The sequence below is a fragment of the Sorghum bicolor genome, chromosome 2, assembly GCF_000003195.3.
Source record: "Sorghum bicolor cultivar BTx623 chromosome 2, Sorghum_bicolor_NCBIv3, whole genome shotgun sequence".
NCBI classification, from domain to species: Eukaryota; Viridiplantae; Streptophyta; class Magnoliopsida; order Poales; family Poaceae; genus Sorghum; species Sorghum bicolor.
In genome coordinates this window covers 61,328,507-61,397,791 of record NC_012871.2, presented here as the reverse complement: position 1 = coordinate 61,397,791, position 69,285 = coordinate 61,328,507, and the positions used below count along the sequence as shown (strand labels likewise).

Sequence of the window (69,285 nt, the reverse complement as noted above, 5' to 3'; positions counted from 1 at the left end):
CCATCAGCTACAAAACCATCTAAAAGTAACCCTCATATCGCATCAAACAACCTTAATTCTAGTAGGTTCTGAACATTATTATATATCAAATATAAAAACCAACCTAAATCTAGTAGGTTCTGAACCATGATACTCAGCCGGATCACCAAGCATGGCATTCCAATTTGTAGATACAGAAGAAAAAAGCACCACAGGAGTAATAAAATAGAACAAAACCTTCAAAATGCAGATGCATCAAACCAAACTTAACTAAACATAGAAACTGTATACCATATAACTCAAAAGTTAGCACCTAAGAGACAGATAATATACTATGATCCACCAAGAACAAGGGAAACACCATCACTCTCACTCCCTGTTCTGTACCTAAATTCTTACTGAGACAAGTGTGCCTTGTCCACAAAAGTTAAGTAATTCAGCCACAGAAACTGTATCTAGAAACAAAAGAAGACACTGACTGCTCCTTTGAACATTGCACTACTCACCCACCAGAAGATCATTCATTATTCAGTCAACCCTCCAGCGCATCAAGCACCATCTTCACTGTCTCCTTCATCAGTTCCATACGGCGCAGCTGGTGTCTGATCTCTGTCAGCCTAAATTTTCGCAGCTTTTCCTCCATCCCACGCGCTTTGGGGCCTTCGATCAACTCAAAGGCCTTCTTGAATGCTACCCCATTCGGGTGCTCCTTTGACAGATCCTCTACAGTCTCCCAAAGGTATGGATAAGCATCCTTTCCCTTCTCAATATCAAACTTCCCTCTGCTATTGGCATTCATAGCCCCAAACCCAGCCCCGTTTCCATTTGCCATAGCGATTGGCATAACCCTCCTGTTCTTGCGGGGGCGTTCATCCCGCCCACTCTCCACATCGTCATCACTCTCTGCAATCTCGTGGTCCTCTTCGCTGTCATCACCACCACCACCAATCTCATACCCATCACCACCTGTACTTCCTCCACCATTAGCAGTCGTTCCCCAAACCTTCTTGCCAATCTCATAAACACTCTGTTCATGCTGGGTGGGCAAGTCTGGATCCCGCCCATTCTTGCCACGGGACGAAAGTAGGTTGTACTTCTGCTTGAGACGTCGTACCTTGTCACTGAGCTGCGTTGGAGTTACCTTAACACTGAGCTCGCTCTGGATGTGTCCATGGAGCTTAGAAATGTCATACATGGAGCCGGGGAGGACGCCACGCTTGGCGCGGTACGTGGCCAAGCCCCGCAGGATGACGATCTCGTCGCGGAGGCTCCAGAGCCGCGACGGCCTCTTGAGCTGCTCCACGGATGACGGGACGGCGGCGCTGCGGGGGCGCTTTGGGCGCGGCTCGGAGAAAGAGGGTACCATGGAGCGGCGCGGCGGATCCATGGGGCGCGAGCTGAGGGGCTTGATGGCGGCAGCCTCGGCGCGGGACGGGCGCGGGGGCCGGAGGGCGAGCGGGGAGGCGTTGTCGTCGTCGGCGGAGTCTCCGGCGGTGGGGTCGGCGTCTGAGGCCGCGACGTCGGAGTACGAGGCGGCGTCCGGGGAGCGGGAGCGGGAGCGCGGCCTGGGGCTCCTGGGCTTGCGCGAGGGCGACGACGCTGCCGCCGCCGCCGCCTTCCGGGGCGCGGGGCGGTGGTCCGCGTCAGAGTCGTAGGCGGCCTCGGAGTCGGATCCGGCCGCGGTGGAGTCCTCCGCCGCCGAGGTGGGGCCGGCGGCGGCGGACTTAGGGTTAGGGTTGGGCGGCGGCGTCTTGGACGGGGACGGGGAGGACGGCTGGTGGTGGGCCGCGTCCGCCTCCGCGTCGGATGCCTCGGACGCCGACCCCGAGGCCGCCACCGCCGCCGGGCGCTTCGGTGCCATGCGGGCGGCGAGGGGAGCAAGCGCGCCTAGGGTCTCGACGCCGGGTGGATCGGCGGCTGCGGCTGCGGCTGCGGCTGAGGAACTCGTCGCGCTGGTGGTGAATTGCGATGCTCTATCTGTGCTGGGGTCGAGCGACTTGTGGGTTTGGTTGGGTCCTACCTGTACTGGCCGATTTTTTAGGGCGGGCGGAGCGACGCCGCGTGGGGTTCGGTGCGGTGAGGTGAGCCGCAGCAGCAGGCCCGCAGCCGAGTTCGTCCCCTCTTCGGTGTCAGTGCGGGCGGACAGGGCGCGGCGCAGTCTGGTGCTGTTGCCGCCTGGCCCACTGGCAGTTTGGTTGGAATTGGATCATGATCTTCACAGCCAAGCATTTTGTCCGGCGTACGACTTGAGTGGATTTTCAGTTGTGTGGTTCATGAACGTGATGCCAATCATGAAACATGACGTGAGGCATGACAATTTGGTGTCCACCTTTTATTGATTTTCCTCCGTCCCAATTCCCAAGGATTTATTTTCAAGGAAAAGAAAACTCCCAAGGATTGACAGTTTTTTTATGTGTGGCTTTGCAATGCAGGAGTATTACCATTACTGGCTTAGAGGAGGACTACTTCTTATGGTAGTAAAAGTACTTCCTCCATTTCAAAAATCTTAAAAAATCGAAGGATCTCAAATTTGATCAAAATATAGCAAAAAATATAAAAATTTATAATATCAAATAAATATCATATGAAAATATAATTAATAAGGAACTTAATAATACTTAGTTGACATCATAAATATTATTATTTTATCATATAAATTTAGTTAAATTTGAGATTTTTAACTTTCCAAAATTCTTAGAATGTGTTGTACCAACTAGCGGCTGTATCTGAGTTTGCGTCTTTGCTGAAGCAGGGTTTAGGACAGAATGAAGCACAGGCTACAGAGTCCATGAAAAGCTTCCAATTGACTATAAGTACAGTAACTACTAGTCGCTTTCCAAAATTGTTCGAGGCCTTGTTTAGTTCCGAAAACTGAAAAGTTTTCAGAACGGTAGCATTTTCGTTTGTTTGTGGTAAATATTATTCAATCATAGACTAACTAGGGTCAAAAGATTCGTCTCGTGATTTACAGTCAAACTGTGTGATTAGTTTTTATTTTCATATATATTTAATGTTTCATGCATGTGCCGCAAGATTCGATGTGATAGAAAATCTTGAAAACTTTTTAGATTTCGGAGTGAACTAAACACGGCCGGAGTCGTTAGTGACAGGTACGGAGCAACTGCTAGTCTGCTACTCGGAGTCTTCGGAAGCACAGTGCAGTTGGCAAGGGACGTTGCAGGTGTGCAGATCACCGCCGAGAAACACTGCAAGCCTGCAATCAACATCAGCTTCTTCCAAGTTTCAGCGCGGCTTTGCGAAAGTTGTAGCTCGTCAATCTTGACAGTAACGCCTTTGATGTGGGACTGTGGGTGCTAATCTCATCCATGTGCTTTGCGCTACTCTAGGATGTCTCGTCTTCTGTGTCCTCTGGAACTGGAGATTTGGGTCTTATCCAATGTGAGCAACAGAGCATGTTCTAAAGCGGAGACCATTTGTTGTGGCAAGCAACCGATATGTCTAAACTAACTTTTATTTCAGGGACCAAAAAATAAAACGTAAAAAAAGAGAGTTGCCTATCACATCAGTTCTCTTTAATTTTAAACCATTCTAGCACCCGAAACCTGAAAAATCACCCCACTAAAGGAATGAGTTCTTAAAACATCAGAGTTCCTCAAATTTACAGTCTGGCTAATCGAAACGCAGATCAGTTCCAGAATCATCAGAATCACAACTCATCGTTTACTGAGGAGCTGTCGCCCATGAGCTCGTCAAGGGAGAATTCATCCTCTTCAATAACCTCTCCATCTTTGCCGTCCCACGGCTCGGACGTGACTACTGTAGGTGCACCGTTCAGAGGAAGATTTCCCTTTCCACCGCGCCCTGCTTCCTTCACAAACTCGCTGCACGAGATAACTTTCCGTTAATCATCTGTCTAATCAACATGAAACAAGCGAGGGTATAATAATTAATAAGACCAGGGAGCTTACATGATTTCGTCGCGCTGGAAGGCACTACGGAGTGGAGTGTATGCACCTTTTTTCACGTTGAGAGCTACCATGGCTGGATAGCCGTAACCGCCCACTCCAACCTGGTTCTCAAGATTCGCTTGCTTGCCAGCAGCTGTCCAGACAAAACTGCAAGGCAAAAAAGTATCCGGCTCAGCATGTGTAGTAGTTCAAAAGAAAAGGAAGTTTTTCAAGACAAATGATTGCATAACATGCTTCTGTTGAGGCTGTTGCAGTATGCTTGTACAGTTTATGGTTTGAAATATCAACATTAAAATTTTGTTCACACAAGGTTATCAGTATCTTGTATTAACTCTACTCCCTCCGTCCTAAAACATTAGTGTATTTTCATTTGTAAGTCAACTCATCTTGAGTTTGATCAAATTTATAGAAAAAAACAATACTCTTTTCATTCCAAATTATAAAACATTTCGTTTTTTCTAGATACATATATTTTGCTATGGACTTAGATATACACTATGGGCAGGTACATAGTTAAAGAAATGTACCTAGAAAAGCTAAAACATCTTATAATTTGGAATTGAGGGAGCAAATATTTTTGACGTCATATAATAAGCTCCCTTTGAGACATTGTGGAATGTATTTTTACAACTTACCTTTTTTGATGTCGTAGAAGTTAATATGTTTCCCTATAATTTTAGTCAAACATGAGGTGGGTTGACTTGTGACAAATAAAAATACGCTATATTTCAGGACGGTGTGAGTGTATCTTATAATTTAAAATACACCTGTTACTATTGAATGCTGATACCAATGTTTCTTTTTGGAATGTCACTAAAGGAAACTACTGTACCGGTTAAACTCTTGACGTTTTCCTTTCTTTGAAAGTGACAAGCCAGACAAATTTTGGTAAAGTCTGCAATTAGTTAAGCTGACACTTGCCTGTATGGACTCTTTTTAAACTTTTCAGCAACAGAGAGCAGAAGCTCAAGGTACTTGTTTCTTCCTTCTGCCTTTGAATCAAGGATGTCTGGAAGGAATGATACAAAACAAATGGCAGCAGAAGCACACTTCTCTTCCATGACATCCTGCAGAAGCCAAATCGTCACCTCAAATATCAATGGTGGACTAAACGATCGTCAGATTTTGTAGGTACCATGAAGGTTTAGCCTTACCGGTCCAGTCAACTCAGAAACTTCAGCTGGGCCAGAGTTGGCTTCCAACTGCTCCAATGCAAAGGACTCAATGGCAGATGAAACTCTAGCCCCCTGGTAGAGGAATGGGCTCTCCTTATCAGCACCAAATACCAAAATAGTTGGAAAACCTTCCACCTTGTACTTGCTCATCAAGGACTGCAAAATAGAAGAGTAATCGTTAATTGCTAATAATAATCTGCACTGTGGCAATTGGGGAAGAAGAGTAAAGAGGTCAGTCTGCCAGGAAAGCATCCATGCTTCTAAAAGGTGAAGATTCAACCTACTAAACTGTACTCATACACTGCCTGAATTTATGCACCCATAAATTTATATAATAAAAATCATGTCTCTCGACATACATTTTGAGAAAGTGGCATTCCAAACAAGAGGACGCGATGTGATGATCCCAATCAAATGGCTTATGGATTAAGTGAGCTCCCAATCAAATGGCGCATAGCTTTTGAATAGAAGCTTGCCCGATGTGCTAGCAGACTACAATATTTGTCAAAGCTGCAATTGTGGCCCTAAGGCTCTAAAACTCAGGTTACATTGCTATTGCTACAAAAATAAAAAAAATTGAACGCCTTCAAAATTTTCAAATCCTTCATTGGAGTCCTGGTGATCACTAAAATGGCAAGAACTCAGCAGGAATTGAAAACTAAGAATTTATAGCTTTATAGCCACTGTTCACTAGCAAGCAGCTTGATAATAAATTGGAAGTTTTGATAAGAGATTAATAAGGCCTTGTTTAGTTCCGAAAAGTGAAAAGATTTCGGTACTGTAGCACTTTCGTTTGTTTGTGACAAATATTATCTAATTATGGACTAACTAGGATCAAAAGATTCGTCTCGTGATTTCCAGCTAAACTGTGTAATTAGTTTTTGTTTTCGTCTATATTTAATGTTTCATGCATGTGCCATAAGATTCGATGTGACGGGGAATCTTGAAAACTTTTTGGTTTTCAGGGTGAACTAAACAAGGCCTAAATATGGGCAATACATTGAAAGATGCAACCTAGACTATTGGCAGTGATTATTCCCACAACACTAAAATGTAGGGTTAGGGAAAGGTCGTTACCAAAAGAAGAGATAAGCTCAAAGAACAAATAAACACACCTTTTCAGCATCACAATCAACATGGCCTAGCTTCACTTGTCCCTTCAAGTTCTTTGCAGCCTTTTTCCATTCAGGTGCCAATTTCTTGCAGTGCCCACACCTGAACAGAAGTATATGTCAAACTTCTGAACCCCCACAAGGCAATGGAAAAATGGTAGGATAAATAAACATATAATTAAGAAGAATGTCCTAGAATACTCTTAGTAAGAGATTACTTAATTTTACACAAGTTACTTCAACGTTTTTTTTCTTCTCTATTTGAGAAACTGATAGCAAAGAATGTAAAGTTATATTATAAACAGTACATGTACAGCAAGATTCATACCATGGCGCAAAGAATTCCACAATCCAAAGGTCCTTGCTTTTGACAACGAGTTCATCGAAGTTACGTGAATTTAATTCTACTGATGCACTTGGTTCACTTTTCTCACTTGAACCTCCAGATGTCTTGCCATTTGACCCTGCTGATGCCTTACCACTCAACCTTTCTCTAAGAAGGGACTTAACCTGCGTATAGCAGAACGCAAACATAATTAGAGCAATGCATTGACTGCCTCAATGCCTACTAGAGAAGAACTTCATATGTTTGAGGCATTGGTTAGGACAGCCATTTATTTAAAATGGCATAAAGAGCACAATCAAGAATTTACCCACAAAACTATTTTCATCCAATAGAAAGATATCAGTTGTTTTCATGGCATGCTAAGACACAAAGTCATTCTTATGAGTTACTGAAACTAAATGGTTTGCAAAAAGCGTAGATTGCCTTAAGAAAGGCCTTGACCTGCGAACAGCAGCACACAGAGAACTAGAGGAATGCATTGACTGCCTCAACACCTACTGCTACTAGACAAGAACTATGAATGTTCAAGGCATTCACTAGGTCAGCCATTTGTTTAAAAGACGTAAACAGAGCAATCAAGAACTCAACCACAAAACTATTTTCAGCCTATAAATATAGTAGTTGTTTTCATAGTACACCAAGATCCAAAGTAATTCTTATAAGCCACTGAAGCTAAATGGTTTCTGAAAAATTATTCATTCATATTAAATAATTGGAATTTTTTTTGGATAGTTCAATTCAGATTATTTCAAAATCTTATTATTTGTTTGCTTGCTGCTAGAAAAAACCTTTTGGTTTCGGATGCTCATTGCCGCTAGAAAATGATCTTGATTTTGCTAAGATTGTACTATGGAAAAATAAGTCTTTCCGCTCCTTTTCTATCTAATTAGTTTATGATTGTTCTAATTACAAAACAAACAAGAACAAATCTTTTATTTTTGCAGGCCAATCGCTTTTTTGACTTTGGAATACAGTCTCTTTATCAATATACAGTTTCTTTTACACATTCAAGTCATAACATTCCTTTTCAATCCATAATCAAGAATAATTAGGATTTCTAAAAAAAAAAGTAAAGCGTCCACTCATAGGAAAACCTCAAAGCATGAAATGTGTTCAGTAAAAAGGGACAGCAAAAGCATAACTGCATAAGTCATACCTACGGCCTAGTATATACTAAAAGTGACTGAAATGCATCCAATGAACAAATAGAAGAAAAATAAAGGCCATCCAAGTAGCATTTGATGCGACAAACCTGTGACAGAGCAAACTCTACGATTGGCTTTACATCTCTTGCTCCTTGATAATCGACTGGAGGTTTACCAGGGGAAAACACCTTAATAGTGGGAAATCCCCTGATTCCATATTCCTGCAATAAAATAAAATAAATAAATAAATAAATAATCATGCATTCAGAATCAACTAAACTGGTAGCATTGCAAGCACAGATCTATGAAAATTATGCACGTCAGATCAAATTAGTGGTTGTCAGTTTCGCATTACATGGGTCCAGAAGACCATTTGGGGAAGTGAAACAGAAAACTTATCAGACCCATAGTATGAAAAGAAGGTATCCTAATCTGGGGTCATTTTACCAGAATTAGTTTCAATCATATTGTTCACCCTGAGTTTGTCTGTGTTCTTTGCTGTCCCACAGGGAGGATAACTTATTGCAGCCGACATCAGTTTGATATGGCTATTTCATTGTATGTATGTTTTAGAGTCACATTTGCAATAATTTATCATCAGAACATTAACAAAATTCTTAAACATATGCACCAAAGAATATAAAATTCTAGCCAATGCAAAATTTTCATCAGATTTATCAACAAATTGCTAATTCAACATGCAAGTTCATAACTAACAGTAACTCAAAAGTCAAAACCAATCACAAACTGCTAAATTGTAACAGCTTAACTAAAAGGAACCTATACAGAAGGTGATTTCATTAATAGTAATGGAACAAGGATTTTACCCCTCCCTCTTAAAATAACTTTCTGTGCAGAATCGCCATAATTCACTCTCTCACTTGTCATACAACAGTTCCATATGCATAACAAATATGGCATGCGTTCTAACTTATGCACGGTGCTAAACTTTAACCAAATACTAGAAAATTAATAATCATTTAGATGCACTGAATACCAATAAATTTACCATTCCGAAACCTAAACCACCAAATAAGGGGGTGTTTAGTTCCCCTTTTTTCCAAAAAATTGTGGGTTTTGGTCCATCATTTTGCAAAATGGAACTAAACACCATGCAAAATTTTTGGCAAAAGGGTGGTTATTCTCCATTTTGGATTTTGGCCTCAAGAGGCCAAAAGAAACCCAAAAAAAGCCTCAAGAGGCTCTCATGGGGGCAATAAATTCTGCAATTTTGGATGGAACTAAACATGACCCTGAAAATTTTGGCATTTTGCATTTTCATCACTCCAAAGTAGTTGGCATTTGCATTTTGGATTCTATGGGAAACTAAACACCCCCTAAGTGTGGCACTGCACTGCTGAAGATCAGAACAAATTAAATAAAACCTGTCCCCATCCCCGGTTTAGCATCTCTGCATCTGGATATGGAATCCAACTTTTGGTGTGACACTGCACATTAGTCTAGGGAATTATCACCTAATGTGACCAAACTACCGTACAATCGCAGCAAGTGATGCCGAGATCACTCCATTGAACATTCAGGTCAACTCGGACGCCCGTCGACGAATTATAGGGAAACAATAGGGTGAATGAGGAGGCACGCTCACCTGCGCGAGCGCCTGGTGCGCATCGGCATCTAGCGCTGCGACCGTGGCGACGCCCTTGAGCACGCCGGCAGCCTTCTCCCAGGCGGGCGCCAGCTGCTTGCAGTGCCCGCACCACGGCGCGAAGAACTCAACCAGCACCACGCCGTTCGAGTTCAGCACCTGCACCAAAGGCAAAACGTGCCACACTGCTCAGAGAGAACCTAAAAATTAAAATGGAGGCGCCGATCTGGAGGCTGAGGAGCAGTGGGAGTCGGGCGAGACCTTCGATTTGAAGTTGTTGGGGTTGAGCTGGAGGACGGGGGAGCCGGCGGAGTAGAGTGCGGCGGCCGGGGAGGCGACCGCTGCCACTAGGAGGAGCGCCGCGACGACGGCGGAACGCATGGCGGAGCCGGCGAAGCTTCTGGAAGCGGGGGAGGAGGAGAAATCAAACGGCAGTGACGACTAGGGATCGCTGATCGGGTTTCGCCGTTGTGTGCTGCGATTTAAGCCTGCATCCTCGCGAAGAGACGGACGCGTGTGCGGACCAATCGATGCCCTCCACGTCTGGGGTTTGTCCACGTCGGAGTGGCTTCTCTTGCTTGGCGCGAGGGCATTGGACCATGAGCCTCACCTGCGTGTCATTATAAAGATCGAACCTACGGACCATTAAAATTTTAAGTTTCATTTTGTGCTCTAGTGCCATTGTAACTTTCTATGATTTAAAAAACATCACTTTTTTCCTCTATACTATTTTTCCTGTGGTTCACAAAATATCACTTTTTCTCTATACCATTATAAAAAAACTCACCGTTACTATGTGCACACACAAGCTCTTACATTAATTAAAATAAACTTAAAATGCATCCAAAATATTCGACAATTTCGACAACCAGAACATATCTAAATCAAATTTATCATCGACGTAGTTATCTTGATTACAAAATCAAGGTTGCACACAAAAGATGGTCACATTGACCTCATTACTAGTTTATAAACATTTTTTGGTCATGCAGACTTATAGTGTCACTAGAAAAGCATGCCCGAATGATGGAAACTCATCAAAGATAAAGTTTTTTCTTGCTTCTAGTTCATATAGCCGAACTAGAAGGGGAACTAGGGACCTTGCTGCAGATTGACATGGCTAGACTAGCTTTGTTTGGGATCATTTTTTCGGAATGACCATCTTCTTCTTTCTTGTGCTGCTTTTGACTTGCGCTCTTTGCTAGTTGTGTGTTGCTCACTTGATCCACAGGGTACGTAATCACCAAAGGATCTAGCTGATTCGATCCTATTTTAAATCCTCAGAGAAAAGGAGACATTAATAAAAAAAATAGTTAGTTAACCTATTAAATTGGTGAAAAGACAATTATAAAGAATTAGCTTACCTCACGGAGGGGTCACTGGCCTGAGTAGTTGAAGTCTTGAAGTACTCTTTTATTTCTTCGCACTAGTTGATGAGGATGATTTGTTCTTCCTTTTCCTTGATAGATCCATAAAAGTAGTTAGAACCAGAAAGACCATCCTTGTTGCAGGCACAATGTTGTGCTATCTTCTTTTTCTTCTTTTTAGGTGGACCTTTACATGGATAGATATGTTAGCAATTAGCAATGAAGCAAACATGTAAAAACAATTACATATATAGTTTCTTCCATGTTACCTCTCAGCAAGCATTGCCGCTTTGTCTTCTGGGTCACCATCCTTATAAGTGTACCAATGATGTTTGTATTGCTGATAGATTGGACAATGATGCCTACCATTGGCTCTTTTGCTACCACCCTCTAATGCTCCCTTGTATCTCTTTTTCCTTCTACCAGCCATTGACTTCAACAATGGAGGATGCATGAAGAAACCATGTTCTGCTTTAGGCCACATGTATTTGTCTGGTATAGCCAGGATTATACGATCATATGTAGCCCTGAAGCTCTCAGTAGAGTAGTAGCTGTACACATGATCTACTATCTCCTCTCCAGGTATAAAGGTGATAAAGGCAATTTCATGCTTACATGGTAATCCAGAAACTTGCCACACTTTGCATGAACATGTCCTTTCCTATAGGTTCACAACAAACCTATAAGTAGAACCTTACCTTTGCCATGACCTCTGCAGTCCCATCAAGTGAGCTGGTGACAACATCAATTTCAAGGTTCCTGCTTTGCTCCTTCAACTTAGTTATGATGTGCCACAAAATTTTACCTTCCATCTTGTGTGCAATTTTTTCCTCTACTTCCACTTGATAAGGATCTTGTGTCTTATGGTATCCAACAAGTCATCTAGATGCATCCCCATGTCACTGTTATCCAATTGTTGAAGCTTTCTGCTAAGTTATTGGTGATATAGGCAATGTAGAGTACTGACTTCTTGTCCATAGTTTTGTATGATTTTGCTGCAAGTACAATATTGTTGCTAGATTTGCAGCAACCATGGCTTGGATGTGTTTGTCAAACATACATGAATTCTAGGAATAAGCAGAAGCCCACAAGTGTTCATCAAACACTTTCCACTAATGGACCTTTCCAAAAAAATAAAACCATAGGATTTTTAAGTACACTTTGACCCTTTGCAAACATACAATTTTTTCTCGAAAAACGAGAATACAAAGCCTTAGAGCGTGGTTGGTACAGCTCACAAACAACTTCATGAGCTGTTGTAAGCTGTTTTTTCTATCAAACACTTATTCCTTGAAGCTATTTTTTTCTTCTCTTATAAAGACATGAGTTAGGATGAAACTGAAAAGGTAGATTATTACAGCTCTCTCTCTCTCTCATTTCTCTCTCTCGTATATGCAAGAAGTTGTTGGTGAGGTTATTTTACCAAACACTTTTTCAAAACAACTCAGCTTCATCTAGAAAATTATTCATAAAGCTATTTTCTAAAAAACAGCTTTACTAGTGAAGTTTAGTTGTGCCAAACAACACCTTACTATCTCACGAAGGGTTCATTGTTAACTATCTCATGTCTTACCATTTCACTGATATTATAGAGCATGAACATATCTCACTAGTCATGAAGGCTCCATGGTTATGACTCAATTCTCAAACTACCTCTGAAGAAGTCCATGGCAGACCCACACGAACGTCGTGCCCGCGCCGGGAGATAACGACAGCGAGCTCGACCCCGTGGTGTAGCGACTCGAGCACCTCCGAGGTCTCAACAGCGGGGTGGCCACGCCAACATGGAGGAATAACGAGGTTGGCTTTAGGAACAGCATGGGCTCAACACACCCAAACACACACGAGATCATTCCGAGATTCTAGATTCCAGAGGCAGCACGAGAAGGAGGGGGAAGGGAAGTTGGAACTTGGAAGCACGGTAGCGTTTTGGGATAGAGGATGGGAGGCGCGTGGACCGCACACCTTGGGGACCGGGTTACCGAGCTCCTTGGCATGGACAATGTAGTTGTTGTAAAATTAGATTGATCGTGATATCCCAACAGGGATCACGGCTCCATATATATATATAGGGTTGAGACTAGTCCTCAATAGGGAGTTTACATCTTGTACAACACGTCGATACAATTGCTTAAGATACAAGTAAACAACAACTAGAAGTATATCCTATGGAGCCGTATATATCTTTGACTACATATTCTAACACTCCCCCTCAATCACAACGTCTCAGTCAAGTTGAGATTGTCCCTGAACTTCACAGTCAGTCTTTCTGGGAGAGGTTTAGTAAAGCCATCAACAATCTGATCTGCAGTGCTAATAAATCTAATATCCAGAAGTTTGGCTGCAACTCTTTCTCTCACAAAGTGATAGTCAATCTCGATGTGCTTAGTTCTAGCATGGAAGACTGGATTGGACGAAAGATATTTAGCACCTATGTTATCACACCATAAACAGGCTGCTCGAGGATGTGAGATACCTAATTCATCAAGCAGTTTTTGTACCCACATTACTTCTGCAGTAGCATTTGCCAAAGACTTGTATTCGGCCTCTGTACTCGACCTTGAAACAATTGCTTGCTTCCTAGCACACCATGAAACAAGATTGCAGCCAAGGTACACAGCAAAACCTCCAGTAGAGCGCCTCTCATCAGGGCATCCTGCCCAATCAGCATCAGAAAGGCGCTAACCAACATGGACTTTGACTTGCTGAATCTCAAGCCGACACCGATTGTACCCTTCACATATCTGAGTATGTGTTTGACAGCTTCCCAGTGGACAGTGGTTAGTGAGTGAAGGAATTGACACACCTTATTGACTGAGAAGGATATGTCTGGTCGTGTCAAGGTCAGGTATTGAAGAGCACCCACTATGCTTCTATACCTTGTTGAATCCTCAGCTCCCAAGCTAGTTCCACTGTTAACAGAAAGCTTTTCTGTTGTACACAACGGTGTCTTGATAGGCTTACATAACTGCATGTTGACTCTTTGCAAGATTTCTGAGGCATATCTTTCTTGAGTTAGCAACAGCCTATCTTTCTTCCTCTGCACTTGAATACCCAGAAAATAATGTAGGTCACCAAGATCTTTTATTGCAAACTCCTTCTCAAGATCTTGAAGCAACGCTGCAATGGCTTCTTGTGAAGAGCTGGCCACAATAATATCATCAACATAGACGAGCATATAAATCACATGTTTTCCTTTACGATAGAAAAATAGTGATGTGTCGGCCTTAGAGGGAACAAAACCAAGACTTTGCAGCTTACTACTCAGCCTGAAATGCCAAGCACGGGGAGCTTGTTTTAACCCATAAAGAGCTCTATCAAGTTTGCAGAGATGATATGGATTATTCTCGACTTCATAGCCGGGCGGTTGTTTCATATACACCTCTTCCTCAAGATAACCATGAAGAAATGCATTTTGTACATCAAGCTGTCTTAAGCACCAATTATTAGAAACAACAAGAGATAAAATCAAACGAATTGTAGCTGCCTTTACCACGGACTAAGTGTCCTCATAATCTATCCCATATCTCTGTTTAAACCCCTTTGCAACAAGGCGCGCCTTATACCTCTCAATGGTTCCATCTGACTTTTGCTTTATTTTGTAAACCCATTTGCAATCAATCACATTTTTCCTCTCTGAGGTGGAACTAAGTGCCTTGTTTTATTCCTGATCAATGCTTCATATTCAACATCCATAGCATGTCTCCACTTTTTATCAAATAAAGCATGTTGTAAAGTAGGAGATTCATCAGGGGTAGTAGCCAACTGACCATAGCGAATAGTTCCATCAGTGTACACCTTTGGCTTATGAATTCCTCTCTGAGAGCGTGTGATTGGTCGCTGAGGAGGTTGAGGTACAACTTCGGTCGCTGGAGAGGCCGGAGCAGAAGATCCGGTCGGTGGAGGTGGCGGTGAGTGCGCCACAGAAGATCCTCCTGGTGATGTCGACGAAGTGGATGCGCCCTGCTATTCCCCGGTCGTCGTAGCCGGAGGAGGGACAGATGGCGAGCGCGGAGGGGAACTGCCCGCGCCAGACAACGCTGTTGCTGTCGGCTGCGGATCCGAGGATGATCCGCCTGACGCAGATGGCAGAGAATCAGCTCCGAGATCTGTGCCTGTCCTTGCCAAAAACGGAAAGCCACCCGGTTGCATGAAATTATGGCCATTTGGCCTCAAATTTGATCCATTCGCCTCCAGATTTTCATCAGAACCTGCATGCTCATCACAGTGGTCAGTGTACAGGGAATCATTACCAAGATGATCTGAAGAATTGTCATACCCATCGGAAGGATTGCGCAAAGATGATGGAAGGAGAAGGATTTCCGATCTAAGACTCGCACCGACATTAGGATGAAGCTTAGAAAAAGGAAAGACTATTTCATCGAATACAACATCTCTGGATATATAGACACGACCTTCGGCTACATCTAAACACTTGAAACCTTTGTGCAAATTGCTGTAACCCAAGAAAACACATTGCTTGGATCTGAATTGGAGTTTCCTAGCGTTGTAAGGACGAAGGTTTGGCCAACAGGCACAACCAGAGATTCTAAGAGTTTTATAATCTGGTGTATGATGAAATAGACGTTCAAGAGGTGTTTGACCTTGGATAACTTTGCTAGGAAGCCTATTGATCAAATAAGTGGCAGTAACGAAGGCTTCATCCTAAAACTTTAGAGGCATGGAAGCATAAGTAAGCAAAGACAAGCCGACCTCAATGATGTGATGATGTTTTCGCTCAGCTGAGCCATTCTGTTGGTGAGCATGAGGACAAGATACATCGTGAGAGATCCCAATGCGCTGAAAGAAAGCATTTAACTTTTAGTATTCGCCCCCCAATCGGTTTGAATAGCCAAAATCTTTTTACTAAATTGTCTCTCTACCATAGATTGGAAATCATGAAATTTCTGGAACACTTCAGATTTGTGACGAATCAAATAAATCCAAGTGAATTTGCTGAAATCATCAATAAAACTCACATAATAATTATTTCGGCCAACAGAGGTGGGGGCAGGACCCCATACATCAGAGAATATGAGCTGAAAAGGACTTGATGATACACTTGTTGACACGGATAAGGTAACTGATGACTCTTGCCCTTTTGACAGGCATCACACACTTGTTCTTTATTGGACTCTGAAGCAAAAGAATTTCTATTTTGACTGAGGACCTGATGACCTAACCGACTGTGCCACCTAGACATTGGAATTTTGAAGGCACCATAGATGACTTTATTTGGTGTAGACTTGGACGACTTCAAAGGATAGAGGCCGCCCACACACTCCCCTCTAAGCAGAGTTTTCTTCATGTCCTGATCCTTGATCAAAAAATGTTTGGGATGATATTCAATAAAGGCATTGTTATCGGAAGTAAGACGATGGACAGATGCTAAATTCATGCTAGCTTCAGGAACATAAAGAACATTATTGAGAACAAGATCACGTGATGGGGTATGAACAAAACTTCGACCAACTTGATTGATTCTCATACCTGCACCTGAAGCGGTGTGGACTTGGTCGGAGCCATGGTACTTGTCTTTCGCGGTGAGCTTCTCGAGCTCCCCCGTGATGTGATCTGTAGCGCCAGTTTCGGTGTACCAGTTTGTATCTACTCCGTAGGAGTTGGTTGCTGATGAAGCCTGGCGCTGTTCCTTGACTCCCGTGAAGGAAGCATCGAAGCGTTTGTAGCAGCGCAAGACGATGTGGCCATCTTTGCCACAGAGTTGGCAAACCTCGTCGTTGGGGCCCTTGCGGCCACCATTGCCGCCATTGCGGCCACGACCGCGACCACGTCCTGCTCCTCCACGCTTGAAACCGCCACGACCTCCACGTGTAGCGGTGTTGACGCCTTGACGGAGGAGCTAGATCCTCCTCCGTTCTGCAGATCGATGCGCTGCTCCCAGCTTACTAGCTGTGTGTAAAGCTCCCTGAGGGAGAGCGGCTCTTTCCCCCGAGAAGTGACGGAGGAGACGATGGGGTTGTACTCGGCGTCCAGGCCAGCGAGGATGAAGGATGCAATCTCCTCGTCTTCAAGCCTCTTGCCCGCTGAAGCCATGTCATCAGCGAGCGACTTCATCTTGCTGAAGTACTCAGCAATGGTGGACGACCCCTTCTGAGCCGTAGCAAGTGCCATGCGCGTGTTAATGATGCGACCGCGCGACTGCGACGCGGTCATCTCTTGGATGACCCGCCACATCTCAGCCGATGTGGTGCAGTTTGATACCTGCACCATTACCTCCTTGGTGATCGATGACAGCAGATAGTTTACAATCTGCTGATCTTTAGCCACCCACTCCTTGTACTCTGGATTGTCAGACAGCTCCGTGGGTTTGGTGCTGTCCTTGGCGATCTTCCTCGGCGGTACCTCGGTGTCGGGCTCGATGTAGTGCTCCTGCAGACTCCACAACGGGAAGTTGTGCTTGGAGAGCTTCTCGGAGACGGGGCAGCCGATGAGGGAGAAGCCGAAGGACATGACGGCGGCGGCGGAGGAGGAGGAAGACGACATGTCTAGATTTGAAATAGAACCCTAGGCTCTAATTACCATGTAAAATTAGATTGATCGTGATATCCCAACAGGATCACGGCTCCATATATATAGGGTTGAGACTAGTCCTCAACAGGGAGTTTACATCTTGTACAACACGTCGATACAATTGCTTAAGATACTAGAAGTATATCCTATGGAGCCGTATATATCTCGGACTGGGTATTCTAACGGTTGTGCCCAACGCAGATGATCTTTGTGGTTGCCGCGAGGAACCTCTGTGCCGCCGCAGCCACCATGCCCGGGCTGGTGCCTCGGTGGACCGGAGATGGTGTCAAGGAGGGAGTGGAGCCGTGGAGGTGACGGAGAAGCAAATTGAATTGGGCCTTTCAGCTAATGGACCCACTGTCTCGCTACTAGCAAACGGAGTACCAACAAACGAGTCGGCCGGCTAGAAAAAAGATTAAGGTCTTCTCTAGTTACTAAAAATTTTCAAGATTATCATCACATCAAATATTAGAACGCATGCATGAAACAATAAATATAAATAAAAAAATTAATTATATAGTTTGTCTATAAGATGAATTTTTTTAGCTTAGTTAGTCTATAATTGGACAGTAATTACTAAATACAAACAAAAAGTGCTACGGTAACCAAACCCAGACATTTTCATGAACTAAACAAGGCCTAAGGACATGTTTAGTTTCCCATTTGAGCTAAATTTTTTTAGGTTTTAGTTCATCATTTTATAAAATGGAACTAAACACCATCCAAAAAATAATGGCTGTCATTTTGTATTCTTGATTTTGGCCTCAAAAGGCCAAAAAAAAAACAAAAGAGCCTTCACTACCTCCACCTAACCCTGGAAATTTTGTCATTTTAGATGGAACTAAACCTGAAAATTTCGATATTTTATATTTCATCATTCTAAAGTAGTTAGTATTTTGCATTTTGTATTTTGCATTTTGTATTCCATGGGAAACTAACACAGGGCCTAAGGGGGTGTTTAGTCCCATTTTGTTCTAAAAGATTCTAAGTTTTAATCTATCATTTTACATAATGGAACTAGAGGTTTTTAACTGTATGCCATTATGAAAGATCGACCAAACCATGAAGCCACTAAAAAGTTGTTTCGCACCGCTGTGCCCAACTTCATCTTCGGCTATACCCGTGTGCCATTCCGTCCCTATTCTGTTTATTTTCTTCCGTTTAAGGGGTCTGACGCGTGGGTTCCGAGTAGCACAATGTCTTTCTTGCCCTTCCAGTCACGGGAGATAGAGGAGCGAGGGCGAGCGGGATCGAGTGGCTCCGAGACCTCCTCGACGTGGCTGATGCTCGGCGGCGCACCCGTTCCGGTGAGACTGGACCCGCCGGTGCACGCTGCGCTCGCGCCTCCTCCGCTGCCGCCAGCGCCAGCGCCGCAGCTGCTGCCTCACACGCCGCGGCGGCTGGGACCGCGCAGCAACAGCAGCCCACCAGCCCGTGGCGGCGCTCCTAGACGCGGCATTGCTCTCGCCGTGGCGCCGCGTTGGACGGGCCCGCCCACGCGTGGTCGTGGCCTCATGGGGGCGTGGCATCGTGCGGGATCCGGACGGCTCTTCCGTGCTTGCTCGCGCCACCGTAGCGCCGTCGTTCCGTCCGGCGCGGGCTGCTCGCGGCGGCTGCTCGGCATGGTGGACGCGGCGCTGGAGCTGTCGCCGCGGATGGAGGCCGCCCTAGAGCTGCGGGCGCGCTCGCTCCTCGCGCTGCGACGCTACAGGGAGGTCGTGGAGATGCTCCGCGATTACATCCCCAGCGGCTCCCTCCGTCCCGTCCGGCAAGACATCCAAGTCCGGTTCGGCGTTCATAATCCCGGCGATGGAGTCGGAGGCCGTGTCCCAGCTCCTGGCGCACGTGAAGCTCCTGCTCCGGTGCCGCGCGGCTGTCATGGCTGCGCTGGACGCCGGTCTCCCTGCCGAGGCTGTGCGCCATTTCACCAAGATCCTCAAGGCACGTCGTGGCGTGCTGCCGCACCCGTTTGCCGCCGCCTGCCTCGTCGGCCGCGCCGCAGCGTTCCAGGCCGGGCCGTCCTGCGGACGCCATCGCGGACTGCAACCGCGCGCTCGCTCTGGACCCTGCCTACATTCCGGCGCTCCGTGCCCGCGCCGACCTCCTCCAGTCCGTGGGCGCGCTCGCCGACTGCCTCCGTGACCTTGACCACCTCAAGCTCCTGTACCACGCCGCCCTACATCATCCCTTACTGTGCACATCGCAAGGTGGAGTGCTACGTCCGTGCCATCGCCCAGGGGGTGCGCACCGCCAGCATCATCGACGACCGCGTCCTGCACTCGCTGCTGCTCGAGATCCTCACGGACGAGGGCACCGACCGGAAGCGCGCCGCCAAGGCCGAGGAAATCCACGAGAGTCGGTGGCATTAGGGTGAAGAAAATTTTGTTGTGGAGACCAAGTAGCCTAGGGGTATTCTAGTCTATTGCCAGACCACTTAACTGCTGTTAGGCTTCAAAATGGACGGAATGACACACAAGTATAGCCGAAGATGAAGTTGGACACAGCGGTGTGAAACAACTTTTTAGTGGCTTCATGGTTTGGTCGATCTTTCATAATGGCATACAGGTAAAAAGCTCATGGAACTAAACATCATATACATTTTTTGGCTAAAAGATGACTATTCCCCATTTAGATTTTGGCTTTAAAGGCAAAAGAAAACCTCAAAAGAGCCTCAATAGGCCATAATAAAGGCAATAAATTCTACATTTTGGATGGAACTAAATATATTCCTAAAAATTTTAGTATTTTGCATTTTATTATTGCAAAGTATTTAGTATTTTGCATTTTGCATTGCACGGAGAACTTAACAGATTGTATGCTAAGGTCTTGTTTGGTTACGGGCGGTAAAGTTTATCATGTGTCACATCGAATGTTTGGACACATGTATGAAATACTAAATGTAGATTATTTACAAAACTAAAAACATGGCTATAGAATAATTTGTGAGATGAATATTTTAAGCCTAATTAGTCGATGATTGAACACTAATTGTCAAATAAAATAAAAATGTTATAGTATCTGTTAAACTTTAACAACTTCAATCAAACACTTTCTAATTTGTTGTAAAAAATATTTGATAAATTCAAGCGAACACGTATGTCTTCTAGTCTTAAAAAGAGCTTACCTGGAGTAATCTAGTACTTCTAGTCTTCTAGTCGTCTAGTCATACGAATTTTGACTAGAAGTGTACACAGTGGCGGACCCAGGATTTGGTTAGGACCAGGGCCAAATTCTAGTAGCGAAAAGCTAAAAACTACACCGCGTCTATATAATCTATGTATAAAAATTGTTATTGCAAAGAAACTTTTTTAGTTCAGAAGTTCTCCAATTACATATTATCATACAATTTTTAAGAATACAACATTGAACTACAAAAATAAATACTTAGCAATAACAAGAATATAACATTGAACTACAAAAATAAATACCTAGCAATGATATGCTACATTCACATTTTTCATGTCCTTTTCAGTAACGTCTAAATCTAGACACAAGATGTGAGAGTTAATTAAAAAATACAAACAAAAAAGTAAGCTTACTTAATGACAATGGATTTGTAGCCTGAATGTATCTTGTAGCGTCAGAGAGGATTGTAACATTGTCCATTCGTTTCCAAGATTCATGGTGGAGTTTTCTTTTGTTAAGATCAGAAAAGATGTAGTAGAAGAACTACTGGGGATTCAATTACTTTATAAATTGGATCAAGGCTTTCTTGAGGCCGTGACAGAATTTGATGAAGCGTTGGTCGATCTTCTCCCATCCCTTCCTCTCAGTGATGATGTTGTCTCGCCTACTCGCCCGACTATGGTGCGGTGAAGCACTGGCGGGCAACGAGCACCATGTACGAGCGGCGGCGCGAGCAAGCAAAGCATCCAGGCAAGAGGGCGAGACAACAAGAGAATTGGCGTCGAGGCTGGTTGGCATTAAAGCTATTGGGCTAAGGCCTTGTTTAGTTGGAGAAATTTTTTAGCATTAGCTACTGTAGCACTTTCGTTTGTATTTCATAATTATTATCCAATTTTATAGACTAATTAGGCTCAAGATTTATCATGCAAATTATAGGCAAACGGTGTAATTAGTTATTTTTTATGCTTCATGCATGTGTCTAAAGATTCGATACGATAAGAAATCTTAATTTTTTTGAAAATTAAGCAAGGCTTAAACTCTGATAAATTAATAAGACAATGGTTCAAAAATTAAAGAGCTATACCTAGAATACCTAGTCTACGACTAGGGCCAAGACCCTAGTGGCCCTAGGCCTGAGTCCGCCAATGAGTGTACATGCTTACACCCGCCATCCCATTCTACCTACGTCATTATCATATGGATCTATCGACTATTTAGTAGTATTTTTTTCATATCAAATTTATTTTTTTCATATCAAATCAATCAATAATAATTTCTGTCATGACTTATCAGTCAAACGAATAAGATACAATCGGATTTTTCTCTCTCAATCACACATATACGCAGTCTTTAGTGAGTGGGTGTTGTGACTGCATTTTGGCCTGGTTTATTTTTCATAAAATTTCAAGATTTCCCGTCACATCAAATCTTTAGACTTATGCATTAAACAATATAGATGAAAATAAAAACTAATTATACAGTTTGTCTGTAATTTACGAGATGAATCTTTTGATCCTAATTAATTTATGATTAGACAATAATTATCAAATATAAACGAAAATATTACAGATCTCTTATCCATATTAAGACCAAAATAGGTTTTTTGATTGGATTTGAAACCCCCTCTATTCTATTTTCATTCTTTTCTACTTTTGTTTTTCTATATGTATAATCCAAAATCTTTCTTATCTTATCCAATTTTCCTTCCTTTTTCTTACAGTTATACATACAATTATGTATGTATTATATGACCAACTTTCTGAGGGTCACATAGACATCCCAATAAGCAGTAGAGGTAGAAATGAGCCCTTGGATTTTCTCATAAATAAATGTTCGAAATAAATCCAATTTAATTTGTAAGAAAAAATTCCCAAAAAATTTGGATTTTTACTCCTCACGCCCAAGATTACGTCTTGGGTCATTAGATAAGAATCCAAAGATAAAGAGAAAATCACTAAGAGCATCTCTAGCAGTACTACCTAAATCAAACTATCTAAATGTTAGGTAACCTATTTTTATGCTACCCAAATTTACCTAAAATTGGTTACCCATCCTTGTAGAGAATGACATGTGGGTCCCATTTGTCATCCTCACTTTGCTTCTTTTCCCCACAGATGGAGCTAGAGGTGCGCCGGGGGCAGCAATCCTCGCCGTGATAGGGGTACGAGGCCACACCGCGTTGGGGGCAGCTCGTCGGGGCTACAGGCCGCGCCACGCCGCGCGGGAGCCGCTCGCTGCTCATTGTGCGAGGCTAGCCAGGCCTCGTCGGGCCAGGGGCAGGCCATCGGGAAGGGCCGCCGTGGCCACGCCGTTGGGGAGGAGGCGTGTGGCCGGCCAGAGTCGAGGCGAGACGCGCAGACGGCGGCGTCGGGTGCGAGTGCGTGCGGGAGGAGAGGGAGGGAAGGAAAAAAAATAGGTAGCCATGTTTGTTGGCCCAACAGATGTAGGTAGTGTTAGAAGAAATTTGTTGGGTCAACAAAATTAGGTAGTCAAGTAGGTAGCCTGTTGGAACGAGTTTTTTGACCTCCACTACCTAAATATAGGATAGGTAGTGGGTCTAGGTAGTTCGTTGGAGATGCTTAGGTCAGTCTTAATGTATAGTTCTATGACATAGTTACCAAGACTATAAACTAGGTAACTGAACCTCATGAGTTTCATGAGGATGAAACTCCTCTCTCATCTAATGAAACTCCTTTATTTAATAACCTTGCTAAGTCAGTAATTTTGCTTATGTAATATCTTATTTAATGTGCATGACACTCTTATGAAAAGTATTGAAATTACCTCACTAGACAAAAGGACGGCTCCTGACCTGCCTCTTGGTGCATGTGCGCCTATATATATCCGGCCTCCCGCGCGCGGGCGTGTTTGCATGCCAATGCAAGCACCGAACACACGGCGCCGTCCCACCCTGTGCTGGTAGAGGTAGGCCCGTCGTCGGATAGAGCCAGGAGCCCAGGAGAAGGGTGCCCGCGCGTCCTGCCGAGCCGCTCGCTCGCTCGGTGTCCTCGAGCGCGAGCCGCGCGCGGCAGACCAAGCAACGTGGGGTTGTGTGCGGCAGCGCGCCGCGGGGAGCGGGACCAGCACACGTCGCGTGCCAGTGTGCGGACTCAGGCACGCCTGCCTGTGCCGCCGTGGCAAACATTTGCCAAGCCCGCCACGGCGTGGCGCGGGTGCGGGGCTCACGCACGTTCCCATGTGAGGATCGACAGGCGCGCGCAAGGCCATGCGACCCACGCTGCAGGCGTGGCCCCGCCGGAGTACGGTACCGGACGACGACGCGAGCGGCGCGGGCGTCTACATACCAGTACGTCTAACGTCATTATTGTTCCGACCAACCGCCGCTCGCACACGGCTATCCGGCACCGGCAGTCTGGCTATTGAAGCCAGCTGCTCGGGCTGACTCGGCTGCAGGCGCTTAACTCATCGTTCAACCTGATTGTACTACGCCGTGCGTGGCTCTCCAGATCGTGACTGCGGCCTTGTTTATTTTTTTCACCTAAAAACCAAAATCTTTTCAAGATTTCCCATCACATCGAATCTTACGGCATATGCATGGAGCACTAAATATATATGAAAATAAAAATTAATTGCACCGTGTATCTGTAAATCGCAAGATGAATCTATTAAACCTATTTACTCTATAATTAGACAATGTTTGTTAAATAAAAACGAAAATACTACTGTACTGAAAACCAAAAAATTTTTCAGAACAAGACCTGCTTTAATTTGGGTGGACGGTCGCGAATCGGCATATGAGCTCGACTGCTCGACAAACATTCAATCCGCGCGTCTAATGCCACACGTAGCAGCGATCGTGCCATGGTCCCATTGAATTCGAGGGGGTGCAAGTGCAATGCACACGCATCAAACACCAGTGGCTGCTAATGGTCTGTGTCGCAGATGAGATCGATGCACTCCAATGCGAGGCCTTGGATTCCCATAGATTTGGGATATGTGTTCTTAAAAAAAAAATTGGGACGGCTGCGCTGATGGCTGCAGATTAGCTGGGAGTGGGAGCAAGCACTTGGGTTCGCGGTTCGCCATCAGTTTTAGGCCTTGTTTAGTTGGTAAAATTTTTGGATTTTAGATACCGTAGCATTTTCGTTTGTTTATGATAAATATTGTCTAATCATAGACTAATTAGGGTTAAAAGATTCCTCTCGCAATTTACAGGCAAACTGTGTAATTAGTTTTTGTTTTCATCTAAATTTAATACTCCATGCATGTGCCGTAAGATTCGATGTAACGGAAAATCTTGAAATTTTTTGGGAACTAAACAAGGCCTTAGCCGCCTGGCTACTTTCACGAAAGCTTTCTTTTGTTCAGATTTCGTATTTAGACTTGTGAGTTTTTTTAAACTTAATGCCAGGAGCTCTGTCTTTCAATTAAAAGGGTAAAAAGGTTTATGTACAAATTAATAGGGTCAAAATTCCCAAAAGGATTATATGATGTCCCCCGCGATATTTGTTTCTCCCCAAGCTAAAGCCCTTTTTCTTTGTTCGATATCCTCCTTTACCCTTAGTGCCACTTGCATTGCTAACTCCTGCACGTTGTTAAAAATTCTCCTAATCCTTTCCTTCCATATGTTCCATAGTGTGTAGATGACCAACCCGCTCAAGCATCTTTTTTCTTCTTTCGCTATCTTGTTTGCGGCCTCTTGCCACCAAAACTACAGGTGAGGTGGGTCTAATTGAGTGGGGCAGATCAACTGTATATCAAAATGCTCCCATGAAAGAACTTGGCTCCACACTGCCTTGGCGAATGGGCAGAGGAGTGATAGGTGAAGGCATAATTCTAAAGGTCCGTTGCATAGGGTGCATTGGTCATGGTGAGGCCAATCTCTCTTCTGAAGATTATCCGTCGTTAAGACTTTTTCTCGCACCATGATCCAAGCAAACACCTTTCCTTTATTCTCAGCATGTGCTCTCCAAATGAATTCATTACAGAATCCGCCGTAGGAACCTTAGAATTGGATCATGTACGCTAAACGAGTGGAGTAAGAAGCATCGACTGTCCACCTCCAGATTATGGAGTCACGAACGCCCAGTGTCAACTGGATGCTTTGGAGTCTTATCCAAAGGGAGATAAACTCCTTGACTTGGACAACGGAGGTGACCCTGCCCCTTAGCGAACGTATCCAACTATAATTGTGAAGCTTCTGTTGGACCGATTTGTTTTTACGTCTCACCAAGTCAAACAAGTGTGGTGCCAAATATTTGGGTGCTTCACCGTCCAGCCAGCTGTTGTGTCAGAAACGGGCCTTTGTGCCATCGCCAATCGTGACCCTAGTTGATGAGTTGAAGAGCAGTCGGTCGGCTTCGTTGCAAGGCAGCTCTGGGCCTGCCTAGGGTTTGGATTCGTCCGCTCAATCTTGCCAAAGCCAACATAGGCGAAGCACCCTGCCAATTTTTTCTAGATCTGGTATCCTCAAACCACCAAGGTCTTTGGGTCTGGCAACTGTTGGCCAGTTCACTAGACAGTGACCGTTGTTTGCATTATCTTCTCCTTTCCAAAGATATGATCTCCTGATTCTGTCGATTTTCTTCTTGGCCCAAGCTGCAAGGAGGAATATTGTGAGGTGGTAGATCGGCATGGAGGAGAGGACTGAGGAGACTAAGGGCACTTACAATGTAGACTCTATCATAGAGTCTAAAGTTATTTATTACCTCGAACAATGTGGACTTAGAGTCTAAATAAGATTTGGAGTCTTATTTTTTCTACCTCTTTCTTCAATAAATATGCTGCCACATCAGCAAAATACCATAAATAATATGTAATTAATTGTCTTGGACTCTGTTATAGAGTCTTGCATTGTGAGTGCCCTAAAGTGAGGCCACCAGCTCTATTTATTAGCCATCTCCCTTTCCACCCAGGCAGACTTGAGTTACTCCGCCCTCTTCGGCAGTACTTTACGTGGCCTTGTTTAGTTCCAAAATTTTTTGGGAAATCAACACCGTAGCACTTTCGTTTGTATTTGACAAATATTGTCCAATCATGGACTAACTAGGCTCAAAAGATTCGTCTCGTCAATTCCGACTAAACTGTGCAATTAGTTTTTATTTTCGTCTATATTTAATACTTCATGCATACGTCTAAAGATTCGATGTGACGGGGAATGTGAAAAATTTTGCAAAATTTTTGGGAACTAAACAAGGCCAAACAAACAATGTTTTAGCTCCTCCGATTCTGTTCAGACTTCAGACGCAGCTAGCTAGTCTGACGAAGTTTCCTTGGCCCTCTTCAATAACAAATTCTGGAACTTCTCTTTTAACCGAAACGATATATGTCGACAAATCATATATGACTTTGTAGTGGAATCTGAACAGTTCGATAACAATTTTACAACTGTGCATTACAAGAGCCCAGTGTAGCTTATTAGCTAGGGCTAGGCGGCTACCAAAGTAGAAAGCTACTGCAAATTAAAGCATTACGTGTCAACAAGCCATTTCCGAGTCGTATGCCGCTTCTTTAATTTAGGTCCCTCCTGGTCATACTTTAGTCCTTTTCCATCATCCTGTGCTCATGTGTTGTGCTTGGGATAGCACCCCACGAATGTTTCACGGCCGACATATATGCAAGGTTGCCGGACGCAACCTGGACTGTGGACACTGATGCTGCACCAGCCACCGGAAGGGCTACTCCCTAGCTGGCCTTCTTGTTGGGGTACTATGCTGGTTTCAGAAGGCTACAAAATCCTCAATTTGATGTGGGATGATTATATGGGTTTGGTTTAATTGCTCCTTAAATCTCAAAGGTCCATTCTGCACAGGGTCGGTGCATACAGATCATGCTATTTGATCTCCTTCTGCCAGCTCTGTTGTTAAGCATGTTAGATCTGTTCATGCGTAGCTTTGTTTCATACTCATATTATACTACTTGCATGCTAGATTACATGGTTTAGTTATAATCGAGCTTACCTGTTTAGATTTATTTTTGGGATTAAATAAATTACATCTAAAAGTGCTAATTAATGCAACACCATGCCTTCAGTCCCAGAGCTGGACATGTCTACCAGCTGAGTAGACCAGTTACTGAACTATTTTGCAAAACGATCCAGATTTTCTGTTCACATCAAATCTTATGTTACATATATAGAGCATTAAATATAGATAAAAAAATAACTAATTACATAATTGGTAATTTGCGAGATAAATCTCTTGAGTCTTCTAGTTAGTCTATAATTGGACAACAATTGTCAATACAAACGAAAGTACTACAATAGCACTTTGTAATTTTTTTTACCAACTAAACAAGGCCATAATGGTGGGTGCTGGAAGGCTTAAGCAACTTCTTTTTCTCAAACACGGCTTAAGCAACTTCTTGAAGAAAAGGATCTCCCCGCCGCAACTTTTCTTCGGACGGCTAGTCTTTTTTTTTAACGTCGAAATGGCTAGTTTACCATACCTACTTGGCCTCCGCTCGGTGCTGACGCGCTGGATTAAGATTGCAACTGGATCTCTATCGATCTGAAAGAGATCGAGAAACATTAATTGTGGAGCAATATGCTTGCTAAATAGTTGTAGTTACCCAATATACCTCTCTTCACATTGTAAAAGACACATGTCCACTTCATTTGTTGCGAGTAAGACAACGAGCTGGATGTTCAAATTTGGACAAGATCAACATTGCAAAGTTGCCGACATTTCCCCAACGTCTCGCTATCTTTGTCGCCTTAATGCACCATTCCATCACATCTTACCATATAAACTTGGATTGGTCATCTTCTCTCCTTTTTGCCAACTTTTTTTGCTAGCCTTTTCCACCACCAATAAAAGACGGATGTTGGATGTCGATAGAAACCTAATAAAAAGGTTCAATAAGTAAGCTAAAACACAAACTCTAGTGCTAATTTGTCCACCATTAACCCTAGCAAAGTGACAAGAGCTGTAGGAAGCGTGACATAGGTAAAATGTCGGCCAATTCCAACTTTACTTTTACCACTACAAGGTCTCAAGATCATAGTCTAGCTTCTCCTTTTGTGGGAGGCCTGAAAGGTTGAGAAGCGGGCATATACGGGGAGAATAAGGGAATAATGTCTATTGGTATGTTGCAAGCCCAATTTAGTTTATATGGCAAACAAAAACCTTACTGTGTGAATGTGCTAGAATTTAGCAAAAAAATTAGAGAGTGGAAGCATTTCATGTTAATATTTAGTATCTATGACTAATAAAATTTATTTGCATTAATTTGCACTTTTTCTCTTTGCTCATTTTATGATATAAATTAATTTGCACTTTTTTTCACTTTGCTCAATCACTACTAGACGCTTTGTTTATACTTAGACATGATTTACTTCGTCTCTAAAGACTATAGGCACGTTTTTATAAAACGTGTTGGAAGTGTATTCCCATGGACCGTGTCAGGACTTATAGACGGAAGTTTCCTCTAAGTGTGTCAAGGTGATAAAGAATGTTTTGTAGAGACATTATTTGCATTCCAACACATATTATAGATACACTTTTATAGATATATTTATACGACGTGTTTATTTATGTAGCTACATTATATAGCAACGCTTCTTTACGTGTTAATTAAGAAGGCGTTCTCATAGAAACATTCACATTATGTGTGTACTAATATAGACATGTTGTGTAATGACGTTGTATTATGTGCTAAAAAGTATAAACGTTCTCATAAATATATTTAAACTATGTGTGCACTAATGTAGTCACATTGTGTAATGATGTCATATTGCGTATTTAGAAGTATAGAGACATTTAATGAGATAAATTTATACTGCATATCTAACAATATAGATACATTGTCTAGTAATAACACCATTGTGTTTCAAGAAGTTATAGAGACAATTTTATATAGATATACACAGTATATAGTATAATGTTCAGATGGCTGATAAGTCAAGACGTTACTTGCTCCTCTTGTTCATTTAGCTGATAAGTTGTGGCAGAAAATATTATTAGTTAATTTATTGTGAGATAAAAACACTAATTAGGCTGATAAGCTAAGCGAACGGGTTTAGGCCTGTGCAGACGCCAGACGGCCGGGGTGGGCGGGCGGTGGCGGCACGGTGGTCCCGCGATCGAGACGGCTAACGCTGGCCTGCCAAAATGGCATTTGCCATACTGCGTCATATGGCTGCGATCACGGAAGCGTATCTCGCCCCCATCCATCGCCGTCGACGGCTGCCCGCTCGCCCCTGTCCGTCTTCCGTATTTTGACGGACAGCCGAGCTGGAGTGCTCGACGCGGCTTCCGTATTTCGCCGTGCCGCGAGCGGTAACGGCAAGAGAATCCCGTGCGTGCATGCTGAGGGCCCGGGATGAGACGGCCCAACACGCGCCGCCCACATGGGCGTGGGTGCCCACAGGTCAATGCCCTGTCCATCAGCAAGAGCTGCTGCGTGCTGACAAGTCGGCGGACGGACGGTACCAAGGTCGTCCACTCCGCTACAAATGGCGCCCGACCCTGACTCCACTCACACTTCACTCCAGCGTCCAGCGTTCAGCATTAGACACGCACACCATAAGCAAGAAACAGCGAGCGAGTAGCATGGCGCCTGCATTGTCATTCCCGATCATCGACATGGGGCTGCTCGCCGGGGAGGAGAGGCCGGCGGCGATGGAGCTGCTGCGCGATGCGTGCGAGAACTGGGGCTTCTTCGAGGTAAATGTTCAGCATGGAAGGAGAGAACTAATCCAACTCCAGGAACTAATTAAAACAACATATATATTTGTCGTTGATGCATGTATGGGTTTTCATGATGCTCTGTTTGTTTTGTTTATTAATTTGTATTATTATTCCCCCCTCTTGCCGTGCAGATTCTGAACCACGGCATCTCGACGGAGCTGATGGACGAGGTGGAGAAGCTGACCAAGGACCACTACAAGCGGGTGCGCGAGCAGAGGTTCCTCGACTTCGCCAGCAAGACGCTCGCGGACGCCAAGGCGGCGGAGAACCTGGACTGGGAGAGCACCTTCTTCGTCCGCCACCTCCCGGAATCCAACCTCGCCGAGATACCGGACCTCGACGACGGCTACCGGCGCGTGATGAGGCGGTTCGCCGGCGAGCTGGAGGCGCTGGCGGAGCGGCTGCTGGACCTCCTCTGCGAGAACCTCGGCCTCGAGGGGGGCTACCTCGCGCGGGCGTTCCGCGGGCGCAGCACGGGCGCCCCGACGTTCGGCACCAAGGTGAGCAGCTACCCGCCGTGCCCGCGCCCGGACCTCGTGAGCGGCCTGCGCGCGCACACCGACGCCGGCGGCATCATCCTGCTGTTCCAGGACGACCGCGTCGGCGGGCTCCAGCTGCTCAAGGGCGGCGAGTGGGTGGACGTGCCGCCGCTGCGCCACGCCATCGTCGTCAACCTGGGAGACCAGCTGGAGGTGGTCACCAACGGCGCGTACAAGAGCGTGATGCACCGGGTGGTGGCGCAGCCCGACGGCAACAGGATGTCCATCGCCTCCTTCTACAACCCGGGCAGCGACGCCGTCATCTTTCCCGCGCCGGCGCTGGTGAACAAGGCCCAGGACCAGGAGGCCGCCGCGGGGAATGGGGATGGGGTCGGGGTGTACCCCAGGTTCGTGTTCGAGGACTACATGAAGCTGTACGTGCGGCACAAGTTCGAGGCCAAGGAGCCACGGTTCGAGGCCTTCAGGTCCATGGAGACGGACAGCTCCAACTGCATAGCCATCGCGTAAAAAGTACCTTGCTCTGGTTTACTGTTCGAGATGTATCTGCTGCATGATCATCTATGTATGCCTGGTCTGGTCCCTCTCTGCTCTTCTTCGCTCGCTAGTCAGCCTGCTAGCTAGTTATATGTGTCGCGCACTCTGTTCTGTAATATGTCTTACTTTACAAAACTGTTCGTGTTCTCCTTTCGAAATTATGAACTCATGCCAAAATGGACCCATCTATGCAAAAACAGTACCTAGCTAGAATTCTCGTTTCACCAATAAAAACATCAAGATAGATTTAAACTTGACACTACTGTGATTGTTTAAGTGAAGTCATGTTATAATGTTCTTACTATTATTAATCAGCAGAGTCACGTTTCATTACGCGTCAAGGGATCAACTATTACATGCAACTTCTGGAGTCTCTCGAGACACATTATTAAGAAATGATTCTTAAAGGAAACAAAGCATAACAATTAATCTCGTGAACTCTTTAATCATCAAATTAGTGCATTTACTCGAGTGTTTGCACGACTACACGTGCAAAACAATATTTTTTGAAAATGGAAATAATGAACTCCATGGAACGCATTTGATTTTGGATTTGGAGGTTAATCTAGTGAGCTCTAATAATCAAAGATACTTGCATTAGGTCGGGTGTTTGCACGATTGCACGTGCAAACAATATGCAAATAATAGAACTCCATGGAACAAATATGGTCTCGGATTTAGAGGTGAATAATCTACAGTTGTGTGTATACATGAACTATGTCTTCTTACTGTATTACTCTACTAAATCTGATTCCTGTACAAAGTATTATTTTTTTTGGTTTTCTTCATGTTGTTGTTATGTTCTTTTTTATCTGAGATCACAAGACAAACACATACTAATGTTCACAAACATGCATGCACCCTCATCCTTGTGAACGAACCCACATACACACGAAAGACTGCCGATAGATTTCTTCGAGATTACAAAATAACCACAAGAGCATCATTGTGGTTAGAAAAAGTACAGGCACATGTGCCAAGTTAAAAACTTAAACCTAGATGAAGAGATTTCATCACAAGGAATCAAACTAATTAAGCTACACTCTAGTTTGCCATTTGTGTTTAATATGTATGTCAAGCCATATAATTTCTTTCTTTTTAGGTTTGGTCTTTGGACTTCAGAAAGTAACATGCAGCCCAACAGCAGCATAAAAGCTCAAGGAAGGATGAAAAATAACGTCATTTTAGATTATTTTTAGGTAATAAATTTGGAAAATCTTTTCATAATGGTACACATGAGTAACTTAATTAGAAGGAGGTATTATGAGTGTTTTAGTTGGTTTTATTATAATTCTATATATGTGTAATTTAGAAGCTGATAATGAGTTAATTTAGGTCAATAGCCAAATTTGTGTAGTTCATAAACAATTTAATTCTGAAGTATTCATGGTACCTACTTGTAAAGTTATAAAGAAATCCACATAGATAATAATAAATATATAGAGGATGTGTAATTTAAAACAGTTTTGATATTTTGTAAGAAAAATTTAAGAACTATCTCTTTTTATGGTGACTTGGTGAGGCATGCGAGAACTAACATAGAGCCTAAATAGAGCCTCCAATGTTAATGCAACTTTATAGTATTACTGGTGTATTAGTATAATTGTATAAGAGTATTTGTATAATGTTACACCTGCCAAATTCAAATATGTTGATTAAGTCTTCAGTTATGTAGGTTCTTATAGAATTATTTTAATAATAATTTAAGCATCGCTTGAGTCTTAAAAAATTAAGTAATACATACTCGATATGAATAAAAAGCATAAATAACACCCTAAGAGTAAGAGCAACTCCAACCAAGCGACCCTAAATAAGGGTTCCTACTTGGTGCTTGAGGATTATGTTTACTTTTCGAGCCCTCAAATAATTGCTTCAACTCCAACAATGGCCTTTAAATGTAGGCCCTATTCTTATATGACATGCGGAACCTACTTGTCAGTGCACACTTTCTCTTTACCTTTGCTTGGCCCTGCTGATGCATCTCCACCCACCATTGTCAGTGCATTCTATTTGCTGGCAGTTGTAGCTCTTCTCCACTAAGGTTCGCCTCATTGGCTAGCACAACAGGAAGTGGCACTGCAACGAGGAGGTGCTCAGCGGTAGGGAGTGGCATAATGGGGGTAAGGGCACCCATGGTAGGAGGGGTGTGGCAGGTGGTATGACAAGAACAGAAGCTCATGGTAAGGGGAATGACAGAGAGGAAAGAGAAGGAGCATGCGCGGGAGTGAGGAAAAGTATCTCACACACAGACAAAAAACAACCAATCACCGAATAGGAGCCACGGTCGATGCCCACGGGAATAAGGCTCAAAGATGGGATTTAAGGGACTTTCCTACTTTGAGGGTTTGAGTAGGGGGCTGCCGAGCCCTCAAATTTTGGTTTAAGGTGAGAGAGTTATTAGCCTTTGACTACTATCGTACAAAACTCAAAGAAATCCGAGCAACATCATGGTAGTAAACAAAGGCTACCTCTCTCACCTTGAATGGCTCTCCTATGCTTCACAAACTTCCTATATAAGTGCTCTCACTATTGGTGAAAATAACTACTCCAAATGAGCTAGAGGAAGCACTTATATAAGAGGTAAAGCCTTGGATGGTTCGCTGGTGTGTCACAAAGTCACATCGCATCATATAGTGACCACTCACTAGAGCTAAGTCTTAACTATAATGGTCATAGTGCCACTAGACAATCCATCGGGTATCACCCCTATTATCTGATGCACGTTTCTTGTGTTTTTAGCATGTTTTAGTAAGTTCGAACTCAACCAATTCAACTTCTTTAAGATCGTTGACTTAAAACCTTCCAACAGGACCATTTTTTGCCTCGCTCTTATTTTTTTTTTCGCAAACAAAGCTACTCGAGCCCGTATTTTATTAAGAGGGAAAGGAGTTAACAACTTAGTACACCAAGCAAGCTCAGCAGATGGTGAGGGGCCAAAAGAACGCCAGCAGCAGCCTAACTAGTAGAAACACAGAACAGAGCTATTACAGGGTAGACAGATGATGTGACCAGTAGGGAGTTAGTAAGGAGATGCAGTGCAGGAGAACCCCGCCTCAACCCAGTCCTCTGCCTCCACTGCAACGGCCTGAGCCACCGCGCCAACAGGAGAGCTTTGGGAGTTGAAAGTACGCTTGTTCCTCTCCTTCCAGCCATAGCAAGAGAGCAGCAACAACAAACAATCGAAGGTTGACCTGTACAGGCGATCCAGCCTACCCCGCCGCTCCATCCACCACCAATTGAACTCCCTCAGGATTTGTGCTCACCAATCACAAAACCCCCTCAAAGCTGAATTCTGGGACCTAGATGTGTTCAATGGTGCCCACCCATGCCACTTCTAGTACTCGTTGCAACATTGGCTAGTCATCACTTCAATTAGCATATGATTCACTAGACCACCAAGCCACCATTGCCCCGGTTGTAATCGTTCTCTTCAGGATAAAACAGAGATCATGTGCATGTGTGTGCTTGTGTTGATACTTTGGACCTATGCTCGCCCACAGAGCTACGACTGCGATCACAATGTATTGGTCTGGAGTCTGGACGACCTCAACAAAAATAGGGCTTTCATCCACTTGCCAAATTTGTTTTCTTCCACTCTAGTTTGAGAATCCGTGTTGCTCACACTACGAGTATTGGTGGATCTTCGGTAAGCTAGGTGGATCTTAGGGTATTGGTAGAGATCGAATATAGGGTCAGGTAGGACATGATTAGAGGGATTGGTTGATTGTAAATCTCTTGTTTGCATCTCTATTTTTAGTATATCGCTTGGAATCCAATTAAACAACCATGTACTGTATACCTCACGCACGAATAATCCAACATTCGGAATGTTTTCAGCAACACAGTTATACAATCTCTTTTCAAATTTATTCGTCACAAATAAATTTCTCAGCTGAACAGTCATGACCATGAATTAGGACGAGCACAGACTGGATCGATGCCCAAGTGTTGTTACGATGTGATACAGTGAGCACAGCACAAGAGCTTATGAGACACGGTCACCCGGCCGTCCTGCGCAGTTGAGGTGATGACACACGAACCGGTGGCTCCATTGTATTACCAAGATGGAATGACTCTGGCCGGTCAGGTTTCTTCTCCGATGAACAACGTAGATTCTCCAGGGGAGCTCTCCTCTCAGTGCACGCCATGATGCTCATTCTGCGCGTTCAGCAAACGAGCGCCGCGAGAGAGAAAAGCTTATTAGCCGGCGTCCACGCGTGAGCGATCGATGCAATCAGCAAAGACACACACACACATACCTGGAAGACGTCGGGCACGTGATCGGCGGCGTGGCCGTGGCCGTGGCCATGGTGATCGTGCAGCCTCACCCCGTTCTTCCTCAGCTGCTCCCTGACGAACTTGTCGTAGATGAAGGAGGCGCCCCTGAACTGCGGCAGGACCAGCCACGCCACCAAGAGCAGTTTCGCCTCATACCACAGCGGTATCCTGCGAAGGAAGGAAAGAAGGAGCAGCAACGGCCTTCTTTACTCTCTGTCTTTGAATCTTTATTTGATTATGACTATTAAGATGGTGTACATTGTACAATAATTTACCGTCTTGATCCAAGAATGCAAGTATGTGTGTATATTTACAGCGTCGACAAGCATTATTTCAGCCAAAAACTGCATTATTATGCAGGACATAGAGAAGTGATATATAGGTTATTACCAGTAGAGGACGTTCTCGGCGGCCATTTCGAAGAGGGTGATGAAGGAGTAGATTATCCAGTAGGCCAGCCACTGCTCGTCGTCCACCTTGGTCGTGCTCTCCATCGCGCAGATCGACGCGTACCTGATACACACGTTACCATCTTGCACGCGTGTATTAGTTACGCCATTGATTGGTAAAAAAAGAATACGATGAACCAGCAAAGCACCCCTGCTAATCTTTGTTTGTTCACTTACAGAGGGTATATCAGAGTGAGACTCGGCCTGCACACACAAGAGAAAATTGAAGAACATCAGCAATAGCAAGGTCACTAATCGCGGAATAAAGATCGTTTAGAGGACCGGATGAGCCGGAGGAGATGATCAGCAGCAGCAGCAGCAAGCATTTACCCTGCAAGAGCGTGGAGGTGGGTGATGAGCGCCCATGTTTTACCCATCTTCCGATTCCGATCGTAGTCACGCTCACGCACCAAACAAACTTGATCAGAACGCGGAAGCTAGCTAGCGCGATTCCTGGAGGAAGGCAAAGGATCGATAGGCAACGGGATAGCTAGTGGGGCACCGAGGAAAGAGAGGGAGATTCAGTAGGTCGGGGATGGAACGGGGAAGGCTAGTATTTTGGGCTTTATACTCTGCCTGAGATGATGATCGTGAGACGTGATCGGGAGGGCGGAGGACGATGCAGGGGATGGCATGCACCGCATCGGGTGCCTAGCTTGGACGTGGCGTCCAAGGCAGGCCGGGTCGCGCCCTCGCCCGACCAGATCTCCCCCAGGCTCGAATCGCTTTGCGTGGTGAAAGTGAAAATGCCTAGCTGCTCCCCCGCTTCCCTCCCGGTCCCGGACCACGGCGGCGCATGTGCTTGTTGCATCGATCGCATGCGGCGGCGCCTTTCCTCGAGGCACGGCCTCGTTTCGTTTTCCTTCGTCGGAATCGGAACCAGGGGATCAGGGAAAGCCGGGCATCCTATCTCGTCTCTGAAAACAACTTGTACCGTGAGTTGAAGTTTTAGTATTCTTCTGTTTACAGCAGGCAGACTACCAGAGTGAGCCATGTTTTTTTTGTTCTTCTTCTTCTTTAGGGGATCAGACTATCAGAGTGAGCCATGGTTGAGGCTTCAAATTTCAGGGCATTGTTTACTTCCACTCAAAAACCCAAAATTTTTCAAAAAATTCCCCGTCACATCGAATCTTTAGACGTATGCATGAAATATTAAATATAGATAAAAATAAAAACTAATTGCATAGTTTGATCGAAATTTACGAGACGAATCTTTTAAATCTAATTAGTCCATGGTTGGACAATAATTTTTACAAACAAACGAAAGTGCTACGGTACCGCGAAATTTTTTCCCTCGGAAAGTAAACACGGGCCAAAAGCGAATCGGAAGGCCCGAAACTGAAGCAGACAAGGTTTACGAAGTGGGCTGTGCAAAACACGTGTCTTAGGCCCATTTCATGCTGAAATTATTTCCTTGGCCCTAAAAGAAATATGGATATTGCAGACTCCACAGTTCGGTAGTGGATAGAGAAGAGAAGCGCTCAGACTGAATCAGGTATTCAGGTCCGATGACTGGTGTACTGTACCTTGTCCTGTACGGCTGTACCTTCAGATTATGCATGCTGCTAGTGTTCTGTGCTAGATAGAGTGATAATCTGACAGCGTGGTGGCTGTCTGAACTGTGAACGCGAGAGAGGAACGAAAAGGACAACCAGCTACGAAACTGCAGCTGAAATCTTTTCAGGTAGCTGTGGGTGTCACGCCTGCATTGTCCTCGCCTGGAGTGCCGCTTAGATTAGATGGACTCGTGTGCTTATTTTTAATGCAAGCATGTCGGCAGATGCAAAGCTGAATGCGGCCAATGATTGGCGCTAACCTCCGGTGAACGGTTCGTCTGTTCGCGATTGGCTGCGCATGGGATCAGTGCTGCGGTGTCAAAGGCTGATCGTACTATATGGGAAGCCAGAAGCGCCATCGATTGACATAACTCCCAACGTATACGAGCTCTGTAGTAGAGATTGCATGCACTAACCAGCCTCGCCTACTACTGTCCTTTGCTTCACCATTGTCTTCCATCAGAGAAGCTCTGAGACCACGAGTTGAAGCAGGAACAGAGACGCATGCCTGCCATGTTCTCAAGGCATCCATCCTAGTACATGCGTTATTGTGCTAGCTCTGTCCAACGTCTACTTCAGTTGATGCAGGAGTATAGTACGAATACATCTATGAGCCTGCCAATGCCAAAGCATATTGGGCAGTGAAGTAGGAGTACCATACAACCCAAAGGCGGCTGTACGTACCTGTGCGGAACAAGATCATGTGTATAGTACCAATGCAAATACCTGAAAATGACATGTCATTTGCTGCTTAACCAACCCAATCAAGCTCCAAGTAGGCGCATGCGATGAATAGTACTAGATACGATACGTACTGTACGCGTTATCCGGATGAGTTTCGCCACCAGGTCGCCAGTGGCGACGGGCAAGAAGGGGCCGGTGCATCGCATCGCTTCATCGCCACTGGTTGGACCTCAGCGTCCCCACCGCCCTCTCACCATGTTTATCCTCACACTGTCTCACGGACCTACTGTCCTGCTCTGCTCTCCAGTCACCACGTACGAACTTGTGTTTTTTTTTCTCGTACGGTTGGGCCGTCACCATCGGAGAGATGCCGGCGGCCGGGGAAGTACGGCACGGCTTTTGCTACCCAGACCCGACCAGCCCGATGCCTACCTACTCCGTCGGCCCCCCGCCTGCTACTACGTTCTAGTAGTCGTCGAAAGCAGTTTTTTGCACTCGAGCCGCGGAGCCGGCAGAAGCCGTTGGCGCAGCCACCGCTCGGGCCTCGGGGCTCGCGGGCGCCCACGTCGCCGTGGCGTACGATCCGGACCATCCGCGTCCGGCCCGGCCCGGCCCCCTCCTCGTGCGTAGCAGTATCTGCTGCCGCACGGCGACGCTGGTCGAGTGACAGCCTGGCCCTGCGCTGGAGCGCATCATCCGTGCCGTCGTCGAGGTGTCGATCAGCAGTCACGGCCGAACGAAAGGATCACGTACGTACGCCGCTGACGATCGATCTCGCATCCACTTTTCTGTTCCTGGACCGCCGACTCGATCGTGCACCGGTGGACCCTTTTCGTTAGGGATGCAAGCAGGTGCAGGCCGACCTGCCAAAAACTGACCTTGTGGATACTGCGGGCGCCTGCTTGAGTTGATGCGGGCTTAAGCAGTAAAGCCTGCAATGGCTGATGGGTTAGAACAGGGCTCCTGCACATGCAGAACCTACTACGTGTGCGAAGCACCGGCGCTGCATCCGCCGCACGAGCGTGGACTCCGTGGTGCTAGCGCCGCATCCACTTCGAGCAGCTCGAGTGATGTATCTGTCGCCGTGGCGCACTGTCGCTAGGGAAGCGCTGGTCTTCGGAGCGAAGACAGCAACCCTGGTATTCCTCCGGTGACAACCATCCATGTGTCTCTTCCTCTCTTCTTCGTTCTTTTTATTCCAATCTGCTAATCATTCCGTCGATCTCATCTTTGAAAGCCATGTTTGCCCCCCTGCTTGGCCGATGTTGGCTCCTCCCCGCCCCAACCGCATTCTAAAGATGCGCTAGCTATGTTGCTTGGAGAAGTGTATACTCGGCGTTGCGGGCTCGCATGCGGGCTCCTGCAGGCAACAGGTCTCCTTATTTATTACTGCAAAGCCTAACAGGATTTGGCGATTAGCAAAGCACGAGCTGGCGGGTCCTGCGGAGCAAGCAGATTCTGGAGGCAGGTGACGCGGCGTCGTGCAGGGTGTCTGCAGACAGGCCCGCTTGCATCCCGACTTTTCGTCCCTGCCGACGTGCAACAGGTGAGGAGGCTCCCGTCCGTTCGGTGCCCCCTCTCCGGTGTCAGCACGGCGCTTATGTTTACGGCGGTCGGATCGCTGCTGGATCTAGTTTGCGCGCTGTGAGGAATGAGGATGTGAGAGCGGTGGGGACGCTGAGCTCCAACCAGTGGCCTCGCCGGACGTGAGAAGCTCATCTGTTGGTGTCTGTCCCAGTGGCCACGGGCTCCGTTTTGGTCATTTCCTTTTGTTTTCCTTCTCCCAACTCGCAACGCAAAGGCCACCACCGACAGTTAAAAGGCACGCAATTTTTTCTTTAATCTTTGCATTCGGTGCTTGCTGGAATCCAATTTGCAAAGCGGCAGATCGTGCATGAGCATCACCGGGTGAGCGCATTGGGTCCGTGTCTCAACTGACAGTCACGCGCAACTTAATTACTTGGAGGGGGCTACTTGCAGTCCTAAATAAATGGAAAAAGGAGGTAGGGTTGTAGATATACAAAACATTTATTTAGGTAAATGGGCATTTCAAAGTTTGAATCTCTCAACTTTGGTGTCATTACCCCGACACATTATCCTATGCAACGGGAAAAAGAAAAGAGGAAAGGTAATTAAAGAAGAACCACAGAGTAGAGAGTAGACAATCCCCTGAGACGCAGAGTGCAGACGATACGATGGTCCAGCCCCATGCATGCATGCACTGACGGGATTAGGCAATCATTTGTGCATTTGGGCCGTCAGAATGCAAGCTCGGATCAATGATGACAGTAGTATCTGTGCAGATAAGTTCATGAGTGGATAAGGAAGAACAGGAGCACCTGATTGGGATGAGAGGCCCTGCAGCCTGCTCTTCTAGTGAAGACTTCGGAGTGGTAGCGAGTAGGCAGCCAGCTAGCTACGGACAGGGAGGGGAGGGGACACCGTTCTTCAGTTGAGATCACGGTCGGCTCTGAGCTCTCCCCCCCCTGAATTCGCTCGATGGCGCTTTGTTGGCGTCTTGCTGGTTCAGGGCTGGGACAGCTTCACCTTCACTCATCATGCCATCCTAATTGACTCCCAATTCAGCGTCTCTCACTTTAATCTTGCACAAAAAAATTAAATAATAAAAGGGAGGCTATCATTAGGCAGGCACCAACACACAGACAGAGCTACGTCTGAGAGCTGAGAGCAGACAAAGAACTCGATTCCACGGTTCCACCTGTCCATCATCAGGTAAAATAATCTCCAAAACTGATCCTTCCACTGCTCATTCAACCGCCTTTGTAGTTGTAGTGCCTCACTATCTATTTATTTGTTACACAAATTCAGGATGCAATATTATAAATAAATTCTGTATTTAAAAGAGAAGAGGAGAACGGTGAACAATTTCCCATGTTTAAAACAAGACAAGATGCTATGTAGCTCCCATCACTAGCCATAATAAGGATTTGTAGATGATCTTATCCTCGCTCATCCCATGCAATGCAGACAGTAGTAGACAGCAGTGCAATGCATACGCGACGCAGACCCGTCTGAAGCTGCGGGGGGGTCACTGTGGTGGGCGTGCGTGCGTTCGGTCCGGCGTCAACCTCAAGCCCTTTGCCCTCGTCGCGTTGGAATGCGGGATCCATTATATTCTTCCTCCTCCCAATCAGCTGCTGCGCTGACGACGTCGACGCGCATGATTAATCAAGCAGACCTAATCGCTCCAGATTTTTGCTAAGCGCTCGCACGGAAGAGACGGAACTGCTCTCTGTAGGAGGATTAAACGAATGCATTATATGCATCCACGCACGCATGCATGCATGATGAGGGAGGTTGATCAGCTTAGCGAGTTGACCTGAATCTGCTGCCGGTCGATGCATGGGTGCAAGAAACGGACGCATGCGTATGGTTTGCTGAAGCCTGAAGGAGGCCGCCTTTGACTCCATGGCTCAATAATGCTTGCGTTGCGAGTTGGGAATGCGATAGTGATTCTGTACCTGTAGACTATGCACAAATGTACTTACTGCGTTATATGATGACAGTGATTCGGTACCTGTAGACAATCAAGACGAGCCGTACGTGAGTGAGTTCGTGCGAGGAATGATGAGCTGCATTATGGGAGGCTAATTCTTGGGGTTTCCCTGGCATTTTGCACGGATTTTCGCAGAGGACAGTGCCGGTACCAATACCACGCGAGTAAGGTTGCGGATGCCTTTTCCGGCGCACCGTCTTGCATGCCCCAAACACGGAAAGATGCCGGAGAAGATGGGCACTGTAGCAGCCTCACATGATCCCATGCGTACCTTCAGTCGCAACATCAAGGCGCCCGGCGCGGTCAGGAGGATTCAGTGATCTTTTCTGCAACTTGCTGCTCTCCTCTTCCCCCCTTTTTTCCCCTCCTTCATTCACAATCTGACCAAGGGCCATCAAAACAGGCTTTTTTCAGAATTTTTGCCGGTAAGTACAGTAAACATGAAGCCCAGGTTAAGAGGACATTCTTATACAAAACTACGAACGTAATGTTAGCTCGGTAACGCTCGTTGTAACTAGGATGGCCTGTAATGCTTCAATTCGCGGTAGTATGGTGCATTGGTGCACTAGCATCTTCTGCTTGATCACATCTTTTTAGTTTAAGATCACTCTACCCAAACCACGTCTGTGGAGTAGTTTGGACAAAAGTTTGAGGGAATCTTCCATGCACAGCACAGGTGCACACCTTACCTCACCATTAAATAACTGAAAACAAAGGCCACCATCCATTGCCCTCTACCCTCCACCATCTCTTCTCTCACTTCTCACTTTCTCAGCGCTGTGGCTCACTACCTTCCCCAACATAAACTAGTGAAGAGCCTCCCAAACCACCTAGCAAATACTCCCAACCAACCAAAATTCGGATGAAGAGAAAAGCTGCATAATTCTCATAAACACACAGACAAAATAAAAAGGAGACAAAGATGGCTTAAAACTCCAAAAACCACCATGAAAAAGAGCTTCTCTGGCCCCCGAGCTGCTGGCATTTGGTGTCTCCTTTTTCGTAACCTCCTGGTGTTGTTCTCTTATCCCAAATCCCAAGGCGTCGAGGGAATAGGAAGCTAGAAAGTTCATCTGCAGCTTTGCTCATGGCCTAGCTAGCTCAGGCCGTAGCTGAGCGCCCATGGGTCAGGGAGTCTGAACCTTGCCCGCTCCTCCTTTCACTTCTCTCTCCTCGCTCGTGTTCCCGGCGTCTTACTGGTCTCTGGGGGACTGGAGAGTGAAGGTCTCCTTCGCAGCTGCTCTAGTAGTTCTTCAATGGTGGGCGTAGGTGCTGGCTTGGGCTTGGGCATGGAAGGTCCCAGCTGTGGTGCTCTGCTCAGGGAGCTTCAGGTATCATTCAACTTGCTTTAGAAACCCGTTTTGCCATAATTATCCCGACGTGTTTGTTAAATGGCACTGCTGACACTACGTATCCGAGATTCCCTCGTGTGCTTCGTTAATTCGTCCTCTCTTTGCGCGTCTTCAGGTTTTGTCTCGTTTACTGGGTGAAAAATTGCAATTCTACAGATTTTATCGCCATTTTTTGGTTTCTTCAGTTGTTAGTTGTCTCGAATCTCTGTGTGTAAATTTTTTTCAGGTTTTTTTAGTTTCTTCAGTTAAATTAATTGCAGATAAAATGACACAGGCAGCTTCAGAGCTGTGTGTTCCATGGTTTCTCCAGTTGTTTAGGTTATTTTCCATGGTTGCAGAAAAATTAAAAAATTTCTGCCCCCTTGAGTTATGCACGGCGATTTTTTTTCTGTATTCTCCTTTTCCGGGTGGTGAACTGCTCTGCTCGGCAGGCGAATTCCTTGATGCAGTGCAGTAGCTTTATTATGGATGGCTCTCCTTTTTCACCTTTATGGTTCTTCAGCAGCCGAAAAAACAATTTTGGTTGGCTCTACGAGTGCAGCAGACAGTTAAAAGATGGGACAATTGAGCTTTACTGTTTACCTTTACAAATTAATATGCTATTGATCAGAGAGTTCATGACTTAGGCCATACTAACCAAAATGTACTCTGAAATTGCCTGTGTCATTTTATCTGTATTTAATCTAAGTCTACTATTCTAGTGTTTGCTCATTAACTCATGCAATGTTGGATCTTGCAATCAGCAAATCTGGGCAGAGGTAGGAGAAAGTGAGGCCGAGAAGAACAAGGCGTTGCTGGACATCGAAAGAGAATGCTTGGAAGTCTACCGCAGGAAGGTGGACGATGCCAATCGGACTAGGGTCCAGTTGCACCAGTCAGTGGCTGCCAAAGAAGCTGAAGTTGCATCTCTGATGGCAACTCTGGGGGAGCACAAGCTGTACTTGAAGGTATACAACTATACATGGTGATGGACTGATGGTGAGGTGACGCACTAATTAGGTTGGTTGCATCATATGGACATGCATGGTTTGCTTCTTGTTGAAGTGGAATATAGATTGTAGATATATGAAGCCTCTTGAGGAGACTTGATTTTTAAGATTGCTCAAGGCTCTCTTCAGTCTTTATTACAAGCTAGGGAACTAGGGGAGTATGCCAAGCTTCAGTCAGTTCTTTCTACACTGTCTGAGTTAGCAGTACTCCCTCCTTTTCCAAATTACAACTTCCTTTGACTTTTTTGGTTCATTCATTTTGCTATGAATCTAGACATATTATTATATTTAGATGCATAGCAAAATGGATCTACCAAAAAAGTCAAAACAACTTATAATTTGAAACAGAGAGAGTATCAATGTTACACAGTAGTTTGTATTGCACTATATTCTGCAGATATTAGTTTATTGTCATACGAAATACAGCTCTTGATAGTGCGATGTCTGACCGAGAATTTATAACCTTTCAACATCTTTGGCAGAAAGACAAGGGCGTTGTACCACTCAAGGAACAACTTGCGGCTGTCATCCCAGTACTGGAGAACTTGAAATGCAAGAAAGAGGAAAGGGTCAAGCAGTTCTCAGATATTAGATCGCAGATTGAGAAGATCCGCTTTGAGTTAAGTGAACATAACGATCAGGGTGGTAATGTGAGCAGTCTTGCTGCTGAGGAACATGATTTGTCAACAAGGAAGCTTAATAGTTACCAAGCACAGCTTCGTGCCCTTCAGAAAGATAAGGTATACATCCTGAATCTGCCTGTCTTCTTTTCTGAAGATTTTTTTTTAAATGTTTTTTTTCCTGAGGATTTTGGTATTAGTATTGCTAATTGCATGACTTCTGGTTGATAGAGTTAGTACAGGTGCTTCTTCTGCATACATTACAGAAAAAGAAAGCGCTAATACAGATGCTAAAGAATGCTTGGTCATCTATAAATTGTCACATTTCACTCAGAATAATATATCTTCTGAATGTTTTTTGGTACACTTTCCGAAGAGTCTTTTATATGCAGTTCTGATCCCTGTTTGCATTTTTTCAGTCTGAGCGTCTTCGCAAGGTTCTGGAGTATATAAATGAAGTGCATTCCTTATGTGGAGTCCTTGGAATTGATTTTGGAAGTACTGTACATGAAGTTCATCCCAGTTTACATCAGAATGGTATTGAGCAGTCAAGAAATATCAGTAATAGCACACTAGAGGGCCTTGCTACTACAATTTATAAGCTAAAAGCAGAACGAAAGTCAAGAATCCACAAGGTCTTCCCGAGGTTCCTTTCTCTTCGCTTAAGTTATTACTTTTCAATTGCTCATAACACATTTCCAAATGATCTATTACTGACAGGTGAGAGAGACAATGGAATCATTATGTCAGCTTTGGAAACTTATGGACTCTCCTGAAGAAGAAAAGAGACAATTTAGTAAAGTAATGAGCATTCTCATATTACCTGAGGAGGGAATCACATCACCTGGAGTTCTCTCCAAGGACACAATTGATAAGGTTTTACCTCTTTGCTGTTGTTTGGGTCTTTAAACTTTGTTTGCAGCATACTGTAATAATTCCGATTTTCATTTCTCATCCAGATGGAAGCTGAGGTTGAGAGGTTAACAAAACTAAAAACCAGCAGACTAAAGGAAATTGTTATGAAAAGGAGGGCAGAATTAGAAGAGATCTGCCAAAATGCACATATAGAACCTGATGTCAGCACAGCCCCTGAACAAACTGATGCTTTGATCGATTCTGGTTGTTCTTTTTGCATCCTGCTCTGCAAGTATATTGACATGTTCTTTTTTTTTACAAGTAATAATATTCTTGTGCCTATTCCATCCAGGCCTCATCGACCCTTCTGAGCTCCTGGCGAATATTGAGTCACAAATATTAAAAGCGAAAGAAGAGTCTCTTAGCCGGAAAGATATAATGGACAGGATAAATAAATGGATTGCTGCTTGTGATGAAGATGCTTGGCTTCAAGAATATAACCAGGTACTGGAAGCATCCCTAGAATGGAATTAAAATGTTTCACATACCATTTATGTACACACAAAGTACCTAATTCAGTGTAGCTGGAAAGATGGCAATGGACTAATCAGTATCATTTTCCATGAGAAACCTGTAATCAGCTAAATCATGAAAAATGACACCAAAGGGTTTTTGCAGGACCCAAAGAGGTATAGTGCTGGAAGGGGTGCTCATATAAACCTTAAACGGGCAGAAAAGGCACGGATTTTGGTTAGAAAAATCCCAAGTAAGTTTCAATATGTGTGCTGTAAAATTATGTTAGATTTCAATTACTTCAATTCATGACCCAGAAATTTTTCAGGTATGGTGGACAACCTGATAAACCGAACCTTTGCTTGGGAAAATGCAAGAAATAAACCCTTTCTCTATGATGGGGTAAGCATTACAATTGGATGACCAATGTGTGCATGCACAAGTTATTTGATTAATTTGTTGATTTGCATGTGCCTTGATAGGGGCGCCTAATATCTGTTCTTGAAGAGTACAGACTTCATCGGCAGCAGAAAGAAGAGGAAAATCGACGATACCGGGTTGAATAGCTTACCCAATCACACTTGATGATTGAAGATAGTTCTCAAATGATAGGACCTTTTAAATTGACTTTTGCATTCTTGCAGGATCAGAAGAAGCTGGAGAGTATCCTACTTGCAGAGAAAGAAGCCATCTTTGGATCTAAACCAAGCCCAAAGAGAACGAGCAGCTTAAGTAGGAAGACAAATGGGTACCGGCCAAATGGAAACACTAATGGACTCAAGACTCCAACTCCTCGTCGATCATCTCTTGGCAGTGCTACTCCTGAGCTTTTGACGCCCAGATCATACTCTGGCCATAATAGATACTTTGGCGATTTAAGTCGCCTATCGACTTCCCATTTGAACTTTGGTGACGATTCACTGTCAACATTTACATCCATCAGTGGCTCTGAACCGGAATCCCCCTCTATTGGATGAACACCATACTGCTGGTACTTCAGACTTCAGATGCATTCATTCTTAATTCTAACAACCTTGGGCAATTTTATCACTGATTAAAGTAACTGTTTGTGTTGCTTTTTCCTCTTGCAGGACGATTGAATGGTCTGATTGACGAAGTATTGAGTATTGTAAATGGGCACCATAATACGAAGTTCTTGCACTGGCATGTACATTCCTGATGTCATATATTTAGCTCGTATTCGACTACTAAGTATTTGATAGGTTGACTTGGTTTGGGTTGGGTTGGGTGTGAAGTTGATTTGTATCAAGCTATTGGCTTTGTAGATTGACAATTAGGCAAAAGATGTAGGGAGTGATTTGGATTTGGGCAGTCAGCTGTAATATATCATAAGTTATGTGATTGGTTTGTGTGTGCAAATTTGTACAGGTGCTATGAAAAAATGTGTGTGCAGAATCTACTACTTCAGTACTCGTTTTCCCAATGTGGTGATGTGCGTCCGGAGCTCCCATTTTGCGACGAACAAAGACAAAGTCCATATCTTGTGAAACAGCATATTTGTCTTCTGTGAGCTGCAATTCTGTGTATCTGATTTTTTATGCTTGCCTGGTGCTATGATCTTATGGGGAATGCACTGTTTGGATCAAAATTAATGTCTCTAAATAAGCAGAGGATGGATGAAAATGAACATATTGCATCAGCTTTACTGTCACTGTGGCTTTGGTAGCATGACACCACCCTTTCCTACCACATTCTAATTGATTCTTGAATTGATCATAAGGATCATTGGATCAATATCAATATTAATTAATTGTAAGGCACAATCACAGCGTCAAATTTGGAAGCACTTATAGCGAACATTTTCTTTTTAACAATGGAAAAGGAGAGGATTATGGAAAGTACCTGGATGAAGAATTTATCACTGTCATCTCTGTGACTTTCGGTTCGAACGCCAAAACAACAGTCGCAGGAAAATCACCAGATAGTTGTGGTATCCATGTCCTCGAATCACAACTGAGATCAACTATAAATGTGCACATTATGTGATGAAGCCAGTAGCGTTATTGCATGAAATGTTGACATCTATTCCTTCCAAAACTCTCGCATGTACCACTTTTTTGGATGACTTCTGTATCATACTAGGATCTGTGAAGTTCATATTTTAAATCCGAGTAGCTAGCTGCTGAGCCTCGAAAGGGGTAGGCTGAAATGAATCAGGAAACTTCCCTTCAGTAGTATTTTCACATTGGTATACAGAGATGCAATGTACAGCAGTTAACCATGTCATGCAAAGACTGCACCCTTCTTCTGATGTATAAAATCGAATTTTGCAGCCTAGCATAACTAGCAAAGCATGTAAGTTCTATTTTGCAGCTCGACAGCAGACCTGGTTTTGATTAAGACACACCAACCCAATACTAATGAGAAATCAGAGTGGATGGCTTGTTAAGACTATAAAGTAGACCACACGTCTTAAAAATAATTTTCTCCAGATCCTAGCCGATGGACCAGCAAAGTTACAAGCGAGTTTGCCTAACATAAAAAAGAAGTTACAAATCACTACACACAATTCTCTGATCCTCTCCATGATGTGTTTTTTCTCTGTTAAACCTTACAAGTTTTGGCTAGACCTACTTAACTGCTTCACACGACAACTATATCTTCTTTTCTTCCACCTGAAACCAGATACCTTCCTTTCAAATGCTACTATAAGCGTCTGCATCACAAGGCATCAGCACTATTTGCAGGACATCTCTTTTGATTTTCTCAGGTACTCTCAAAATAAAGTGGTACACCGTGCAAGATCCACCTTCCTGCTACCTCCAGCCAGCATAACATTGCTGACCCCTACGACAACAAGAGCTTGCATTCCAGCTGCAGTGCCTGGTGCCTGCTACTATCCAGCCTGGCTAAATCATATTCAAGCAATACATGGATATTCCTGCTGATCAATGAATCACATGTCAGTACATCGACAGCATCCAGATGGCAATACTTAGCAGAAAGTCAGTGTAACTGCGAGATGTGGTCCTTAATGATCACTTCATCTGATTCTGCAAGTCTGATGGCGAACAACATAAGGCATTCTATTTGTAATTACTTCTTCAGATGAATAACATGAATAGCAAGGTACCAGTGTACCACTAGCAACACCCAAAATATTAAGAAAAATGTCCTGTGTTTAACTATTAAATTTATCAATCATAAGAGACCAGATCGCCTGCATTCTGATGTCAAATGTAATATGGACCAGGGAGTTGTAAATGATTCAGGTCTAGGAAATAGTAGCATACCGTAATTCTACGCAGATTTTCGAAGTAGCCAGGCTAGCATGTAGCAGAGGGCAGCATCAATAGTTGACAATGCAACAATAAACACAGCTACCAGTACAAGAGTAAGTGTAGCCGTCTTCATCTGCCAATGATGACAATTTGATTAAATCAAGAGGTAAGCATAGGAAAGCTCTCTCTCTCTCTCTCTCTCTCTCTCTCTCTCTCTCTCTCTCTTTATGCAGAAGCTTCAAAGTATTTAAAATTAAGGCATAAAATGATCACAATAAGGTGGCTAAGGCCCTGCATTTGAAGGAGCTATAATCCAGCCGTGCCTATTAGACACAGTCAAAGAATTACACAGGATTCGACCAAGTTCTACAAGTAACATTTGAATGTGAAGCTATCAAAAATGCATCTGGAGACATATTTATACTCATAAAGTTAGAATGCACATTGCCCATCTATGATGCATATGAATATGGCATGCCAATAAATTCAAGATTCATTGAGAAAACTGGCATCGGTAAACATAAGTCTGGTGAAAATTAGAATAATGATGTCAGGATATGGACATAATTTAACACTTTATCGAGAAAGGAATCAAAACAAGGAAAACTTCAGCCCCTTATTAAAATAAACACATATTGACACTTGTTGGTTGAAGGTAATTCAGGTTCCCAATCAAATTTATCCACATCTCATGTATCATTTAGATGGCTGCCCCCTGGATTTTACAGAATAGTTATAAAAATGTGTACAGTGTACTTCAATCTCAATAACAACCTACAGCGCCACTCTGCCACAATACATTACCAATTAGTTCAGGTTGTTTCGCACGTGCTCCTGCACAACATATGCTGCAAATTCAACACATCCAGACAAGCTAAAAATGCACTTTTCTTGTCTTTGCTGATACTAACCTAATATGGGCAGCAAATCACATTATATTTAGCAATGCATCAATGGCAATTCTCTAAACATCTCAATAATGTCAAATTCAAGGGGCATACCGTGTGCTGAAAGCCCGGCCACTCCAGGTGCTTCAGTTGCCTCGGCTGCTCAGCCAAGAAAGCTACCAATCCCTTCAAACCCCTAACAATACAAAGGTCTCTGACCACTGCCAGCCAAAGCGGCTCATCATCATCCAGCTGGTACTCATTGGTCAGGACCTCCTGACGTCCATGTTCTGACATAGCCGCACATTTTCGGAGGCTTGCAGGAGCAAATTGGTGAACAGCTGGCCCTGGCCGCGTCTTGGCGATGGCGACCTAAAATGTAAAGCATGTAAAACTGACGACATATGGAAACAGCGCGTAATTTTAGAGCCATTGATGACACAGCACCTTGAGAAGTGGAGGACTCCTTCGGCAGTATAACGGAGACGGGCTGCACCATGGGAGCGGAGGAGACAGACCTGCGAACAAAAGAAATTGGGTGGAAGAGTAACGAACCAGGCAACCAAGAAAGACGATAAATCAGGGGAAGGAAAGGTGCTAGGCTTGAGCGGTTGCAACCTGCGAGCGGAGCCAGCGCGCCTGCCGACAGAGCAGCCATTCTCCCGGAACTCTGATGCCAGACCACAGAGACGAGACGCGGCGGCGGAGCCGGGATGCTCGCGGGCAGCGGAGAGGGTGGGGATTCCGGGGGGCCTCGGTGCTATGCGAGATCAGATACGCCGTCGTTGCGTCGCCTTTCAACACAGATAACCAACGAAGCGAGCCGCGCCGCAGGGTCGGTCGGGTCGGGTCCGGCGGGCGGCGTTCTTTGCGGCGTGGGCAAGCAGACGACGGTGGCCGGTACTTCTTCGTCCTCCACGACGAGTTGGGCTGTGACAGGCCGACAGCGTACCGTGGGCCCGTGGCCCTAAGTTTGTTTCTCATGGAGGCCCGCTCGAAAGTTGGATCGCGATCCATTCTAGTACATTTCTTTTTGAAAATATGGAGCGCATTTTTTTTTTTGAAATTAATATGGAGCGTATGGTTTATGTAAATATTTTATATTCTTGGGAAACAAATTGCTATCTTCATTTCTCCTGATATGAAACAATTAGGCCTCGTTCGGTTATCAATGATCCTGCCCCGGAACCATTCCTGGCCTGTCATTTCTTCAGTATTTTAAGTAGCGCCGGAATCATTCCTGTCCAAACCAGGCCCGGAACATGCTAACTGAACGGCGCCTTAATAAGTTCGTAAATAGATTGGACTCCTATGATCACAATGAGAAGTTGCATCGTCCATTCCTTTATGGACATTTTCATCGTCATGAGTTGGTGCTTTTGTTGTGTAGGTATTTCCTATCATAGAGAAATTGATTTTCTAATTTATCTATGGGTTTTACGTCAAAAAGAGAATACTGATTTTATATTGTAAGTAGCGGCAGACACTTTATAACACAGGTGACATGCAATTCTTTCTCCCTTCGCATGAACTCCACCAGGCACCAGCACATCGTAGCCCCGGTTCCAGCTGCTTATCCGTCATCAGCCAGCCCTCCCACCACCCACCCTGCCACACCACCCTACCCACCCCTACATCTAATAATTAAGCTGCTCCACCTTGCTCTCCCTTGAATCCAATCGAAGGAGAAAGTCTTAGGCACTTCACCCCATTGTCAGCTCTACTACTCATCTGATTGTCTTCCACCATCTGCTCCATTGTCCCCCATCATCCCTTAACCTGCCACCACCATTTCTAAGCCTATTTTCAGCCCACTGTCGGGGCGCTGCTGCTAGGCACTCCATTTCTAAGCCCAAGAACAATAGAGAACTCCCAAAGCTCAAAACCTCAACCTCTAGCAACGGTAAGGTAGTAGAGAACTCAGAGCATCTCCAATAGTTTGGTAAAACTCACTTGCCAAATTTTATGATTTGACAAGTTGCTAAAACATATGACAAGTGAGATTTTCTTCCGTCTCCAACAGTTTGCCAATTGGGCTTGATAAATTTAAAAAAAAGACCCACAACCAACAACCAAATCAACTAATCTGCTGGATAGCAAGTTAACAAATATGGACGCATGGTGCTGCTGAATGGCAAGTTGCCAAAAGATGGCAACCCATTTACCAAACTGTTGGAGTGATTATTTTCTACTTTTGCCAAATAAACAAGAAATAGCAAGTTCATTTAGAAAACTATTGGAGATGCTCTGACAAAGCTCAAAACCTCAACCCTAACCATCGTTGCTAACCTCTTCCATTACCCCTGACCATGGTGGTTGTCAGTTGCACCACCCACCATCCGCCCTCGCCACGATGAAGAAGAGGCCTACTGTCTGTCCAATTGTGCGTCAACACAGACTGCAGTGCACACACGCCGACTAACGATTTTGTCAAACCAAAAGTCTCGAGTTTTAAATCCTTGTTAGGGTGTGTTTAGTTTCTCATAAAATGGAAAATACAAAATATCAACTACTTTGAAATGATGAAATACAAAATACCAAAAATTTTAGGGTTATATTTAGTCTCATCCAAATGGCAAAATTTATTGCCCTCATTAGGGCCTCTTGAGGCTCTTTTGGGCTTTTTTTTTTGGCTCTTGAGGCTAAAATCCAAAATAGAGAATAGCCACTTTTTTACCAAAAAAATTACATAGTGTTTAGTTTCATTATGCAAAATGATAGACAAAATCCAAAACTTTTTGGGATCAAAGGGAAACTAAACATGCCCCCCCCCCCTTAGTGTAAATTGCTTGTTCATTTCACGTTAGAGACCCAAAAGGGTCTCCACGACGTCATGGGAGCGTCGAACTTCAAAACAAAGGATCTGTTTGGTTCTCTCTTGGGTGATTAGTAGAACTAAACTATTTTAGCTTTTTTTTAGTTAGTGTATTTGGAACTTTAGCTACTAAAGTTATTAAAGTTTAGGTAGCTAAAGTTTAGCAAACGCAACCAAACAGGTCCAAACTAACAAAGCTCGATCAAATGAGTCACGTTGCTATTTACAAAGAGTACAAATGTACAATTTGGTGCGGTGACAAATTAGTAACAAATTTTTTCTAACCTTTTTAATCGGGCGGGCGCACAACAACAGCAAAAGGCTTAACGACTTAAGCCCAAGATTGCGGTCCGGTTAGAAAACTAGAAAAGCTCGATCAGATTTCCGACTTCCCGACCGTCTGACGGCGCAGCGACGAAGGGGTTCCAGTGATTAGAGACGTGACCCCCGCCGTCGTCGTAGGCGACAACGCCAGCGCTTGAATTCTCCTCGTCGAATGCCACCCATTCCGTTGTCGTCGTCACCACCGTAGTGGTCGTCGACGTTGGCCCCGCGTCCTTCACGTCAGCCGGCGCCGCCATCCCCTCTGCCTCCGGTTCCGGCTCCGCCTCGTCACTGTTATCGTCCTGGATGTCAGTCATGAGGATCCGCTCGAGGTCCCGAACGTCGTCGTCTTTCAAGCGAACGAACGCCGCCGGGAGCTTGCGGGCGTTGGCCACGCCGAGCCCGCGGCACAGGTCGAAGTAGGACGAGAGCTGAGCGCCCTGCTCCACCGCCCGCCAGAGCACCTTCACCCCTTCCGCCGTGGCCGCCTTGTCCATCGTCGGCTTCGCCGGTCTGCATTGAACGCCGCTGACGAGGAACCGCGCTATGCCGGTACATATCTCGCCGTACACCTGGAAGATCTCGATGAGTGCGCAGTCCATGGCCTCGAGGACGAGCGGCACCTCCATGCCGTCGCCGTACGGGCGGATTTGCAGGAGCAGGTCGAGCAGGAACTGTTTCTTGGCTATCCGATCAAGAAAGGCCGTTTGGGGATCATCCGAGCACTTATTGGCGGCGTCGTCGCCGTCGGTGTCCACCTGCGCGGCGAGGTGGGAGCGGTAGTCCAGAAACCGGAAGTACGCGCGCACAAAGGCGGAGAAGGCCAGGGACCTCGCCGCCGACGACGAGGAGAACGAGGACCGGTCTCGGAAATCAGCGAGCTCGAAGGGGACGACGAGCCCGGCGCGGGCCGCGCTTGGCGCGAGGCCCGAGCGGAGGAGGATGCCGTGCGCGACCATGAGCGACTTGAGCGCCACGACCCAGCACCGCGTCCGCCGCGCGCGGCGCGCCAGCGCGCACATGGCGGGCCGGAGGCACGAGGGCGACGAGCGCGCCCACGCGAACACCCGCGCGGCGCTCCGGTAGTCCATCCACCGGTCCTCGTGGCTCGTGGCGCGGATCACGGCCGCCTCCAGCTCCCGGTGGTGTCCGGCCCGGCGCGGGCGGAGGCGCGCCAGGAGCAGGCTCCTCCTGTCCTTGAGCGCCGCGGCGGCGCGGCGCCACCACTGCCGCATGGACGACGTCATATGGCCCGACCACACCCGGCGTCTTTGCCGCCTCGCCTGCGTCGTCGCCGGCCGCGACGCACGGCGGGGTCAATGCGGTTGAGGATGCATGGTCTACCACCGCCAGCTTTTGAGGTTATTGGCAGACATCTCGGCGGTGGTAACCAGAGATGGAAGAGAGTCGTGCCATGAATGGAACGTTTTGCATGGCCAAGAACGTGAACATAAAGGTAATCGTGAACGGCCGACAGGTCAAGCTTTCTAAATTTTGCCAGATCTCGGCTTGATAGCTAGCAAAAACAGGCAAACAGCCTGCTTGCTTGCCTGCTCGGTGGTTTATGGCAATCTTGTGTGCAGGATGAGCCTCCTCTCCGGATGGACGACGCGTGTTTGCGCTCTGCATCAGACGACTCCCGCATAATCGGCTCCTTCGGCAGCTCGCGTCCACTTTGCTTCGTCTCCGAGTCTGCTGCAGCCAAATCAATCATGGCTCGGCTCTACTTTGCATCGGCTAATAAGAAGCCAAATCGTCATATTACTTTCATCTCCTAGTCTTCCGCCGCCATTAGCCCTAACGTCAATTTCACGCACACGCTACTGCATCTGCATGTATGGATGAACCATCGGCCTCCATGGAAGATGACGCATGGCATCTTCTTTTCTCATGGATGATCCACAAGCACTATAATTTGATGCTGTTGTTGATGCTCGTTGTGAAGATGAACTACAAATAACACAGGTGAGTTATCTGTTTAGATCGTTATGCAATTCTTTTAGAAAATGTGTTTTCTTCTATGATGTTTGGTTTCCGACATATAGTGCGCATATTTAACAGAATAGCATGGTTACCAAGGGAGTAGAGACCATCGGCACCATTTCACAGACATCTGGATCAATGGAGAATGGAGTACTTGATGAGGTTAAAAAATGACAAACTTATATAATATATTTGTTTTAGTTTCAGTATACCTTTAACTGGAATTTTATATGTATAGGAGGTGATTCTTAAAGCTGGGCAAAATTTGATCGCTCCTACCGTTGGAATGACATTTGAATCTAAGGAACAAGCTTATGAGATGTACAACACCTATGCTGGCAAGGTTGGGTTTAGTATTAGAAAGAGCAAGACAAAGCACCGCCGAGATGGTAGTCTATGTCAGAAATTTATAGTTTGCAGTAACCAAGAATTTTGAGAAAATGAGAAATCACAAAAGGATGTTACAAGAACAGGTTGTGATGCTCGTGTCCAGTTTAGTATCAGTAAAGAGGGGATTCTGAGGGTGCAAAAGGTTGTCAAACAACACAATCATTATCTTGCTAGTCCAAATAAGGCACACAAGCTCAGGTCCCAACGACAGGTTATAGAGGCAGACAGGAAATTAATCGGGCAGATACGAGACGTCGGAATGAAGCCAACCCAAGTTTATGAGTTCATGAAGGAGTTTTATGGAGGGGAAGAAAACATACCATTTTCTAAGATGGACTATGATAATGAGATTGGTCGCGAGCGCAGGCAGTACTTAGAAGCCAATGATGCACAAACACTATCTGAATATCTGAGAAATAAACAGTTACAGGATCCTACATTTTTTTATACATTTCAGGTAGACAAGGAAGATGGTCGTATAGCGAATTTCTTTTGGGTAGATGGTCAGTCTATCATGGATTACAAATGCTTTGGTGATGCTGCGACATTTGACACCACAATTTAAACTAATAAGTTTGAAATGTCTTTTGCTCCGATCCTTGGCTGCAACCATCACAAGCAAACAATACTTTTTGGATGTGCACTTCTATTTAATAAAACTATTGAATCATTTGTTTGGCTTTTTGAAACCTTTCTAATGGCAATGTCAGGAAAGCACCCCAGCACAATTTTTACAGACCAAGATGCGGCTATGGCAGGAGCAATTCCTTATGTATTCCCAAATACAAGCCACGGTCTTTGTTTATGGCACATTTGCTTAAATGCTGCAAAACATCTTAGTCATGTAATTCATGAGTCCGATAAGAAAGGTGACAAGCTCTTAACAGATTTCAAAAAATGTGTGTATGAAGATAGGTCAGAGACTTACTTCATAGAGAAATGGCGTGGATTGTTGGATAAATACAACCTTGAGAACAATTCATGGATGGCAAATCTCTTTGTTTTGAGGGTAAAGTGGGCTGCGTTGTACCGTGACTCTTTTACAGCAGACATGAACTCGATCCAAAGGAGTGAAGGTATGAATAATGTCTTCAAGAAAAGATTTCGTAGGAAACTTGGTCTTTCGGAACTCCTTGTAGAATGTGAGAAGGTTGCAGTTAGTCTTCGTGCAAATGAATTAGAAGCTGATTTTCAGTCACGGCGAAAGAACCCGGTTCCATACATTTCAAACCTACCAATGTTGAATACTGCAGCTGAATCATATACAAGGCGAATGTATTCAGAGTTTGAGGAAGAATTTAAGGGTGATGCAAAGTAAAGCCGAGCCGTGATTGTTTGCCTACGGCAGACTCGGAGACGAAGCAAAGTGAAGACACGAGCTGCCGAGGGAGCCAATGATGCGGGAGTCGTCTGATGCAGAGCACGGGTACGCGTCGTCCATCCAGAGAGGGGGCTCATCCTGCACACGGTGAGCCCAGAGTCCACCCAATTTTCTTCCGCGCAGCACAACCACATAGGAAACATGAACGATGCCGGTCGTCCCTGACAGTCTACGCCGGCGTCCGGCACTGTTTGGTCCGTTTGCTCATGTGTCATGCGTTGACTTCTTCCCTATTAGGCTGTTACTGTTCCATGCATGACCGCTGCTTAGGTCTTGTTTAGATCCAATAAGTTTTTTGATTTTAACACTGTGGTATTTTTGTTTTATTTGACAAACATTGTCCAATCATGGAGTAACTAGCTTAAAAGATTCGCCTTACGATTTACAGACAAACTATGTAATTAGTTTTTATTTTTATCTATATTTAATACTCCATGCATGTGCCGCAAAATTCGATGTGACATAGAATCTTAAAAAGTTTTTAATTTTTTCGGTGAACTAAACAAGGCCTTAATTTGATCAAGTCAAGAGTCAAGACACGCTACTTTTACATCTTCCCCTGCAGAAACACACCACCAGGGTTTTCATTGAAGGAGAAACGAACCAAACGCATTTAGAACTACTCGTAGCGAGGAGTATCTGGCCTTGCTTATCAGTGTCTTTAACACAAAGGCAGCCAAAGGCCAAGGACGCACGACACAGAGGAGAGACGAGCAGTAGAAAGGCAGCCAGCTAGTACGTACTAGTACCCAGGAAAACCAATGCCTGCCATCCCCACGAGCTACTAGCCCTCTGAATTTATTGCCATATGGCAGACGAGAGGGCGCAGCGCATCCGGTACTCCTGCTTGGCGCTGCTTGCTCTGTGCATGTGAGAGACTCGACGTCTCGCCAAAACCCACACGGGAGGTCGATCGGGAGCTGCGGCTGCCACTGCCAGCCAAGCCCAAGCCGGCCGGCGCGGTGTCCGTCCCTGAGCGCGGCTGTACTCCCAAGTCGATCTCTCAGTGTCTCACCCACCTGAGAAAAGTTGCTTTCTCGTGTACGTCAATGGGAAGCAGTATAGCACTGAAACGATGATAATGGTGGTGGGAAAAGCTCGCCTGAAGTCTGAACTCTGGAGAGCGCGCGCATGAATGAGCACGTGCCAGTAATCAGTGATTCAGCAATGCATGCATGCGCATCGACCATCAGAAGATTTGTCCATAGCGTGTGATGTTGTTGCACCGATCCAAGAAAAAAAAAGGCAAAAAAAAGGAAAAGAAAAAAAAGGGGGGGGGGGGGGCATGTGTACAATATGAACAGTTCGGTTTCAATTCTTTTTGAGAAGTATATGTACTATCCACAAGTTCAGACTCCACCCTACAATGAAATCTGATTCACCCATTCTACGGAAATACATATTATTAGATGAAATGGGATATCCCACTTTGTCATGTCCCTATGCTGCCACCAGACCAAACACAACCTAAGAATAACAAATGAAACACACTAGCTAGGAAAAAGAAAATTAGCTACAACAAAATTTTCCCTATGATGTTTGACTTGAAATAACTCCTCATTCCTCAATACTCCCTCCGTCCACGAAAGAATTAACTCCTAGAATCCGTGTCACTTAAACTTTTTTAAGTTTGACTAACTTTATAGAAAAGAGTAACAACATCTATGACATAAAATGTGCATCATATAAAAATATATTCTATGATAAATCTAATGATATTAATTTGATACGATAAATCTTAGTATTTTTTTCTAGAAATTTGATCAAAGTTCAAAAAATTTGACTTAGGATAACTCTAGAAATTGATTCTTTTGTGGACGGAGGGAGTAATAGCTTAGGCTTATTTATAATGCAATAGTAACATCATATAACCTCCACATCAAGCATTATTTTAGTTGTCCCTTATTACAATAAATGCACATGTAGTAAAAGCAAGATTGCAGTTAATCCTCGGTCTTGGTGAACACAACGGCCCCATGTCACAAACAGCAAAGTGCGAGTGAGAGCATCCTGGTACCACCACTAGTTGTTACAGTAAATGACAAGGTTGCTCGAATGGTAAATGCTCCTTAAAAACGGCATTTCTAGGATCGTCTGAAATACAGACGCTTATAAGAAAAGTAATACGTACTACTGTACGTCTCTAATTAAAAATCATTTATGTGAACTCTACAACACACCACCAACATGCAACATTACAACTGTTTTTACTACTAGTGCCGTAGTAGTGCGTGTACAGTAGAGAGTAGAGACCGTTGACACATTAAACAACACTACATGACACAGGAGGGGGCACGTACATCTAGGCCTTGTTTAGTTCTAAAGTATTTTGCAAAATCGACACTGTAGCTTTTTCGTTTGTATTTGACAAATATTGTCCAATTATAGACTAACTAGGCTAAAAAGATTCGTCTCGTCAATTTCGACCAAACTGTGTAATTAGTTTTTATTTTTGTCTATATTTAATACTTCATGCATGTGTTTAAAGATTCGATGTGACGGAAAATTTTAAAAATTTTACAAAATTTTTTGGGAACTAAACAAGGCCCTATATTCTTCTCTGTGCAGACCCAGCGCATATCACATGCAGCGCATTTGCGGATCCGGCTCCATGTGGGAGCGCACGGACGAATGTTCTTCCAGCTCCCTCCCTATAATCACTAAAGCGCTTTGCAAGGCTTTGTTTAGTTCCGAAAAATTTTGGGAGATCGACACTGTAACACTTTCGTTTGTATTTGACAAATATTATCTAATCATAAACTAACTAGGCTTAAAAGATTCGTCTCGTCAATTTCGACCAAACTGTACAATTAGTTTTTATTTTTGTTTATATTTAATATTCCATGCATGTGTCTAAAGATTCGATGTGACGGGGAATGTGAAAAATTTTGCAAATTTTTCATGGAAGTAAACAAGGCCTTGATTAGCGCGCATCTGGATTTGCAAATTGCAAGCTAGCTGTGAGTGCCTCTCGTTTTGGGTTCTTCGTACAGATGACCTTTCCTCCCCCACGCTCACGCACACACATGCACGCATGCATGCAGCAGCTAGCAAACGTGCAGACAATGGCAGACGGTGCTGTGTGAGAGCTTTCTGCATATCTTTCAGTGCTACGAGACGGTACAGATCAGACAGGGGTATCTCTAGCCCACAGACACCCGGGTAGTACGTATCAGCTAGTAGACCGAGAAAAGAAGCCGTCCTGGCACTGAAAACCATGCGCGCGTCCGCATCTGTTTCCATGCCATCACTATTCCCTAGCTGGTCTCCTAGCTACCTCCTCCCTCCTCCGGAGGCGTTTCATCATTTCGGTTGGAGACGACGACGTCGATGCAGAGAGAGAGAGAGAGAGAGAGAGGCTGTGACACTGTCCCCTCATCATGTGTGCGTGATGGCTCAGGCTCTGATATCTCTGGCGTACGTACATGCACGCGTGAATGTGCGTGTTGTTTTGGACTACTAGTGCCATTGCTGCGCCGCAACAGTGTGTCCTGCGAGCTTTGAAGTTTTATCTCTACTAGTGCGCGCGTTGTATTTCCCCTCGTATTTCAGCGTGCAGCAGCAGTTCATTGTCCCCTCCCCCCACCCTGATTCTTCCACCTGGTTTCCCACTTCCAACACCATTCCTGGCCGCTTCCATTTGGCGCCCTCCCGCCCCTCGATCCAACCAATAAGAACCAACCGCGCCTGCTCAAATCGGCCATGCATGCATGGCCCCTACTGAAAACAGCCGATCGAGAGACCTCAGTGGTTTAGGTGAGTATCAAGAGATTCTGGCATATATTGCAGTCGTGACAAATATCATGCATGCATGCAATCGTCGACCCTTATCCTTGCTGGCTACTGAATGCCTGATGGACCTTTACAAAGGGCATCATCAACTTGCTTTCCATGAGCAATATAATGTTTTTCCAGCAAGATCCAATGGGAAGCAAACACCGAAAGATTCCATGCACGTCACAGTAAGCTAGCAGCTAGCCCTCGTCTTCGTACGTCTCTCCTTGGATTTGCCTAATGGCTACCACTCCGATCCTCACAGGACTAGAACACCAGGCAGCACTGGATCGATCGAGCTAGCGATATGATCTTCCACTGTGCATCAGCAGGCATCAGCATCTGATTACATCACACGCCTCATAATGATGCAGGCGCCAATGCAACCCTGGCGTGTCTCTCGTTGGCAAAAAACAAGAAACTATTGCAACGAGAACGAAGATCATCCATCTGATTTCAGGCTAGCTAGCTAGAGGACGACGTCCATGGCCATGGCGTGTTGTTGGCGCCGCCGCTGTAGCATGGCGTCCGCGCCGTCGAGGGGCGGCGGCTCGTCGTCGACGACCTCGGCGTCGCCGCCCTCTGCTGTCACGACGGAGGACATGTAGCTGCAGGCCACCTCGGGGCCCGCCACGGCGGCGTCCATCATCAGCTGCGGCGCCCGCGCGCGGAACTTGTGGCGGCAGCCGAGGCAGGTGATCTGGAGGAGCGTCGCGTTCACCTGGCGCACGGCGTGCTCCCGGAGCGCGTGGGCGCGGCTCAGCTCCACCTGCGCCTGCCGCCGCATCCGCTTGGCGCTCGCCAGCTCCTGCTCGGCCAGCTCCGCGTGCCGCTTCGCCTGCGCGCGGGCCTCGTCCGCCGCCGCCTTCTCCGCCACCGCCTGACGCAGCTGCTCCCGCGCCTCCTCCTCCTTCTCCCTCGCTGCTGCGGCCAGCATCACCACCTCGCCGCCGCGCTCCCCCGCGTCGTCCCCGATCCCGCCGCCGCAGACGCCGATGGACAGCTGCAGCTGCATGGCGGCGGCGTGGTGGCTCTGTGGAGGAACGGCGGCCGGAGTGCGTGGCGCGCCGCCGCAGGACGGCGGCATGAGCTGGAGCTCGAGGTTGTGATGCCCGCCGCGGCGGTGGTCCGATGGCGGCGTCCGAGGCGACGGGACTTGTTCGAACCGGTGGAACGCCGCGGTCGTAGGGCTTGGAATCGCCGGTGCCGAACCGGGCCATGCCACCGGGCTGATGGCAATGTCGCTGGACGGGCTGGTCCTGGTGCTCGACGCCGTCCTCGACAGTGACATGGCCGGCGGCGCCTGCTGCTGCGACCCCGCACTAGCAGCAGCTGCCACACCGGCGCCACACGCCGGCGATGCGGCGTCTGCCCGTGCCCTCCCGGCGTTGCAGGTGTCTTGGTGCTCTATGAAGCTCTCCACCCTGCACATTGGATATATGGCAACATCATCCAGATGAGCCTGAGAGCACTAAGAATCATCTCAGCTATACACTCCCGTATCATCTGGAAACAAAAAAAGAGAACTTTTTTTTGGCTACTAGTACTAGTAAATGAGTGCAAAGAGACCAAAGGATGAATGCGTGCATGGCCGCGTGAACTCATCCCAAGAACAAAAGCCAAGAGCGTAAGCAGAGAGACTTTATTGCATGTGTGAGCGTGAGACGACGATGAATTAACGTCGCTGCTGCTACTGCAAGCACACACGCGGCTAGAGGATCCAAAGAGGGCCGGCTCGGCTGGCCTTGGAGTCATCAGCGTGTCAGGCTTGGAGTTTTGGGCCCTGCTGGCGGGGCTGCTGCGCCGTGCGGCGGCCATCGAATGGCGCGCCAACGCCAAGACGACCGAGACGCTGCCTTTGGCTTTGTTTAGTTCGTAAATTTTTTTGTTTTTGGCTACTGTAGCATTTCGTTTTTATTTGACAAACATTGTCCAATCACGGAGTAACTAGGCTCAAAAGATTCATCTCACAAATTACAGGTGAACTGTGCAGTTAGTTTTTATTTTCGTCTATATTTAATACTCCATGCATGCGACCAAAGATTCGATGTGACGGAAAATCTTGAAAATTTTTGTAAACTAAACAAGGCCTTTGCCGCTGCAGCGCGGGCACAAAGCCGAAACCCCGAGCGGCGGCTAGCGCCTATCGGGGGAACACATGCCGAACCGTGGAAGCGATAGGAAATATAGCAAGAGGAAGCCCACCACCGAGATCGATGCGCACGACACGCACGCACGCACACGCACACAGAGCAGGGCGCGCTGCCCTCGGGAATTGTGCTCTGATCCACCCGCCCGCACCGGCCCGGTCTCCCTTCCCTTTCCCCGTTAATGCCGCAATAATAGCAGACATCCCAAAAGGAGAGCGGAGCCGGCGCCGCCGCCGCCGCCGGCACAGTTGTACAGTGTGCTGTGTGATGTAACCGCCCATAGCCCCGGCCCCCGGCGGCCGTGCAGCCGGTGGTGAACCAACTAAAAGGGAGAGAAAAAAAAAACTTTTTTCTGATTTTGAATGCATTTTCTAATACTATTCTTTATTAGAGCTGAGATGAGCTGAGATGAGCTGAGCAGTATGGTGGATCGAGATGCTACTGATCCAAATGAATGACTTGGAGAAATTCGTCGGTTACTTTACCGGGAGAAGACGCGGCCGCAGTCGCAGGAGTGGCCGCGGGTGCCGCAGGTCTTGAGGTGGGCCTTGTAGTCGGAGTGGACGGCGTAGGCCTTGGAGCAGCGGGCGCAGGCCCACTGGCGCTGGCCGCTGTGCTTGCGGCGGAAGTGCTTCTTGATGCCGACGAGGTCGCCCAGCGCGTGGGAAGGGTCGTGGTGCAGGCAGCTGGGCTCCGGGCACACGAACACCCGCTTCCGCGCCGCCTCCCCGGCCTCCCGCTTCAGCAGCTTCCACGGCACCTTGTGCCGCCGCCGGTGCATCTGCAGGTTCTGGTCGCGCTGGAACCCCTGCCCGCAGATCTCGCACACGTACCGGTCCGACTCCAGCAGCGTCCGCGGCGACAGCGACACCACCTCCGCGTCCGGGTCTGCAGCCATTGCCGTACCCTCCCGCGCGTTACTACATGTTGCAGGCATGGCATGGGTGGATCGATCTCGGAGTCTGCACCGAGCTTACTAGCTAGCTAGTACCAATCTACCATGCATGTAGCCAGCAACTGGAGCATATATACGGACACTGGAGACGGCTGTGTCTCGGGATCGATTTGGTTACCTGGTGTGCCGGCGGGCCGGCGCTTCTTCTTTGTCGTGGCGGCGGCGGCGGCCGTGCAGGTAGCGATCTGCAGCGAACGGAACGGCTCCGGCGTCGCCTCGTCGGGAGGTGGACCGGCCGCGGGCGCGCAGAATCCCAACATGGGTGACGCGCGAGGCGATCTTGGTGAAGAACAGCTATGGAACAAGAAGAAGAGCCAGAAAAACTTGCTCCTTTTCCCCTACTACCTCTGGTCTGGTCTGGTGGTTTGATCAGGCGATGGAGACGGAATGGAATGGGATGGGGATTAGATTGGACGTATATATAGCCGCCGAGCGAGCGGCAGAGGGGAGAAGAAGAGATCAACAGCAACCAGCAGATGGGGGAACAAACAATAAACGAGAGAGATCGAAAGAGAGAGGTGAATAATACTGATGAGTACTTGTAGTATAATAATTACAACTCAGGTTGTGCTGGGAGAAGGAATTAAGGAGCGGGGTGGTGGTAGGAAGAAGGAAGGGGTCTTGGTGTTGGCTTTTGTGGAGCTGCTACAGAGACAGCACCAAACAACAGAGAGAGAGAGAGAGAGAGAGAGAGAGAGAGAGAGAGAGAGAGAGAGAGAGAGAGAGAGAGAGAGAGGATGCAGCTTTCCACACTTGCTTTAGGTTTTAACAGCTTTCTTTGTGGTGCTATATGAGAAGGAAGGGGGAAAGCCGGAGTTGGTAGTGTAGTGCTGCTGGGTTTGCATTGTGCCCTGTCCTTGCAGCAGCTAAGAGTACTGCAGGGAAGAGGATATGGAGATGAGCAATTGATCATGCATATCAGAGCAATTGATCATATGCATATCAACACAATTGACAAAAGACCTTTTTGCTGCATGGAAAGGGAGTTTATATGCCTCTTTATTTCTTTGTTGGTTTGGGTTATTACTGGAGAGGGACTCTGGATAGACGCTTGGAGTACGTTTTTGGCTACTCATCAACCAAGTACTCAGCTACGTACTGATCTGAATGTATATGACAAATCCCCTTTTATATATAGGGGCACTGCCTATAGGTGTTAGAGTTCTTTCTCTTTTTTTTTGGTAAAAGTAGTGTTGGAGTTCAGTTAAGCAGTAAAAAGAGTTCCAGCTTCAAGAGAATCACACATGTAAAGTGGATGGGTTGAAGTATAGGGGTAATTCAATTTCAGTGTGGTCCATGAGGAACTGTCTAATCCATATAGCTGCAGCACTGTTGCTAGCTAGGCCTGCAGATATTTTCCTAATGAAAACCCCTCAAAAGTTGGGTGAAAACACTGTACTTTCAGTTTTCCACGTCTTTGCCTCTCTGGAATACTTTTGTCCGATGATATATACCGGCTTAATGCTTAGTTCCTCTGTCCCCAATTAACTATTTCCGTTGGTTTATATGTCAAAATTTTGATTTGATTTATAAAAAAATATATACAATATTTATATTTCTAAATAAATTTATTAAAAAACTAGATTCAAATACCTATCTAATGATATTATTAATTATATACCATAAATATTAATATTTTTATATATATTTAGTCAAAGTTGTTTATCAAGAAGAAAAAACATATATCTATAAGTATAGAGTGAGTACTCGTTCCTCCACTCCGTTGTAAATTATATTTGTTTTATGCTAAGTCAAATTTCTTTCAACTTTATCCCTTTTTTTTGAAAAATATTAATATCTATACGCTCATACAGTGCAAATACTAATCAAAAAGTATTTTTAAGATTCAATGGAAATAATTTTATAGGGTATATACATGGTGCATTTTTCTGTAAATTTAGTTTAAATTGCAATTTGATTTAGACAAAATGAACTATAATTTGAAACAGCAGAAACAACCTAGATTGTGGGGGCGGTTAAGTGCTATCCAGTACAGCCGCTGCTATGCATAGATTTCGGTTGTTTTTTTTTCTTTTTTAAGACCCGGTTGCCCGGCGTTGTAGATTTCGGTTGGTAGTTACACTGTTGGCCGGTTCCGGATTTTCCTTTATCTACACATCAAAGAACTCTTGCAGCTCGATCTCCTGTGCATATGTTCTGAAAAGGAGCTTGCTTGCTGATCCGGTATGGCAGTGTATATAAAATATGAATATTCAATAATGCGCAGCCACGTCTGGACAATCGATACAGCACACACAGTAGTAGTACTTCATTAAGCTTGTTTTGTAATGTTCTTCAATAAACAATAATTTTTCTCATATCGTGATTAGCACCTAATAAGACCCCTACTGCCTCTGCGTTTGTCATTCTCCCCAGAAGGATTCGGCCGGTTTGGCTGAGTTTATTGACAAAGAGGAATGATGGGTTTGGAAGCTTGTGCGATCGATAATCCAAAGCTAAATTGTTACTACGTACTAACTAATAAAACAACATGCATGTCCTCTGCCATGCCAGTTGAGTAGCTTGCTGCGGGCTCGCTTCCAAATGGAAGGTTTTCTTGCGCCCGGAGGCCAAGCTGTCTCCACGGTTTCCGTGTTATACCTGGATCCATGATCCAAACTCCAAAAGGGGTGACATTTGCGGTTCAGGGCTTTCCTAGATCTCTGTATATTGATTTGGTTTTAAAATAATTAAAATATGTGTGTAATGAAGTACGAATCCGTTTCTTTGGGATGAAGCAAGACTAGAAGTCTAACTGCCTTTTGTACACATCGATCTCCTTGAGTCTTTTTATTAATCTCATACGCACAAGAGTCCAAATTTCACCAATCAAAAGAATCTCATGAAAAGCATATAAGCAGGAGTAGCCTTTTTCTTAGCACGTACTTACACCATCCAAAAAAGTGCAATTATAGATTTGATCCAAGTTATTTTTTCTTAAGTTTAACTAAATTTATGGAAAATAATATTAACCTTTATGTCTCCAAATAAGTTTACTATAAAAGTATATTTCATAATTAATTCAATGCCACTTATTCAGTATCATAAATGTTAGTATATTTTTTATATATTTAGGAAAATTTAAAAAATATTTGACTCATCAGAAAGTAAGGGATGGATAGGCTACATATGGGTGAACAAGTGTTTGTGTGCCTCCACCTTTTTTTTTCCCTTATCTCTTAACATTTTATATTTGAAAAAACTCCAACTATTCATTTAGAAAGGATGGAAAACTAAGCTATGGTAAGCATACATGTACCAGGGCTAGAATGACAATGATAGTGTGAATGCGAAACTCAAATGCTTTGCTTATGCCTTGTTTAGTTATATATTTTTTTTTGTAAAATGGACACTGTAGCATCTTTATTTGTATTTGACAAATATTGTCCAATCATAGGCCCAAAAGATTTGTCTCGTAAATTACAGACAAATTGTGCCATTAGTTAATTTTTTTTTCTATATTTTTTCTTTTAAAATCATTTATGAGTCAAAATATATATTATAAATTTTTACATATTAGTACATATAGATAGCATAAGATGAGTTGGCACAAGTGACTTTGTTGTGCGGTGGAAGAGAGTAGAACGTGCGAGGAGAGAGGTAGTGGGTTTGACTCCTATCAGCTGCAATGTTTCAAAACAAGCGGAATTTAATGGCCATATTAAAAATGTTATTCTTATTTTTATTAGACTTCTAAATGATTTTAAACAATTTTTGAAAATCATTTTTAGGTATAGTTGACTTAAATCAACTGACCTAAAAAATCAAATTTTAAGAACGGTTGTCTTAAGAGAACCATTCCTGAAAACCGATTTCTAGGAATGGTTTTAAACCCGTCCATGAAAATCACTTATTTTTATAATGGTGATAGCATAGTGACAAATTTTTATAGCATAGTGACAAATTTTTAAACCAACTCTAAAAACCATTTTTGAACATTAGAAAAAAAAATGATTTCTATACTAGTAGGGTCAGCCAACTCCCACTGCCCCCCTCACTAATGAGTGGGTCTCCCTCCTTTAGAGTGGTAACTCCTTTGGTGGAACACAATGTTTGGGTAAAGTTTAGTGTGAATTGGAGCAACAACCATTGAATGGTGGACCCATGGATCCAAGAGGGCACCCATTTTCACCCTTGATCATCAACCGCCATCAAACTAACAGATGGATGAAATTGGGATTTGCCTTTTCGGACTGAGACAAGTGAGAAGGCCTAGTGAGAAGACCATTGGGTTCTAGCCAGGGTCAAGCGACCCTATTTCACTTCAAGTGACCCTAGGTCAGTTCAAGCAACCCACTAAATAGTCCACTCTCCACCAAACCATTCCCATGGGTTTTAGATTACGTAGGGAACCTCTGCGCCAAGTTTGAGCTGATTTGGCTCCAGTGGAGGGTCGGGCGAAGCCCAACTAGGTGGGCCAACATGAAACCAAGGCCAAACTTGCCCATTTTTCTTGTGTAGTTCCCTGCATGTTAGTACATTTCCAAATATGTATGTTTTGTCTTTTATTAAACATTGTAAACATGGATCGCGTTGTTTCACATCTTAAGAAAGCACTTTGTTGGCGGTGAAAGTAATGGTTCACAATTGTCAACAGCAGTATGAAATCCACCTTACCAATCGTGACTAAAAATCGATTTATATCAGTGGTTCATGACAATGTTTGTCTCTAAAATAGAGCTATTTCTAGGGGGTGGTAGCTAGGTAACACCACTCGACAATCGATTTTAAGCTATGGTGGCTGAGGCCCTCTATAACCATTTCTAGGGGCTAGAATTACAACCGCCTTTGGGAAAAAAAGGGTATTAATGAAAACAATGAATGTAACACCCTTTTTTCACTAAAAGTGATCTCATGTTTGAATATTGTTGAATCAAGCAAATGACTATTCTCTTTTATCATCTTAAACCAGCTCTAATTAGGCTATTAGTCAATCGGTACATAGTGTCTCAATTTTAATTTTTTCCCCATTTGTAGAGTAGAATCGTCTTGTACCCGTAGCATCGATCTTCATCGGAACTGTTGGGGAACAGCTGCATCCTTCCCCCTGGTAGCGTCGAAGGTTATCCTTCACCCGAGGAACCTCCGACGCCTGAATCGTCGAAGGATATCCTTCACTGGAAAATACTAATGTTGACGACTCGTCTGGTCGTGCTAAGTGTGTGCAGGGACTGAGACACCGGCGGAGGCCCACGAGCGAGGAAAGGGGGGAACCTCCGACCCTCCCGGGTCCGAGGATGGCGAGAGAACGCGGCCAGGCCAAGGGACCTCCGACTCGACCAGGCTAAGGAGGAACTCCCAGGGTGGCCGGGTCGAGCAACCTCCGGCCCAGCCAGGCTGAGGAACCTCCGACACCGAAGCGTCGGAGGATCCGCGATTGGGCGGAGGATCCAAGCCTCCGACCAGCTGAAGCCCCAGACAGAGGATAAACGAAGGGCTTGCAGTGTGAAATTACGCAGGTGACGTAGGGTCAGTAGACTGTGATGTAAGAATATGCTGGAATATCCCCCCACCGTCACGGGGTATTTATGTAAATGTCGTTAGGTCGGTTTCCAGGCCTTATATAAGGGG

At 45.2% G+C, this 69,285-nt stretch overlaps 8 protein-coding genes and 1 pseudogene across 9 annotated transcripts; 2 read left to right on the top strand and 7 right to left on the bottom strand.

The window, feature by feature from the left end:
• Positions 198-2,158, bottom strand: LOC8081034 (STOREKEEPER protein). Its single transcript, XM_002460267.2, has one exon. It carries the CDS (start codon positions 1,838-1,840, stop codon positions 512-514), a length of 1,329 nt encoding a protein of 442 aa, XP_002460312.1. The 5' UTR covers positions 1,841-2,158; the 3' UTR covers positions 198-511.
• Positions 3,424-9,793, bottom strand: LOC8081033 (protein disulfide isomerase-like 2-3). The gene is made up of 9 exons (XM_002460266.2): positions 9,554-9,793; positions 9,293-9,451; positions 7,794-7,907; positions 6,524-6,705; positions 6,199-6,298; positions 5,063-5,239; positions 4,830-4,975; positions 3,909-4,055; positions 3,424-3,821 (listed from the first exon to the last, which is right to left on the bottom strand). Exons 1-9 carry the CDS (start codon positions 9,671-9,673, stop codon positions 3,647-3,649), a joined length of 1,320 nt encoding a protein of 439 aa, XP_002460311.1. The 5' UTR covers positions 9,674-9,793; the 3' UTR covers positions 3,424-3,646.
• On the bottom strand, positions 12,876-14,447 carry LOC110432748 (annotated as a pseudogene).
• LOC8081032 (1-aminocyclopropane-1-carboxylate oxidase 1) lies at positions 29,730-31,255 on the top strand. Its single transcript, XM_002462429.2, has 2 exons — positions 29,730-29,942; positions 30,098-31,255. Exons 1-2 carry the CDS (start codon positions 29,829-29,831, stop codon positions 30,971-30,973), a joined length of 990 nt encoding a protein of 329 aa, XP_002462474.1. The 5' UTR covers positions 29,730-29,828; the 3' UTR covers positions 30,974-31,255.
• Positions 34,917-36,809, bottom strand: LOC8062766 (protein HVA22). The gene is made up of 5 exons (XM_021452966.1): positions 36,058-36,809; positions 35,905-35,931; positions 35,669-35,791; positions 35,260-35,446; positions 34,917-35,158 (listed from the first exon to the last, which is right to left on the bottom strand). The coding sequence occupies exons 1-5, from the start codon at positions 36,102-36,104 to the stop codon at positions 35,135-35,137; spliced, it is 408 nt and encodes a 135-aa protein (XP_021308641.1). The 5' UTR covers positions 36,105-36,809; the 3' UTR covers positions 34,917-35,134.
• LOC8081031 (65-kDa microtubule-associated protein 6) lies at positions 42,208-47,244 on the top strand. Its single transcript, XM_002462428.2, has 12 exons — positions 42,208-42,815; positions 43,580-43,783; positions 44,308-44,565; positions 44,865-45,080; positions 45,166-45,321; positions 45,405-45,564; positions 45,653-45,804; positions 45,979-46,066; positions 46,142-46,215; positions 46,296-46,370; positions 46,458-46,804; positions 46,905-47,244. The coding sequence occupies exons 1-11, from the start codon at positions 42,741-42,743 to the stop codon at positions 46,788-46,790; spliced, it is 1,791 nt and encodes a 596-aa protein (XP_002462473.1). The 5' UTR covers positions 42,208-42,740; the 3' UTR covers positions 46,791-46,804; positions 46,905-47,244.
• On the bottom strand, positions 48,227-50,830 carry LOC8081030. 2 transcript variants are annotated; one of them, XM_002460263.2, is made up of 5 exons: positions 50,561-50,830; positions 50,390-50,460; positions 50,057-50,314; positions 49,068-49,188; positions 48,227-48,715 (listed from the first exon to the last, which is right to left on the bottom strand). In XM_002460263.2, exons 1-4 carry the CDS (start codon positions 50,598-50,600, stop codon positions 49,075-49,077), a joined length of 483 nt encoding a protein of 160 aa, XP_002460308.1. In that variant the 5' UTR covers positions 50,601-50,830; the 3' UTR covers positions 48,227-48,715; positions 49,068-49,074. The 2 variants fall into 2 exon arrangements, with proteins under 2 accessions (XP_002460308.1, XP_021308842.1); XM_021453167.1 differs by having other exon boundaries at positions 48,227-48,718; positions 50,561-50,828.
• On the bottom strand, positions 52,947-54,343 carry LOC8062765 (putative clathrin assembly protein At1g25240). Its single transcript, XM_002460262.2, has one exon. It carries the CDS (start codon positions 54,326-54,328, stop codon positions 53,120-53,122), a length of 1,209 nt encoding a protein of 402 aa, XP_002460307.1. The 5' UTR covers positions 54,329-54,343; the 3' UTR covers positions 52,947-53,119.
• Positions 60,677-64,397, bottom strand: LOC8081028 (protein indeterminate-domain 16). The gene is made up of 3 exons (XM_002460261.2): positions 63,833-64,397; positions 63,245-63,647; positions 60,677-62,033 (listed from the first exon to the last, which is right to left on the bottom strand). Exons 1-3 carry the CDS (start codon positions 63,972-63,974, stop codon positions 61,079-61,081), a joined length of 1,500 nt encoding a protein of 499 aa, XP_002460306.1. The 5' UTR covers positions 63,975-64,397; the 3' UTR covers positions 60,677-61,078.

Excerpts from the sequence above, each read along its gene's own strand:
- LOC8081032 (XM_002462429.2), top strand. The coding sequence starts at position 29,829 with ATGGCGCCTGCATTGTCATTCCCGATCATCGACATGGGGCTGCTCGCC. Across the intron at positions 29,943-30,097 it reads AGAACTGGGGCTTCTTCGAG|ATTCTGAACCACGGCATCTC; the intron begins GTAAATGTTCAG and ends CTTGCCGTGCAG.
- LOC8062765 (XM_002460262.2), bottom strand. The coding sequence starts at position 54,328 with ATGACGTCGTCCATGCGGCAGTGGTGGCGCCGCGCCGCCGCGGCGCTC.
- LOC8081033 (XM_002460266.2), bottom strand. The coding sequence starts at position 9,673 with ATGCGTTCCGCCGTCGTCGCGGCGCTCCTCCTAGTGGCAGCGGTCGCC. Across the intron at positions 5,240-6,198 it reads TTGATTGTGATGCTGAAAAG|TCCTTGATGAGCAAGTACAA; the intron begins GTGTGTTTATTT and ends TCTATTTTGCAG. Across the intron at positions 3,822-3,908 it reads TTCCAGCGCGACGAAATCAT|CGAGTTTGTGAAGGAAGCAG; the intron begins GTAAGCTCCCTG and ends TATCTCGTGCAG.
- LOC8081034 (XM_002460267.2), bottom strand. The coding sequence starts at position 1,840 with ATGGCACCGAAGCGCCCGGCGGCGGTGGCGGCCTCGGGGTCGGCGTCC.
- LOC8081028 (XM_002460261.2), bottom strand. The coding sequence starts at position 63,974 with ATGTTGGGATTCTGCGCGCCCGCGGCCGGTCCACCTCCCGACGAGGCG. Across the intron at positions 63,648-63,832 it reads CCGGCCCGCCGGCACACCAG|ACCCGGACGCGGAGGTGGTG; the intron begins GTAACCAAATCG and ends CAATGGCTGCAG. Across the intron at positions 62,034-63,244 it reads TGCGGCCGCGTCTTCTCCCG|GGTGGAGAGCTTCATAGAGC; the intron begins GTAAAGTAACCG and ends TCCAATGTGCAG.
- LOC8081031 (XM_002462428.2), top strand. The coding sequence starts at position 42,741 with ATGGTGGGCGTAGGTGCTGGCTTGGGCTTGGGCATGGAAGGTCCCAGC. Across the intron at positions 45,081-45,165 it reads GAAAGTCAAGAATCCACAAG|GTGAGAGAGACAATGGAATC; the intron begins GTCTTCCCGAGG and ends TATTACTGACAG. Across the intron at positions 45,805-45,978 it reads GGCTTCAAGAATATAACCAG|GACCCAAAGAGGTATAGTGC; the intron begins GTACTGGAAGCA and ends GGGTTTTTGCAG.
- LOC8081030 (XM_002460263.2), bottom strand. The coding sequence starts at position 50,600 with ATGGCTGCTCTGTCGGCAGGCGCGCTGGCTCCGCTCGCAG. Across the intron at positions 50,461-50,560 it reads CGCGCTGGCTCCGCTCGCAG|GTCTGTCTCCTCCGCTCCCA; the intron begins GTTGCAACCGCT and ends TTTTGTTCGCAG. Across the intron at positions 50,315-50,389 it reads GGAGTCCTCCACTTCTCAAG|GTCGCCATCGCCAAGACGCG; the intron begins GTGCTGTGTCAT and ends TTTACATTTTAG.
- LOC8062766 (XM_021452966.1), bottom strand. The coding sequence starts at position 36,104 with ATGGGTAAAACATGGGCGCTCATCACCCACCTCCACGCTCTTGCAGG. Across the intron at positions 35,447-35,668 it reads GCCGAGAACGTCCTCTACTG|GATACCGCTGTGGTATGAGG; the intron begins GTAATAACCTAT and ends CTTCCTTCGCAG. Across the intron at positions 35,159-35,259 it reads ACGTGCCCGACGTCTTCCAG|AATGAGCATCATGGCGTGCA; the intron begins GTATGTGTGTGT and ends CTGAACGCGCAG.